Below are 70,699 nucleotides of genomic sequence, written 5' to 3'. Positions count from 1 at the left end.
GCGGGGCAATGGTTCATGTCTGAAGAGCAATATGAGACAGGACAGAAACACACACCGTCCACCGAGGGGAGAGAGGATCAGAAGGACCACCTCAAACTCAGAACGTCTGTTCATCAGAGAAACCACTAGGGGTGAAGAGACCCCTCGAGAGGGGAGTGCGGCACGTGTGTCCGATGCGATGAGGTCCAGGTGAGAACTCCAGCACACCAGTTGTTTTTTAAAGGGGGAGGGGCAGGTAGAATGGAAAATACACAGAATATCTGAACTGGTGCTGCACAGATGGCGTATCCAAATGCCCCCCACCGCAGGTGTGTGAGAAATGAAATGTTGGATTTTATTAGCTGGCAGGAGATGCAAGTAGAAACCACAGTGGGACCCCCCCCGCCGTGACGCACCTGAGTGAAGAAGGGCGCAGGGCTCCACGTCAAGAGGCTGTGAGAGGCGAGGGGGCCAGCTCCTCGGAGGGTTGTTAGGGGCCCCCGCCAAAGCCGGTCACACACAAACCTAGGACCCTGCGTTTCCACCCGTGTGTAGACCCAACAGGAGTCATACGTGCCTTTTGTTTTTTTTGTTGTTTTTTTTTTACCAAAAGACACATGCAAGAATGTGTAGAGCAGTTTTCAATGGCCAGAAGCTGGAACTGACAGAACAGTCCCCGGCTGGGCACGTGGACGCCGAGCTGGGTGTTTGCTCTAACAAATAGTTTGTTAAGGCACACAGGACTGCTGCCTTGACCGTGACAGGTGAGCTGGCAGAGACCCTGCCTCCTTCCACAAACAACTGCAGAACTGGACAAAGTACGTGGAGTGACTGTTTTCAGACATTGGACACCGGACAGGGCAGAGCTGTGACCCGAGGGAGGACAGACAAATGAGGGGAGCCCGGTGAGCACCCAGCCTCCTGCTCAGAAGCACTTTCCAGAAGGCAGCAAGGAGGGAGGACTGAGCCAGCACAGCGGTCTTGCTGAGTCCCGGAGGAAGAGACTGAGGGTCAGGGATGCTGAGGGGCTGGAGTCTGAGGAGTAGTGCCCAAGAGGCAGGGCGATAGCATGGGACAGCCCTGGAAATCTGTCTGGGGACATTCGAGTTCTGACCAGCCAGAGGGAGAAAGCTTTGCAACACCTGAATTAATCAGCCTGAGCTGCCCCGACAAAATGCCACAGATGGGGCTGGCTTAGAGTCTAAGACCAAAGGCAGTCATTTCTCACAGTTTGAATCTCACCACGGTGGCTGTCCGTTAAAACAATGAGATGCAACACACTTCATTGTCTAGAGGCGCCACAAGAAAACATTTCCAAAGTCTGGAATAATAATCCAGGATTTCTTGACATCCAAGGAAACAAGAAAATGTGGCCCATTCAAGGGTTTTAAAGCCACTGATTGTCGCTATGCCCAAGGAAATAAAAGAAAATATGCTCAGAATGATTGAACAGATTGTGTATTGCAGTAGAAAAGCAGGAACTATAAGAAAGAACCATATGGAAATCCTGAGTGGAAAGGAAACGTGAATCTGGAATAAAAAGTTCACTGGGTGGGCTTTAACAGCAGAGTGGAAACGGCCAAGAAAAGCGTTAGTGAACTTGAAGAGAAACCAATAGAAATTATCCAATTTGAAGAAGAGGGAGAAAAAAAAGACAAAAATAAAACAGTTTTTGAAAAAGCGTGCTTTGGAGCCTGACCAGGCAGTGGTGCAGTAGATAGAACACAGGAATGGGGCACTGCAGACCCAGGTTCAAATCCCTGAGGTTGCTGACTTGAGCGCGGGCTCATCTGGTTTGAGCACAGGGTTGTTGACTTGAGCCCAAAGGTCACAAGCTTGAAGCTCAAGGTTACTGGCTTGAGCAAGGGGTCACTCGGTCTGCTGTAGCCCCCCCCCCCACCCCCGTCAAGGTACATATGAGAATGCAATCAATGAACAACTAAGGAGCTGCAATGAAAGACTGATGCTTCTCATCTCTTTCCCTTCCTGTCTGTCTGTCCCTATCTGTCCCTCTCTCTGACAAAAAAATAATAATAAAATAAAAAATAAAATAAAAGCATGCTTTGGAGACCCATGGAATGATGTCGAAAGCCTGGCATGCGTCACTGTGGAGTTCTGGGTCAGAGAGAGAAAACAGAGCAGACGTGTTAAAACTTGTATTATTTTTTAGGCCCTGGCCGGTTGGCTCAGTGGTAGAACGTCGGCCTGGTGTGCAGAGGTCCCGGGTTCGATTCCCGGCCAGGGCACACTGGAGAAGTGCCCATCTGCTTCTCCACCCCTCCCCCTCTCCTTCCTCTCTGTCTCTCTCTTCCCCTCCCGCAGCCAAGGCTCCATTGGAGCAAAGATGGCCCAGGCGCTGGGGATGGCTCCTTGGCCTCTGCCCCAGGCGCTAGAGTGGCTCTGGTCGCAACAGAGTGACGCCCCAGAGGGGCAGAGCATCGCCCCTGGTGGGCGTGCTGGGTGGATCCCGGTCGGATGCATGTGGAAGTCTGTCTGACTGTCTCTCCCCGTTTCCAGCTTCAGAAAAATACAAAAAACAACAACAACAACAAAAAAACTTGTATCAATATTTTTTAAAAGAAACTATGAATGAAGTTACCTGAATCTGACGTAAGACATCAATTTACAAATGACAGGAGTTCAGGCAACCCAGGCCGATATAATACGGGGGACACCGTGCCAAAGCACATTATAGACAAACCTCTGTAAACCGAGGACAAAGAGAGACCTCTGAGCACAGCCACAAAACAGCCGCACGTCCCCGACAAGGGAGTGGTGATGTGAGTGGGTGCTCACTTCTCATGAAGACTGGGAGATAGTTTTAATGTCCTAAAAGGAAAAAAAAAATCCTATGAACAGAAAAAAATATTCTTAGAGAATGAGAGTGAAAGAAATTTTCAGATAAAATTAAATTATTTATTTATAATTTTTTTTACTAACCAGTGCAATAAAGTTCTTCAAGTGGAGGGGCAGATGAGCCCCAGATGGAAACCCGGAACTTCGGTTGCAGGGACCAGAGTATCCCGTCAAGTACGCGGGAATGGAGTTAAGTGGGAGGGACCTCTGGGTCCCCTGTGTGTTCCCAGCACCGTGGCTGGTGCACAATGACTGCTCCCACTGCCCAGTCCAGAGCCCGTGCTGCTTTCTCACCGGCCTCCCGGGTGGAGGGAAGAGGAGGAGGCCCGGCCCGGGGCCAGCGGCAGTGCACGCCTGTCCAGGCAGCTCTTTCTGGAGCTGGTCACGCCAGAGGCCAGCCGCGGGGAGCAGGGGTGGAGCTCTGGGGCTCTGGCTTTCAGCATGGGGCGGGCCACCAGCCTCACCGCCCAGCTGTGCCACCGTGGGGCCTTCGTGGGTACTCTGTGGGACCAGACGAGCTTCCCAGGCCTGAGACAGCTCTGGCATGGAGGCCCCAGCACGGCTTGCTTGGGGGTCTGGAAAGCCCTCTGGGAGGTGAGGACGTGAGGTGGGCAGGCCCAGGCAGCTTATGGGCTCCATGTTTGAGCCCCGGTCTCCCACGTGGGGTGGGTGGGAAGAGCTGTTTCTGCCCCCTCCACCGCACCCCCACTGTGGTCTCTGTCCTCAGGGTGGGTCTGTGGGGTCCTGAGCACCTGGGATCTTCCCCGTGTCTGGGTCAGAGCTCTGGCCTCAGCTGCCCTCTGCATGGCAGCTTCACTGTGTAGCTAGCACCCACTCTGACCAGAGACGTCCTCCAGGACAGGCCTGTCCATACTCCATGCCAATCTCCGCGCTCAGACTGGGTCTGCCCGTCCCTTCCTCTGCCTCTGTGACTCCTGGCGCATTCGGACAGACCTCCCACCACCCGGCAGAATCGAGGGCACCCACCCACCTGCAGGGGCCAGCCATGTGGTCCCCGTTGCAGGCTGAGGCTCCGGTGTGCGGCACCTCCCCCACACAGCGTGGGGTGGTGAGAGCCACAGGGGAGACCCCTCCCCCCCCACCCGGCCCCCCCCCCCCCCCGACCTTCAGGGGCCACACCCGGAACTGGACCCTGCTCTGAGCCTCCTCCCTAGGCTCCGGTCCTCCCGCACCCTTGTCCCTTGTTAGGTTCTGCCCCTGGGCCGCCAGGAGCAAGGCCTTCCTGGGCAGAGGGGGGGTGAGAGAGGGCTGTGACAGCCTGCCCCTGCTGGTGGCTGAGGACTGGGAGGGGCATGCACGGGGGGGGGGGGGGCTCCTCCCTCCTTATCCCCTGCCTCCCCAGGAAAGGCCTCCTGCCCCAGCACGTGAATATGGATTTGCGCCTACGGACAGGAGGTGGCAGGCTCGGCCCTAATTAGCGCTGCTGACTGCCTCCCCCTGCCCCAGAGAGCCGGGCAGCATCAAAGGGGAGTGCCTGCTAATCCGCTCTTCCAAGGGCAGCAGGTGCACCCCTCCTCCGTGCCTCCGCCCTCCCCCAGCGTGCTGACAGCAGGGCCACCAGAGTCCCGGCTATTTAATTAGGACGGAAAGTTCCCCCAACCCTGGGAAATGATTTAATTTCAATATTTCCTTTGCTGAGCGCCAACCCCTCCCCTCCAGTCCTCAAAGGCCTTTCATCTGCAGCTCAGCCCATCCCCCCCTGAAGCCGGTGCCCTCCCCTCTCATTCCTCGTTAGTGTTCAAGGGACCTGCGGTGCTGGGGCCCAGGGCAGGGCTGGAACGGCTCTGCCAGTGCCCGCCCCTGGCTCCTGGCCCAGCGGCCGCTGGTGGCCAGCTGCACGCTTGCCTCTCCAGCCTGGCCTCCTGCCCACGCGCCCTCGGTCTCGCCCGGAGCCCCTGGCCAGGCAGTTTCCTCTCCTGGCGCTCACCCAGACAGGTACCCACCCAGGCATGGAACCAGGGAGGTGAGGGGCCTCCCCTGAGGTGTTGGCCTCGGGTAGGACTCCTCTGTCCTTCCCTGGACATCACGGCCCTCGCTCGCTGGGCCGCCCACTGGGGACTCTAACCTGGCCAGGCCTGTTGTGTTCCCAGCACGTGCACGGGGGAGGGTGTGTGCCGGTGAGTATGCTGTGCACGTGCACATCTGTGAATGTTTAAGGATGCGCATGGGATGGTGTGTCCGTGCTTGTGTGTGCATGAGTGTGTGTGCATGAGTGTGTGTGCATGAGTGTGTGAGCATGAGTGTGTGTGCATGAGTGTGTGTGCATGAGTGTGTGTGCATGTCTTTTCCCGAGTGTGTGTGTGCATGAGTGTGTGTGCATGAGTGTGTGTGCATGAGTGTGTGTGCATGAGTGTGTGTGCATGTCTTTTCCCGAGTGTGTGTGTGTGTGCACACATGCATGTACGTGTGTGTGAGCCCAGCAAGGCTGGGAGCTCCCAGAGGTCTGGACCTGGTTTCTCCCGCTTCTCTTTGAACAACTGGACGCTCGTGTCCACAACTGCCCTGTCCAGACCCAGCCCGGGCGGCCAAACACATGACAGGCACCAAAGACACACTGCAGAGCAATGCACACAGGGGCGCACGGACTGGCAACCCTGGGCCCTCTCCTGACTCAGTTTCCACATTTGTACAGACCCGCCGGTCCCCGAGATCAGTCCCCAGTGAGCAGAGTGTGGCCAGTCCTGCCCCCCGCCGGGCGCAGGCCCCCTTGGCACCGGCAGTCCCCCTCGGGTGTGCTCTGCACCCTCAGTCCCCGGCCGTGCCCCATCTTCTCCCCCCGAGGCTGCAGCTGAGGGTCCTCCAGGCACAGGATGTGGCTAATGAGGGGTCAGCCGGGCTCTCTTCCAGGGCGCTCGCCGCCCCCAGTGATTTCTTAAAAGGGAAAGTCTAACCTTAAAGAGTCCTTTGAACATGACGTGAATGAGCAACGGCACCGGCGGCGGCAGTGGCGGCAGCGGCAGCTCCTCGGCGCTGGAGGAGCTGGAGATTAGAGACAAGATTGATTTGCGCCGGCCTCCTGACTCACCGGGTTCTTAAGGAGCTGTTCATCATGCCTGTCCTGGCTGCGAGGCGGGGTCCCGGGCTAACAAATTATGACCATTGTTATTCTCTCTCCCTGTCCCATCCCCCAGGCCAGATTTATGCCTTTTCCAGACAAAAACTTGCTTTGCAGACAGGTGCCCGCACCATCCTCACGGCATCGAGTATTGGCGGTATTGATCCCCGGCGAACTCGCCTCGATGGATCTCCACCGCCCATGGCAGGGGGGTCAGGGGGGACACACTCAGGCTCGGGGGGGGGGCCTGGCCCTGGGATCCCTGCAGCCCCGTGCCCCCCCCCAGCAGGCACCCATTCCTCAAGCGGTCATCTGTGTGCGCAGGGTCAGTGCGTGGCGGCCGGCCTGGCCCTCTGTGGTCACTCAGTGGACACTGGATGCGAGAGTGAGCGAGTGAGCAAGAGAAGCAGGGAATGCGTGTGTAACCGGAAGGGACTCCCCAGCTGGCGGCAGACAGACTGTGGGACCCTCAGGGCTTCCTCTCTCTGTCCCCCGCCCCGGCAACACTGTGAGGTCCCCAGGAGACCTGTGAGGCCCTGCCTGGGGTGGGGGAGGGGGCGCTGTCTGGCAGCTGAGGGGTCGGGAAGCCCATGGGCGCGGACGGGTCTTTGTGAACTGCTTTCCCTCCTGCATCACGGAACATCTTTGAAGGCCTGCCTGTGGCTCTCCTGAGGGATGGAGGGAGCAAAAGAGCAATTAAAGTCCTGTCATCCGACGTGTTCCGGCCGTTAAGTTGTTCAGTCTTGCATACAAAATCGCGAGCAGAGTTAACGCGGAGGAGCACCTGGACACGGAGCTGTCACTGTACATCGCCAGAATGCCCGCCCGCTCCCGCCTGGCCAGGCCCCGGGGCCTCCGCGTGCGCGGGCAGGGCTGGGTGCGGGGCCCTCTCTGCCCACGGCAGCCCAGGGCAGAGCCAGGGCAGGCGGCTCAGGCGGGCGGTGGCCAGGCTTCCGGGTCGTCTCCATGTCCGTGTCCCCAGCCTGGCTGGGAGCTGGAGACACTGCCCGCGGGGCCATCTGCTCAGACAAACACAGCCGTGTCCCAGGGCAGCGTTGCCGTGGGATGTGGGCCACGCCAGAGGGCCAGGCAGCCATCTCAAAGCCCCGCCGGGTTGGACGGATGGAGCTGAGATCAGCCGGGCTCCCTCTCCCCAGGCAGTGTGAGTGGGGCCACTGCATCCCACTTTCTAGCTGGGGAAAGCGGTGAGGGGGCCTTTGTCACCCCCGGAGGTCCTCCTCTCCTGCTCCTGGGCTGGCACCCGCTGCAAGCCCTCCCCTCCTCTTGCGGAGGCGTGAGAGCCAGGTCTCGCCCTCCCTTTCTGTCCCTGTGTTATGGCATCTCAGAAGAAAGATGGCTCAGGGTAGACATACTCACCCCGCACGCCCCCCGCCCCCCGCTCCCCGCGAGAGGTTCATCTCTTTTGACACATGCGGTTTAGTTACAATTATTTATCATAACACAGGAGAGGCCCCGATAAAAGCGTCAAAGTGTGTTTAACTGCAGCCCTGGGAGGGGACAGGCAGAGGGTAGTAAGGGTGGGGAGGCCACGGGGGCAGGCCGGCGTCCGGCGCCCCCACCGGCAGTGATGGAGACACGGCGCTCCACGCACTCAGAAGTGACGTCTCGTCTCCGGCGTCTGACGAGCTGAGGGGAGGCGGCTGTGCTGTGCGATTTGCAGAGAGCGGTGCTTTCCTTCCATCAGTGGCTGCAGCTTCTAATGAATGTGAGGACTGAGGACAGTGCAGGGGCCAGCCCCTCCTGCCCCTGAGCATCCATCTGTCCCCTCTTCCCGCCCACCAGCCTGTCTCTCCATCCACCCACCTGTCCGTCAACCTGTCACCCACCTGTCCATCTGTCCACCTGTCTGCCTCCACGAGAGACACCCACAGTGCAGCGGCCCGCACATTAGAGAACAGAAGCACCTCACTCAGACTGGGCCCGGCCCCGGGAGGGAGACAGGCAGGGTAATGAGGAACGGGGTCACTGGGCTGTGGGCCCTGTCCAAGGACCTGCCGTGCAGGAACACAGCGGGGCCACCAGAGCAGAGGAAGGAGCCGCGATGGCCTCCCCCAGTTGACAGGGGAGGGTCTGAGACCTGAGAGGCTTTGCACCTGCAAGGTAGAGCTGCTGGGACCTGTGATGTCCCGGCCATCTGGTTCCGTCTGGCTCCGCCCCGAGCAGAGGCTGCCTTGACCTCCACCCTGGGGGGGCCGGGACTCCTGCTCTTCCCACAGCGACACATTTACTGAGGCGTGAAGGGGTACATCATGCAAACCACGTGGAGTCGCTCCGTGGTCACGCGCACGTCAGGTCTGGTTAAACACGGGGTGGAGGAAGAGAGAGCGGGTCTGGTGGGACCACATGCCGATGCATTCTGCCCGGCACAGCGCCACGTTCCGGAGGACAGAGGCTCAAAGGGATGGGGGCGCCTGCAGGAACAGGTGGTCCAGGTAGCTGCTGCGGCAGACGGGGAAGCTGAGCCTCCAGAGGGAAGACAGCTTGCCAGGCACATGGCCAGGCCCCTGGCTCAGGAAGCGCAACGTCCACGGTGTCCTCTGTCCCTGGCACAGCCTGGGAACCGGGAGATCTGCTATGCCCCTCGGCCTGTCAGTGTCCACCTCATCGCAAGCCGAGATGAATGCTCCCCCAGGGACTTTGAATTGACAGGGGACAGCCGCCTCCCCACTGACGGCCCGAGGTGGCCCTGCCTGCCTCTCAGTGGCTCCACGGCGCTCCGATTTTTGATGAAAAGAGCTGACCCTGAACCAGCACTGGGTTCCAGTGGGGATTCTGTGTGTCTCCGTGCACCCAGCCCGCCATGGCTGCGCCCCACCGGGGTGTGAATTCTGTGCATAGATTGTATTGTCTCCAGGGCTTCAGGACAAGGATACAGGAAAGCCAGGCCAACCCCGAGCCACCCGCCCCACCCCCATCTCCTTATTATACCAGCTGGGCCGGGGAGGGGCCCTCCTGGGAGGCTCATTTAGATTTTAATTAAACTGGCTTTCCCAAACAATTTGCAATAAATTAGCGACAACCAGGGCTTGCAGCATCCAGGAGAGAGGCAATCCAGGCTCCAGGATGGCGGTTGGCTCTCACCTGCCCAGGAGGGTCACCTGCATGCCAGGTTGTCCACACCTCCGGACAGGTGTGGGCTGGCTCCTAGGCCACCCTGAGTCTCCAAGCGCAGGGCCCCATTGCCCTCCATGGGTGGAGAGGCTGCCAGCGAACCCCCGCATCTCATACCCGGTCTGACACCCAGGCTGGCCCCCACCTGGCCACCCATCAGATGAACCTCAGGTGGCTAGAGAGAAGTGGCCTCCACCCTCCGCGATGCTAATGATGGCAGTCGTCCGGGGACCTCTGTCTGTGGGGGGCCCCCTAGGCAAGGGAGGAGCAAGGCCCAATCAAGGTGCCCTGAGTACCAGGGGCCAGCAGGGTCCAGGATACCTGCCCGAGTAAGGTAAGGTCACACTGGCTTCCGGCCTGATGTATGCCATTGAAATCACAAGGCCAATTTAACTGGAGCGGATGGCAGAGAGCCGCTTTGGCACGCCTGTCTCCTTGCCCCGCGCCCGCGCCCGGTGGTGACATTTCAGGTGGCTTTGTTGGCAAGGAGTCGCGGTCCGCTGGTTTTATGGCCGCCTCCCTGAGCTTACTGCCTGGGGGAGGGGGGGCAGGACAGCTGTTTTATCCGCACTCGAGGGCACCTCAAGGGTGCCGGCGCTAATTAAATGGGAAGGACTGTTCTTAACAAGCACCTCTGCGCGGAGGGCGAGCTGCTCCCGGTCCGCTGTCGCTGTGGAAGGTGGGGATGAAGCTGCTACCCCCGCCTCCACGCCCCGCCCCGCTGCAGCGCAGGCCTGTCTGTGCTGCGTGGGCGTGCTGGCCCACGGAGAAACTTCCTGGTGATCCAGGTTTAAGAGTCACTGGAGGTAGCAGAAAAGCGTGCTAGCTAGAAGGCAGCTGGGGGGGGGGGAGGGGCTCTCAATGGTGGAGGTCGTGGTACGGGGGCGAGGGTGGGGGGCTGGAAGGACAGACACAGCCTCTGAGCAGGGCAGCCCGCCAAAGCACGTGGGTGCGTGGGCGGGCACACGGGGTCCACTCTCTGTTTGAAAGTCTTAGTCCTTTTATCTCCAGATTTGGATTTAGTAAATGAAGTCTGATGGAACAGCAGAGCAGGTGCTGGGTCTTGGAGCCTGGACTCAGGCAGAGTCCTACTTCGTGCTAGCCCTCCCCTATCACGGCTTCTCAGTCAGCCGCCCCACCGTGTGCCCCAGGCCCTGCAGGGACAAGGGTTGCCCTCCCATCCCCACACCTGCCAGCCAGGTCCTGTTGGGGAGCCTGGTTCTGTGTTAGGCACTGGTGCTGCCATGGAGGGGCCAGTGGCCTCAGCCCCTGACCTCAGGGAGGCTAACGGTGTAGAGGAAAGAACTGATCCAAGCCTCTCACAGAGGCTTCGGGGGGCCTGGGGGGCTCTGGAGGTGCAGATTTGCTCCTCGGAGCTTCTCCAGCTGCAGACTGGCAGTGTGAGGGGTCACAGCCTGGGCCGTGGCTGGAACACCTGAGTAGGGTCCAGCTCCGCCCTGACCCCGACTGAGGTGGCCTTCACCAGACCCTCCCTGCCTCTGACCTCCTTCCTGTGGACATGAGAAGCTCCCAGCGACTGGGGTTGTCAGCGCTGGTGAGCAGGACGGAGCAGCGCTGTGGAGGGGCAGGGGCCTCAGGGGCATGGCTCTGAGAAGTGGGGTGGGGTCCGGGCGCCCCCTCACCCAAGCTCACAAACTCCTCCTTGGTTGACCTCCAGGCCCTCTGACAGCCCACAGCCGGCCGAGCCCCGCCTTCCAGGCCCAGCTGAGCGGCAGCCCCGACTGCATCCGCGGCCCACCGCAGAGTTAACTGAGCCCACACCTCGGTTCCATCGCAGGCTCCTTGCTGGGCCCTGGTGCCAGCTCTTGATGTCCAGGGTAATGCTGCTCTGTCATGAGCAGCTCAAGGAAGGATGGATGTCTTCCGGGCCAGCAGGAGCCGTGGCTCGGCCGGGAAGCCCTCCAAGGCACTGTTCTGTCTGCGGGGAAAGTCCAGGGCTGTCCTGCCCACATGACACCGCACCCCAGCCCTGGAGATGGGGCTCTGCAGGAGGGCCAGTCCACTGACCACCTCTGTGGGGTCTGGGGTACACCCCCCACACCCCCGCACTGGCATCCTGAACAGCCGGAGGTGACCGAGCCTGCAGACCCGAGGCCCCTGAAGTCGCCAGCCCAGTCCTGACCTCACTGTCAGAGCCACGCAGGGAAACTGAAGGCCAGAGGAGAGCAGAAGATGGCTCGGGATTGCCCGGTGAGGGGCCACACTGGGACCCTGCTCCAGGCCCACGAGCCGTGACCTCGGCTCTGCCTGTGTCCCCTGGGCTCCTTCTGCCCCAGTTCCCACACGTGGTGGTCGCTCTGGTGTCATTGCTGTCCCCCAGGAGCCTGGAGGGCTGGCGTCTCAGGGGTAGGTGACGGGTGGGGAGAACAGACCCAGACCGGGCCTCTGTGATTCCAGCCACAGCGGCCTGAGCCCGAGTGAGCATGCTGTGGTGACGTCCTGCCCCTGGACCGAGCGCCCGCCCAGAACCCAGATTCATTCCTCCTGCGTGTGTGTGGAGGGTCTTCAGACACTCTGCCTTTCAGAATGACCCCTCGGTGGCCTCCCTGGGCACTCTTCCCTTCCTCCCCAGGCCCCTCTCTCTGCACAGCACTGCGGGGACCCCGTGACCCTCCCCCGTGCAGCTCTGGGGCCTGCCTTGTGGTCCCAGGTGCAGGAGCACCACCCACCTCATACCCCTCCTCCTGCAGGCACTGGTGCGGTCGTGGAGGGGCCAGTGGCCGCAGCCCCTGGCTACTGGCCGACAGCAAGGGCAGGAGCCGCCCCTCAGGCACCGGATCTCGGGTCTGAGCCCGCATGTAGGTGGATTGGGTCACAGGGGGATGAGTCACAGGTGGCTTCCTCCCCGCAGGCTGGTCCTGTGCCCTGAGCCAGCGTTTCCTCCCACACATACACACACTGTCCCGCCCTTCCGTGTCTGGCCCAGTGAGGAAGGGTCCCCCTTGGAGGCAGGACCAGACCTTTGCCCCTGGAGGGTCCCTGGAAACACTGGCATCCGAAATTTTCCAGCCAATTCTGCCTTCCAGGTCCCTAGCACAGACTCTGGGAAATGGCGCATGGGCTAAAACGATTAACAAAAGTCACCGCCTCATGAGACAAAGCTCATTTGAAAGCTGGCGTATTCCTAGTGGAAGAAATGGGATTAATGTCTAAAATATTTGAAAATTAACTGGAACAGCCTGTCAAATAACTCCGCAGACTCAGCGACCTAGAAATCATGTTAGGGATTCGGAGTCTGTGATCTTCAAGCACGGAGTGTCTGGTTGGGGCGGGGGCACAGGCGGGAACCGGGGAGCTGGGGCTCCCCGGGTTCCGGCAAAGGAAAGCTGAGTGATCACCCAGAAAGTTGAAAAGACCCTGAAACTCTACTAACGCAGAGGAGACGGGGCAGCCTGGTCCGTGGCCACCTTACCCAGGCTGTGTGTCAGAACCATGTTGAATGAGTTAATAATTGAATGAGCGTCTTTGTCAGCTCAGGTCTCTGAAACAAAACACCACAGACTAGGGGGCTTGGGCAACATGTTTCAGTTCTAAAGGTTGGATGACCAAGATCAGGGCGCTGGCAGAGTCAGATCATAGAGGGAGGGGGTCTGCTTCCTGGCCTGTAGACGGCCACCTTCTTGCTGTGTCCTTGCATGGTGGTGGGTTGGGGGGTGGAGAGAGATCTGGCCTCTTCCTCTTCTTATAAGGACACTAATCCCATCGGGTTATCTCACCCTCTTGACCTCATGTAACCCTAATCACCTCCCAAAGGCCCCACTTCCAAATACCGTCCCCTTGGGGGTCAGAACTTCCACATCTGGCGTTTGAAGGGACACAAACATTTTGAAGTCCATGGCACTAAGTGAGCAGATTGTTGCAGCGGCCTCCGCAACAGGCCACACACATCTGATCAGCGAACGTCATGAAAAACCACCCAGGGCTGTGCACATAAGGTCTGCATTTCTTTTGTTATTGTTTTTGTCCGAGCCCACGAAATAAAACAAGAATTAAAAACCAGCCACGCAAAAGGGTCTGTTAGTTGTTCAAGTGAACTTGGTATAAAGTTGCTCCTCCCTTTCCTCTCTGAAAATGAGACACAGAGATGGAATTTCATTGCCACAAACAAAACAGGAAACTCGGCTCCTACCATCCGGGCGGCAGGCAGTGTGCCAACGGCAGGCAGTGCTGAGGCTCCGTCTGGGGGACCACAAACGAGGCCTCTGCTCCTTCAGCCGGCTTCGCGCAGAAAAAAAAACAGAACAAAAGGAGCCAAAGCAAAGATTCATGAAAAATACTGCAAGGAAAAGGGAGAAAGTAATAAGAAAAAGAAAAGAAAAAAAATCAAAGACACAGAACTTTCAGTCAGGAACTCAAAGAGCTAAATGAAAATAATATATTTTCCATAAGATAAAAAGCCGGAACAAGCTTACGTAGGAAACAGTAAGACATCAGGAGAGAGACATCACGCCAGCAAGCTCAGGAAATAAGCGGGGGACAGAGAGACATCACGGGAGGGGGCCACACCTGAAGCAGATGACGCTGAAGACACGGTCAGCGTGAGGGTCAGGCTCGACGGGAGGGAAAACAAGAAGGCAGAGAAGAACAGCAGTTATAAAGCGTTCAAGACCAAAAAGGAAAACAGAAAGGAGAGAACAGCACACAGATGACGGGCAACTCACAGGAGAGGACCACACGGACTTAAAGGGAAGACAACTCACTTAAGCCAAGAACGTTCTGTGAAGGCGTGTGGCCCGTCCTGTGGGCTGGAAGGGCACGTGCACTCCCCGAGAGGTGCCCGTTGTCACACGGGGGCAGTGAGAAAGAGGGGTGGGTGCAGACACTGAACTGCGCTGGGCTCCAGGCAGAACACGGAGAGGCAGATGGGACAGGGCGGGAGGCTGGTCTTGTCTAGGGCGACACCCGCTCCTGGAAACAGGTGACAGAATGACAAGGAAGTCCTCGGGGCAAGAAGTCTCAGCCAGGAACTTGATGTCGGTACGAGGCTTTATAACGTTGATCCAAATATAACCCTAGACAGCATTTCTAAGAATATTCATGAGTTGAGGGAGGGAGTCTACCCAAGTTCCGTCTGGAAAAATTAGTAGACAGTAGATTTTACTCAACCAAGAGGTCAATGAAGAAAGCACACCTGGAAGGAGGGACAGCACTGACCCAGGTCAAGATGACTAAGGGCTGCACAGTGACGTGGAGCAGAGTGGGAGGGGCGGCCATGTCAGCCACGGGGAGATGATCCACCACAGGGCTCCGGGACAGTGGATCCAGCCCTGGACGCGTCTCTCCTCCCAACGTTGCTTCTCACAGTGAATAGGAGGCGTCTTCGATGAATGAGGCAGAAGGGGGCGTCCTGAGAGTTGGGGCCTGGATGGGGGCACGGGGACTCCCGCTTTCCCTGTCTCGGGGGTGGGCCCTCCAGTGTTCCCCGCAGGGTCAGGATCAGGCCAGGCTGGAACGCCCTCCTCCCAGGACCCCCTCCACCCACTGCCTCGCCCACTCCCAGGACCCCCTCCACCCACTGCCTCGCCCACTCCCAGGACCCCCTCCACCCACTGCCTCGCCCACTCCCAGGACCCCCTCCACCCACTGCCTCGCCCACTCCCAGGACCCCCTCCACCCACTGCCTCGCCCACTCCCAGGACCCCCTCCACCCACTGCCTCGCCCACTCCCAGGACCCCCTCCACCCACTGCCTCGCCCACTCCCAGGACCCCCTCCACCCACTGCCTCGCCCACTCCCAGGATCCCCTCCACCCACTGCCTCGCCCACTCCCAGGACCCCCTCCACCCACTGCCTCGCCCACTCCCAGGACCCCCTCCACCCACTGCCTCGCCCACTCCCAGGACCCCCTCCACCCACTGCCTCGCCCACTCCCAGGACCCCCTCCACCCACTGCCTCGCCCACTCCCAGGATCCCCTCCACCCACTGCCTCTGAAGAGCTAGATTAAAGACGGCGTGTAAGGTCCACAAGAACGGGGCTCAGCCTGGCCCCAAGGCATGCACCCGGAGCTCGAGGCCTGGGACAGAAGGCCGACCCCACGTCCCTGTGTCTGGGACCTTCAGGGCGGGACTGAGGCAGCTCCCACCCGCTCCCAGCTAGCGGCTGGGCCGCAGAGGAGCTCACATCTCACTTCCGGGGTCAAAGGTAAGGATGCTGTGAACACAGACACACAAAAACCCAGCTGTAGACTCACCTGCAGTGGCCAGTCCAGCCAATCAGGGCCCCAGCCCATCATGGCTCCAGCCAGTCACCTCTTCAGCCCATCACCGCCCCAGCCAGTCACCGCTCCAGCCCATCACCGCTCCAGCCAATCACGGCTCCAGTCCATCACCGCCCCAGCCAATCACCGCCCCAGCCCATCACCGCTCCAGCCAATCACCGCTCCAGCCCATCACCGCTCCAGCCAATCACCTTTTCAATGCGCCTCTTAGCCAAGCCTTGGTATCCTGCTCTGCAGTGGTTCCCTCATCCATCTCCCAGGCAACAGAGGAGTCCCAGCCCGGCCTGGTGGGGGGACCTGGTGCAGTCACATGTCCGCACAGCTTTCCACCCCCTGTCAGAGGACAAGGCTCCTTATCTGAAGAATGTGACCCTCGGTAATTAGCCCTAATGACCACCGGATGGACACAGCCCATGTGGCTGCCATGGGAAGGGGTTTGGACGGGAGAGGCTGCCGCCAAGAATTCCACAATCAGCCTGGATGTCACTTGGACACAGACAGAAAGCAGTCACCACAGACGCACAGGGCTCAGGAAATGGCCCCCTGGCTGGCTCTGAAGAGGATGTTGAGCAGCATAGATAGCCGACATTAGCCTGCGCAGGCTCTGTTGAGCACCTGATCTCTTCCAGCCTCTAACATGTCATCAACAACAACAACGATAATATAAAAAGTGAGAGGCAGCCCCCATTGGGCACTGTACTCACAGTGACCCTGGAGGAGGATGGGACTGACATCACTATCTGTAGGTGGAGTTCTGAAGCCAAGGTTCCAGCCCACGACCACAGCCAAGCCCACACACAAGCTAGGCTAGGGAGGACTGAGGGGTGGCCCCTGGCATAGTGATGAGGGTCAGGGTGACCTCTGGGGGACACTGCTGGTGGGAGGGGTCAGGAAGTGGAGGGTGACCTCACAGTGGGAGGAGGGCAGGGGGCCACAGGGCCTTTTCTTCCTTCAGGTGCAAACAGCTGAGCTTGTTTACGAATTGAGGGTAACAACCAGCAAGGGGGGGGCGGGGCGGACGGGGACTGCACACGGGTGGTGGGGTGACGAGGACAGTCACTCGACCACAGCAGGGCAGAAACTCGGCCATATTTAAAAATAATCTGATCACACGTGTCCCATGAGAGGCACCTAAGTACACTGGCATCTCCCCGGTTTAAAGACAAAGGGCTAACCGAGGTTCCCGTAGAGGCAGATGCTGACAGACAGACAGAAGAGAGACGATGTTATCGAAGATGTTCAGAGCATAGGCCACAGACAGAGACAACGAAACCACATCTGTTCGTCAGACACATCACGCCCTATATAGCGGCACCCAGCTCGTGCCTTCACGTGTTCAACTTCTGATGGCCGAGCGTATGGAGAAGCCCCCCCCCCCCCCCAGGGATGCAAGGACCACAGATAGACTCGGGTGGCGCTGGAAACGCAGCGTGGCGTCGCTCACACATGCCTGACCAAGTGCACAGAAAATGAACAAGAACATCCAGGCTGTGAACCATGCAGCGACTAATGAGGAAGTATCATCATTTTCTATTACACGTGACCCTGCAGTCATCAAGTACAACTACTTGCCCATCAACTGGCAAGCAAGCGAGAGACACGTAACCTCATTCATTAGGGAAATGCAAAGTTTTCAGAAGTGAGCCTCTGTTCCACTACCAAATTAGCAAGATTAGCAGCGTTTTACATTTGCACGCGGCGAGGAAGCGAAACGAAGTTGCTCGTCTCCTTGGAGGGCTACGCAGACCACAGCATTGCTCATAGACATTGGCTTCCCCTTGTGGCCCTGCGGATTGTTGCCTTCGGTCGGCCAGAAGCAAGCAGAAGTGTCAATGTCCTCAGCCGGCAGGACCTCCAAGAGCCAGCCTGTGGTCCATGGAGCTTGCCTTTCCTCTGCTACAGTGACTGACCCACAGTGACCCAGACACAGGCCACTGCACCCTCCTGGCTCCCACAGTGAGAACAAGGAGCGGGACTGAGCCACACCCTGTGGATGTGAAACCTTCACTGTCACGACTTGAAGTTTGGGGACCGTTTGTTACCAGGCATGGCCCAGTCTCTGTGACCGATACGGGGTGATGAGGTCATCCCGATGACAATGTTAAACGCTCACATGGTGTGACTCAGCAATTTGCTTCATCAACTGCTCTTAAAAATACCCAAAGCGGTTTTCCTTCTGAGCAGTCGCTGGCATTTCAGGCTGAGTGAGGGCAAATGGAAATGCAGAGACTACAAAAGTGACCTGTGTGAGAAATAGGGACCAGCGGGACTAGACGTTTGACTGGGGAGACCTCTGAGATGAGGTGAAGGTCTGCAGCCCCGTGTTCCTGGGGGCCTTCGCCGTCCTGGGCCGGAGTTCGAGGCTGGGAACCAGGGTCCAGGCAGAGCCGCCGCATTGGAGAAAGAGAACCAAGAAGACCCAGAGGCATGAGGGTGTTGGACTCACTATCAACAGGACATGGGTCAGTTCTGAAGCTGGCCAGTGTGGAAAGATGAAATCTGAGCTTAAACCCTCTGTCAAACAGAACAGATTGTTCTGGAGGGTCCCTGTGCCGGGAAGACTGAGACCCCCGCCCCCCTCACTGCCTCAGGTAAGGGGGCGCTGCGGGGCTCCCTCTGAGCTTCCTGCAGAGCTGCCTTCTGCAAAGAGGTGAGTCTGAAAATGGGCTGAACTGGAACCAGCCTTGTTCTAGCTGAAATCTGGGGATCCACTGCCCACTCTCTCTGCTCGTCAGACAAGGGGGGACACCTGGTGGAAGACAGGCACGTGTACCGTCTACAGATATTGTTAATAAGACATCATGTCCAGCTACCAAAACACAAAAAAATACCAGGCATGTCAACAGACACTTGCCTGCAAACCGAAAAAGGGAGGGAACCACAATCAGAGCAGAATCAGGTGACTTAGGTCTTGGACTCAGCAGATAAGGACTGTATAACAACTATGATCTGGAGCCCCGGCTTGTAGCCCAGTTGGTTAGAGCGTTGTCCTGATCTTCCAAGGTTGCAGGTTCGATCCCCAGTCAGGGACCATAGAAGACTCAACCAATGAACGCATGGATAAGTGGAACAACGAATCAATGTTCTATCTCTCTCCCCCTTCCTCTCTCTCTAAAATCAATCAATAAATAAAAAAATTTTTAAGAGTAAAAACAATCAACTATGGCCCACATGTTCAGGAAAACAGAGGAAATGATGTTGAAATAGATTAAAAAAAAAGAATTTTGTCAAAAAAAAAAAAGAATTTTGTCAAAGAAATAGAATCCACAGAAAGACTTATATGGAAGTTCTAACGCTGGGAAATAGAGGGTCTGAACTTAAAGCAGTGGGGTGGTTTTATCAGCAGTTTCGACCCAGCGGAGCTCGGTTGCAGAACCGAGCTGACGGCCACTAGAAAATGCAGAACTCCAGCGGACCCGTGGCCTCCGGTGAGCACACCAGTTCTATGCGCACCATGTCCAGACGGTGCAGGGAGAAGGGAGGAAGCAGCATCTGATGAAACGATGGCCGGGGCCTTCCTCGCACAAACAAAAGGCATCAGCCTGCAGCTCTAAGAGGCTCCTTGTGGCCCAAGCAGGATAAACACTAAGCACAACTCCTCGACCCACCTTGGTAAGAACACCGAAAACAAAAGGAAAAGAGGACACTTAAAAAGTGACCAGAAAAAAAGAAAATGATGCGTTATCTTTAAAAAAGCAAAGAACAAAACAGAGAACTTGTGACAGCTGTGAGCACAGACAAATGACAGGCCTACCCAGCGGTCTCCCTCCGTGAGCACAGACCCCAGACACGGGGCTAAGCAGGCACAGGCTGCTGGGGGGGCGATGGGGGGGGGCTCAAATAAAGACATTCTCAAACGGGCTCTTCGGACGGAAAAACAGTAACCTCAGCAGACACAGGAGGTGTCGGGAAGTACGAGTAGTGGGAAAGAGAAGCGCCTGGGCAAGGACACATGGGCATGTGCAGCGTGTCACAGCAACCATCACGGGGTCTGGCGCATATAAAATACATGCTGAACTTCAGTGCAATGGTACAGCACAGCAGGAGGCTGGGCAGGAAGTGGCCTTAAGGATCCAACGGAACAGGAAGTTGGCCCAGTGCCCACATATCAAACTGTTACAAATTCGTGGAGAAGGAAGGCTCAAGTCTCCGGGACCGCCTAAAAGAGTGAAACAGTGTAGTTAGTGACAGTGAGGAAGGCAGAATGACAGACATGTTTCATGAACGTAACAGGGGCGTGACTGAATCAATTGTTGTCTGTTAATATTGTGGGATGCAGGGTAGAAGTTAGAATGAAGAAAGCCGTTTTAGACTGGCGCGCAGCAGATATGCCAGCTATATTGTGAGTGGGGGGGAAAGCAGCCTGCAAAACATCTGATCGATATGCAAATCTGATCTATATATTTTATAGGTTATATCTTTACATGCAAACAGGTGGGAATGTGTCCCAAAGAAACCTCACCAACTGTCATAGTGATTCGATTACAAGAGAGCAACTGAATCAGGGGTGGAAGCCGGGGGTATTTTAGGCTTACATTTGTTACATATAGAATGACATTGTTATTGCATTTCTATTACAATGAGAATGCAATCGTGACTACTGGGGTAATTTAAAATAATATTTAAAATGATGAATGGAAGATTTCCAAACAGGAGGTGTTTCTGGGCCAATATATGAAGACATAAATACATCCCGTGTATTAAAAAACAGTTACAGTTGTACAAATGAAATTATTTTCACTTGAAGAAATTAAACTAAAAACTATTAACAAACATCTAAAGAAAAACATCTTTGCCAGCCAGTTATTAACAAAGCACTGCTATACACATAACATTTGAGGAGAAATGTAAAAAAAGAAATATTATCTAAATTCTATAACATCAGGAAACGAACGGAACTGCCAAGAACAAAAGGGGCTTCTGCAAAACTGTCTTCAAAGACAAAGTCCCACCTTTCAACGCTTTTCATTATCAAACGGGCAAAAATGAAGATGAAAACTTTCAAGTCAATAAGTTTTTTGAAAGCGGTCCCAAGGAAGATTAAAATGGTGGAGATAACAGCAGAATGATTAAAACAGAAAAGAGGACAACGAGGATTAATGAGTCAATGAAAGAGTTACATCTTTGAAAACTCCAGCAGACCAAATGCTGGTCCATCTGGTTACCACAAAGGAGGAGGGGTTTAAACAAAAATTTAAATCATATATATAAAAAAAATAAACATGCAAACCATTTTAAAAATTACCAAGAATTACAGAATTGTGCAACCTGGAAAGGCAGGAAGCAGGAAGAAGATCTCTATCTGATTTCCAACTTACCGTAAGGCTACAGTAATTAAGACAATGTGTTTTGGTGCAAAAGTAGGCAAATTATTCAATGGGACAAAACAGAATCTCAAAATAAATCCACATTTACATGATCAATTGCTTTTTGGATAACATACCCCAGCAATTCAATGTGGAAAGGAAATATTAATTATCAACAAATGATGTCAGACCACCTGGATAAACATATGGGGGAAAGAGACTCCATTCCTAAGAGGCACCCCAGGCGGTGCCTCCTCAGAGCTGGGTTATTTATGTCAACCTGAGAACTAAAGTTTCTAGTGCTTCTCAGGAAAAACGGAATGGCTTCAAAATCTCGCAGAGGCAACACTTCCTTAAACAGAAAATAAAAAGAATAACAAACCTGAAAGGAAAAAAAAAAGTTAAGTTTGGCTTTGGCAAACATAAAAACTTCTGGTCTTCAGTAGACATAATTCAGAAACAAACAAAACAAACAAAAAGACAAGGGTCATGCTGGGAGAAAATATTGCAACTCATCTATCTGCCCAAAGACTTGTATCCAGAACATACGAAGAATCCGGCAAATCTCAATAAAAAGACAAAGAGCTATCAAACAGAGAAACACTTTAGCAGACACTTGAGCAAACACCGAATGCAAATGGCCAAGGACAGGAAACAGTGCTTGACACACCATTTGTCATCAGGAGATCTGAATGAAAACCACACAATGTGACCCTGAGAGCGAAGATACCCACTAAGAAGAGCTCCTGGTGGCTAAGTGGGTTCAAATTATAAAAAGAAAAACAGAGCCTAGCAGCCATTTCTGCACAGGAGCCTCCCCCAGGGAAGAAGCCCGCTGAGCTGCCCCGGTGGCCCTATTTCTGCCATCTGAGCCAGCCTTTATAAAGGACTTCCTGGAATTCTATTTCAACCAATAGTACTGAGGCTTTTTCCATCCAATTGGAGCTGTGCATCTCTGACCAATCAGAGCAGCTCATTTCTGACCAATCAGGACAGTGTTTTTTGGACCAATCAAACTGCAAGGATTTGGAACCCTTATTTGCATGAGGATGGGCCAATCAGGAACCAGGAGTGGGGCTTCTGCCTATATAAGGCAGCTTCTCTAGGGGTCAGGGCTGTACTTTCCCTTTCATGTCGGAGAGAGGAGTCTGTGTCTCCTTGACTGAACTGATACACTGAAGCTGTCTCATCATGGCTGAGGGCAGAGCAGAGCTGTCTAGGTGGAGAGCGGCGATGTAATGCTGTTTTCGCAGCCATGCCACCATAAGACTGTTGAGCTGTTTGTACTGAATAAAATTCCCTTCTTATTGGGGATTCCTATTGGATTTGAATTGGTGCCAATGACCAGTAGTTGACAGCATCTACAAGAACAACTACAAATAAAAAGATGTGTAGTATCAAGTGCCCTTGACCGCGAGGAGTCACCAGAATCCTCTACTGCTGGGGATGGAACCCACTTTGGAAAACAGCGACAGTTTCTTATGAAGTCAAGCACAGACCCACTTCCTGACTCAAGCCAGTCTACTCCTGGCGATTTCTCCGTGCCCAAGAGAAATAAGAACACAGGCCTGCAGACGTACTTGTACGAGAATGTTGATAGCAACCTTATTCACAGCAGCCAGTCCTGGAAACAGCTCAGGTGTCCATCACCAGGAGCTTAGATAAACACAGGTGATCTGTGCACAATGGAATGCCTCTCAACAACAATGAATCAGCGTGGGACACGTGCAACAACACGGATGTGTGTGCCTCATAGTGGTCACGTTGATTGAAGGAGCCAGACATGGAGTGCATGTTGTACCCTTCCATTTAAATCAGGTTCAAGAACAGACAAAACCCGTTCACAATGATACGAATCAGAACAGTGGTTGCCTGAGGGGGACTTAAGGGTGCACAAGAGAACATTTGGGGTGGTGGAGATGTTTTATATCTTGATTAGGGTGATGGCTACATGGGTTTACATGTTCATTAAGACTCATTAACGCTTGGCCTTAAGATCTGTGCATTGCACTAGATGTAAATCTTCTCTCCTCCTCCTCCTCCTCCCCTCCTCCTTCTTCTCCCCTCCCTCTTCCTCCCTCCTCTCCTTCCCTCTCATATCGTACTTCCTGTAAACAAATATTGAATTCCAGCTAGTAGTAGGATTTTTATTTTTTTTCTCAGTGGAACATGTTGCCATTTCAGAAACTCTTTCCTGTAGATTCTCCACTTGAGAGAAACAGTAAACACACTGGCAGTCCCGAGAGTCACGTTCTCAGCCGTGGTGGGTGAATCGCAGTTATGGACTTGGCTTCTGGGTGCTGTCTCCAGGGACCACCACTCCTGTGTGGCTGTTTCTGGGGAGAGCGAAGATTAGCCTGAGACACCTTGTGCCAGAAAGTAGGAGAGCGCTCTAAGGACAAGAAGACATGTCACCAAGGACACGCAGGTGGCTGAAAGGGCTCTCAGTGGCCCCAAACCGGGGACAAGTCCAGCACCAAATGAGTGATAGTGATAGATAAGAACTGGATAAACTCAAAACGGAGGAGTCCATCCTTCTATAAGTGAAAAGAATAGACACGTGCCTGGCAATAGAAAGCTAACAAATAAATGCAGAAATAATTACAGAGTTAGAAAGTCACACGAACCAACAAGTTAAAAAGCAGAAGGAAACGCATCAAAGTGTGGACTTTCAGAGTGACAGGTTGCAGGAGACTTGAATTTTTTCCTTGATACTCACCCAGAATTCCAAGCTTTCTTGATTGACCTGTCCTGCTTTTCTTATCAGACATACCGTATCAGTAAATGAAGTGAAGGGTAAATGCGACTCAGTCAGATCAGGAGGAGCACTCAACCCCAGCCCCTTGTTCCTTTGAACTCGGAGCATCGCATCGCGTAGCTTTATAATTGGCTCAGCCATTGGCGTGTTGGGGAGATGTGGCCAGTAGGATGGGCATCTTGAGGCCTTGTGCCCTAGAGCACCTGTGCTGAGAAAGGCTCACAGGCCCAGTTTGGAGAGACCAGGGCCCAAATCTCAGGATGGCTCACCAGGGGGCCCATCACCTACCTGAACCTCAGATTTGTCGTCTGTGAGCTGGAGATGAGTCCCGTTCTCATGTCCAGGTTTCCATGGAGATGAGACAAGATGAGCTGGTGATGTGGAAGCACCCTCTGCCATGTACCCCAGTGGCTCCCACATATTTCAGAGCAACAGAGGCCCTGGGAGGCCTTTAAATCACAGCCTTGCTCAGAGGTGAACACTGTGGATGCTGGTGAGGGGGCCGGAGGCCAGATTTTAAGATACACCTGGTGGAGAAACTCGATAGCACCTCTTTGACCTGCCCCAGGAAGGTCAGGGACTGTCCCATCTGGCCAGGAGCCCAGCAGCTGCCTGACCCTGATAAGGGTCTCCCTGCCCAAGGCCCCTGGCTGCCACATGCCTCGTACTGGCCTGCGGCAGTAGCTGCATTCTGGCGTGAGCTGCTCACTCCTCCACTGCAGCCCCCAAACCTAGGACTTCTATCTGCACTCAGAATCAGGGGGGACACTCACCAACACAGAAAGCCCTCGCTCCCACCCCTCACAGGTAAGGGGGCGAGAGCAGGGGGTGGGCCCTTCGCATGGTGGCTGGAGCACAGCTGCACGCTGGCAGTCCAAGTGCCCCTCCCACCTGCTGGGCTGCGGGGACCCAGTGGCCTGCAGAAGCGTCCAGAAAGAAGCCTCCGCATTGGGAATCCCGGCTCCTGAAACAGGCGGGTAAGGCTCTCGGGCAGCCTCCCCGTGCCCGTCTTCCTGAGTCTGACCGGGAGCGTCCACCGTCTTTGGGAGTCGGGGATGTGGACACAGAAATACGGGAAACAAGTCGGCACTCCTCTTTTACTTCCTGAAAGAACGTCTGAGACAACCACACGCTGCGACCTGTTCACAGCCGGGAAGTAGTCGGGCAGCAGGGTGGAGCCGGGCTCCGGGACGGAGAGGGCAGCGGGGCCGAGCTGGGCCCTGGGACGGAGAGGGCAGCAGGGTGGAGCCGGGCTCCAGGAGGGAGAGGGCAGCGGGGTTGAGCTGGGCTCCGGGACGGAGAGGGCAGCGGGGTCGGGCCGGGCTCCGGGACGGAGAGGGCGGCGGGGTCGGGCCGGGCTCCGGGACGGAGAGGGCGGCGGGGTCGAGCTGGGCCCTGGGACGGAGAGGGCGGCGGGGTCGGGCCGGGCTCCGGGACGGAGAGGGCGGCGGGGTTGAGCTGGGCTCTGGGCTCCGGGACGGAGAGGGCGGCGGGGTCGGGCCGGGCTCTGGGCTCCGGGACGGAGAGGGCGGCGGGGTCGAGCTGGGCTCTGGGCTCCGGGACGGAGAGGGCGGCGGGGTCGGGCCGGGCTCTGGGCTCCGGGACGGAGAGGGCGGCGGGGTCGGGCCGGGCTCCGGGACGGAGAGGGCGGCGGGGCCGAGCTGGGCTCTGGGCTCCGGGACGGAGAGGGCGGCGGGGTTGAGCTGGGCTCTGGGCTCCGGGACGGAGAGGGCGGCGGGGTTGAGCTGGGCTCTGGGCTCCGGGACGGAGAGGGCGGCGGGGTTGAGCTGGGCTCTGGGCTCCGGGACGGAGAGGGCGGCGGGGTTGAGCTGGGCTCTGGGCTCCGGGACGGAGAGGGCGGCGGGGTTGAGCTGGGCTCTGGGCTCCGGGACGGAGAGGGCAGCAGGGTTGAGCTGGGCTCTGGGCTCCGGGACGGAGAGGGCGGCGGGGTCGAGCTGGGCTCTGGGCTCCGGGACGGAGAGGGCGGCGGGGTCGGGCCGGGCTCCGGGACGGAGAGGGCGGCGGGGTCGAGCTGGGCCCTGGGCCCTGGGACGGAGAGGGCGGCGGGGTCGGGCCGGGCTCCGGGACGGAGAGGGCGGCGGGGTCGAGCTGGGCTCTGGGCTCTGGGACGGAGAGGGCGGCGGGGTCGAGCTGGGCCCTGGGCCCTGGGACGGAGAGGGCGGCGGGGTCGGGCCGGGCTCCGGGACGGAGAGGGCGGCGGGGTTGAGCTGGGCTCTGGGCTCCGGGACGGAGAGGGCGGCGGGGTCGGGCCGGGCTCCGGGACGGAGAGGGCGGCGGGGTCGGGCCGGGCTCCGGGACGGAGAGGGCGGCGGGGTCGAGCTGGGCTCTGGGCTCCGGGACGGAGAGGGCGGCGGGGTCGAGCTGGGCTCTGGGCTCTGGGACGGAGAGGGCGGCGGGGCCGAGCTGGGCTCTGGGCTCCGGGACGGAGAGGGCAGCGGGGTTGAGCTGGGCTCTGGGCTCCGGGACGGAGAGGGCAGCGGGGTTGAGCTGGGCTCTGGGCTCCGGGACGGAGAGGGCGGCGGGGTTGAGCTGGGCTCTGGGCTCCGGGACGGAGAGGGCGGCGGGGTCGGGCCGGGCTCCGGGACGGAGAGGGCGGCGGGGTTGAGCTGGGCTCTGGGCTCCGGGACGGAGAGGGCGGCGGGGTCGGGCCGGGCTCTGGGCTCCGGGACGGAGAGGGCGGCGGGGTCGAGCTGGGCTCTGGGCTCCGGGACGGAGAGGGCGGCGGGGTCGAGCTGGGCTCTGGGCTCCGGGACGGAGAGGGCGGCGGGGTCGGGCCGGGCTCCGGGACGGAGAGGGCGGCGGGGTCGAGCTGGGCCCTGGGACGGAGAGGGCGGCGGGGCCGAGCTGGGCCCTGGGACGGAGAGGGCGGCGGGGCCGAGCTGGGCTCTGGGCTCTGGGACGGAGAGGGCAGCGGGGTTGAGCTGGGCTCTGGGCTCCGGGACGGAGAGGGCGGCGGGGTTGAGCTGGGCTCTGGGCTCCGGGACGGAGAGGGCAGCAGGGTTGAGCTGGGCTCTGGGCTCCGGGACGGAGAGGGCGGCGGGGTTGAGCTGGGCTCTGGGCTCTGGGACGGAGAGTTCCCTGGTGTGGGGACACAGGCCCCCGCCTCGGGGCTCCCAGGGGCGTCTGGAAGGTGTTGGATAAACTGCTCCTCCGTAGTGAACGCACGTGGAGTGGGAGGTAACGATAATGTTAGCAGGTGCGCTGTAGTGCAGTGTCCGCCCGACTGCAGCCTGGCGGTGGGGTCAGCTGTTGGGTGAAGGCTCGGACCTCCATGTCCCCAGGTCCTCAGCTGTGCCCAGGGCTCACAGTGCCCAGTGCATCCAAGCACCAGCCTGCGCTTGCTGGCGGCCAAGGCCGGATGGCCCGGGATGGCTGCCTGCAGCAGAGGGCTCCGGGAGCAGCTAATGGCCCCCGAGAGGGCCCAGGCAGCTGGAGAGAGGGCTGGACTGTTTGCAGGGCAGTCCCCAAGTTCCCTGGGGCAACCGGCTGGGAGGGCTGTTGCCCAGCGTCCTAGGGGTCCCAGGGCAGGAAGAGGTTGCCGGTGGGCTGGCTATGCGTCCCCAGGAAGAGGAGGCCCAGGGTTCCCCACTGGTGTGCCCCTGCTGTGTCTGACTGCCACCCCGTGACGATTTCCTCATCTGTCAAGTGCCTGGAGATGCCGGGAGAATGCCCTTGTCACCACGACCTGGTCCTCGTGTCCTGGGGTCACCGAGCCCGACGTGTTGCTGCCAGCCAGCCGCCCTCCTATCTGACCCCTCACAAGTCACACTGACCGGCCCCCATCATGGTCAGCAGAATGCGTGGGCTCCTGCTCACCCCTGCCGCCCCCTCCCATTCCTCCTAAGTACCCCCATCACCCCGGTACAGCAAGTGTCTCCCTCCTGGCTCCCACAGGCCTGCGCCCCTGGGGGACCCCATACTGATTTGGAAACCCTTCAGTCCACTCGGGGACTATCCTTATGTTAAAAGCATAACAGGGTGGGTCGCATTTGCACCCCCCTGGGGACCCTGACATGTCCCTCCCTGGTCCACTGCCCACCTCCCCGCCCACCAGCCTCTCTGCTGGCTGACCAATACGGTGTTTTTCTCACACTCCCCAAATTAAGACCAGTCAGCACAGGATGTCCCAGGCGTGGAGGCCAGGACCTCGCTGGGTCCCCTCCGCTTGGGAACGGTTTAATTGCATTTCGTGGGGCCTCTGGAGGGGAACTCATCTCCAGAGGCCAGCTGTGCTCGGGGGAGTGGAGGAAGCGCCAGCTCTTGGGGGGCCCTAACGCAATAGTGCCGTCCCACGCTGGTCAGATGGATCTGATCGCTTAATTGATGACGCCCGGCGTGGGCGGGAGACGGTCCCACGCTGCCTGGTGCGTCAGGCCGGTGCTGGCCGGCTGGGCTGGGGGGAGAGGGCGTGGCCTCCAGGAGGGCGGGGACCAGCACCGGAGCCCCTGCTGTTCTGGGACCAGGCTGGCGGGTCCATGAAGTTACACTGAGCGAACAGTCCGGCGGGGTGTGGCTCAAGCAGCCTGGGGGGACACATGGCAGGGCTCCTAGCTCTGAAGGTCTGTCCAAAGGCACGTGAGCAGACCTGCTCTTTGAGGACAAACCTCAACGTGTGCAGAGCGCCGCGAGGCTGCCAGGCTTGTGGGGCACAGCCAGTGACCTCCACGCCCGGCACCCTCCCTGCCGACCGTCCTCAGGACCCCTGCCTGTGAGGAGACAGCACTGCACTGTGACCCTGGGCCCATCAGCAGTGTCACGGCCTGCCATGTGATGGTGGGGGAGGGGTGGACAGAAGCTACTGCCTCCCTCCTCAGAGCCAGTGTCCCTTCCTGCCAGGGAAGAGGCCGGCCTCTGTGTGGACCTCCGCTGATGGGCTGGCAGGGCCGCTCGGACTTTAATACCTTTCTAAGTGATAGCAATTAGATCCGTTTATGACTCTCTTAAAGGAAGGGCAGAGCTGCATCCCACAGGCCCCCCCATCCAAGTGAGGTCAAAGGCCGCAAGGCCTCCCCCTTCTCCCCCTCCTCCTTCTCCTCCTCCTCCCAACTCTCTGGGCTTCAGGCAAAGACAGGGGCTGCTGGGCTGCCTGTCCTGTCCCTGTCCCCCCTGGACTGCAGACCCGAGCCTGAACTCAGATCCCCCGGCCTTCATCGCCGGGCGGGGTCACTTCCGAGCCTCCCAGGCAGCTCCGGATCCCAGCCCCACGGTGCCCTCACTGAGGCCCAACCGCCCAGCTCACCTCTCTGACTGCTGCCAATTGGCCGGTTGCTCCGTCCCCCTGGGCACGGCCTGTACTGTTGCCCCGATGCTGGGGGAGAGGCTCTGACTGCCCCCCAGGAGACAAGTTGGGGTACACGGCCTAGATGCCCAGTTACTAGGGCTGGGGGTAGGCAGGGGTTCAGGGAAGACACTCTCGGGAGGGGGGTGGAGTGCCAACGGGTGAATTGCAGATTCTTCTGGGAGCTGAAGGCACCTGAGGCCACAGGCAGCGGGAGGAAATGGTCTCAGTGGTGGTGTGGGCCCCTGAGGCTCTTAGGGGGCGGGGGGGGCAGAATGGGCAGCTGGAGCTCAGGAAGTCCCTGGAGCTCCAAGTCAGACGACTCGACTCGGGCACACGTGGGGAGCAGGCAGCAGCCACAGGCCCCACCTGGCTTCTATGTGCCACCTCTCCTCCCCTGGAGCGTTTGCAGGAGGAGGTCAACGCAAGACTCAGCGGCCAGGAAGTGCTGTTTAAAGATTTAAGAGCCGGAAGGCGGGAGAGGAGACAGCATGTGGGCCCGGGCTGGGCTGACTGTAACACAGCTGGGGGTGGGACGGGGCCTGTGGGGGGCAGCACAGCTGCTCTCTGCAGCTCTGCTGGGGGGGAGCACCTCCCCCAGACCCCGCAGGCCCGTCCCCCCTCGCTGGAGTATTGCCCTCCTCCTCCACGTCCTCCCGCAGCCTCCCCTGTGTCCAGCCCCAGACCAGTGTCCGGGCCCCAGGGCCTTCCCAAGAGCCCACCCCAGGCTCCCCTCCCTTGGCCGTGGCCAGTCAGTGGCCTCACCGTTTCTCAGAACTCTGCCTCCATGGGCAAGTGAGTGACCAGGACCCGCAGAGCTGGTGGGACACAAAGCAGGAGTTGGGGGGCAGAGGGGGGATGGTGTTTGGGTCATGCTATGCTAGAAAAAATACCAGCTGAGAAAGAGCGTCTGACTGGCCTTCTGCATCTGTCTGCGCTGGCTCAGCCCCAGGCCATGCAGGGCCCTGCTCTGTGAGGCCACCAGGGAGGGGCAGAGCCTGCCTGAGGGGTCCCAAGGCAGCCAGCAGGCCTCAGAGACCCGGAGCCGGGACAGACCCAGAGCGCGTGGAGTTGCAGGGTTACCAGGGTCCGTCCTGCGGAAGTCCCCAGAGGTGCTCCTGCCAGCCGCTCACCCCACAGTGGGGAGGCCAGGCCCGCAGAGGGACAAGGCTTTGCCAAGCACGCCACGGCGGACAAGACACTCGGAACGCCATGCCTTCTGTCCATCTTGTCCCTGAGGGTATGGGCAGCTGGGGCGGGTTTCTCTTTGAGGCCAGGCCCCAGCCTGCTGCCTGCTGCCTGCTGCCTGCCTCTCCGCCGTCCTCATCCTCACCCCCACCCGACCTGCAGGCCGCAGCCCTGGGCGGCACACCTGGGCCCCGGAGCGGCCCTGGGCGGCACACCTGGGCCCCGGAGCGGCTCTGGGCAAGCCACGTGTGCGGCAGCGGCTGTCAGCGGGGTGGCTTCGTGCAGGCAGGCCCCAGACCGCCCTTCCCAGCTGGCACTGACGGGCAGGTTGCCACGGTCCCGCCGTTGTTCCAGGGTCCAGCCCTGCCACCGCCCAGTGATGCCACCTCCCGGAAAAGTATCTGGTTTCCAGCAAAGCCCGGCTCCGATCACCAGATTGGGGGGGGCCTAGGGACAGACATTTTGGCTCAAACAAAAGAGAATGGCAAATTTGGGACTCCAGGCATCTCCCTCCTGTCCTGAGAAGACAGTCGCAGGAGACAGACCATCAGAAAATGTATGTGCTCAGCTGGGAAGTGTCCCTGTCCACAGCCCGGCCATCCTTGCTGGCATAATCCAGTGCTGGTTTCCTGTTCCACTCTGGGTCTCGGCCTTGGTCACCGCGGTCCCTGGGTTTGCCTTTCTCCTTCCCTTGCACGGCCCACCAAGGGCCCCAGGAGGACGGTGACAGCTCTGGGCTGACCTCAGCGATAGTGTTCCCTCCCTCCACTGCCCACTCAAGAGGCAAACCCAGGCTGTTGGTGAGGGGAACAAGGCGCGGATGCTCGCTGTGAGCCTGCCCATCACTGCGCCGCAGGGCCCGGGCTGCGGGGTGGACGCGGGTCAGGTGGGGGGACCAGGCAGAGCAGTCAAGTGTCCACACCAGCAGCGCTGGGCGAGCCCCCACGGGGCACCCGGCGCCTGCCGTGTGCTGGGCTTCCGGAGTGGGCCCCCAACCCCGCCGCACGCAGGGTGGTCCACGGGGACCTGGCTGCAGAGCGTACCCACCGCGGCCACGGGAGCCGAAGGCAGAGCCTGGGGGTGGGCCCCGCCAGAGACAGAGTGGTCCCCGTCCTGACAGACAGACAGCTCCCTCCACGTGCCTCAGGAACCGGGGTCCTCCGTGGAGAACACAGGGATGTCGAGAGGCCCCAGTGCCCGTCTCTGGGCCCCGCCACCTTCCCTCCCTCCAGAAAGGCCGGAGGAAGCTCAGGCCCCGTTCTGCCCCCCACCCCACCCCACCCCGCGGCTAGGGCTCAGCCTGGCACAGAGCAGGAGCGGCCCCAGGGCAGTGCGTGCCCGGTCCGCACGTGGGCAGCAGGTGTGGAGCCAGACGACTCGCTGGCTGGGGGCCGCCCGCAGGGTCAGGCGGCTGGGTGTGGGGCCCTGTGTGCCCGTGAGCTCAGCTGTCAGAGGGCTGGTGTGTATGAGTGAGCGTGCGTGCGAGTGTGTGCTGAGAGCAGGTGTGTGCATGGCTGTGTGAGCGTGTGCAGTTATCAGTGTGAGTGTGTACGAGTAGGAGAGTGCGTTCACGAGGGTGTGAGAGTAGGTCCCACACTTGTGGGTGGACAGGCATGGCCCCGTGGACCAGCGGCGGCGTGCGTGCAGGGTTCTCCCTCTCTGTGTCATCTGTGCTTTGTCAGGCGGGCTGTGGGGTTCCACTGGGGGGAGTGCAGGCTCAGCCAGGGGCTGCCCTGGGAACAGGACCCCCCACACAGCCCCCCCAAGTGCTGCCTGAATATTCATGACGGCGCCTTCTGCATCCCGCGTGGGAGTAGCGGCCTGGTAATGAGGCCGCGCGGGAAGGGAGGCAGGTGTGGGCCCAGCAGCGGGACCTCAGGCACCACGTGGTTCTGAGTGGGGTGAGCAGTGCCCGCCCTCCCGGAGCAGGCTGTCCTTCCCTGTCCTGGCGGGGGCTGGATTCCGCAGGGCGGGGGGTGCTCAGCCTTAGCATGGTCCCCGGGAGGACCATGTGACAGGAGGACACGGAGGCCTCCTTGGGGCCAGCTTGACCCTGCTGCAGCCATGAAGGCCTGGCTGGGCAGTGTGGAAGCTGACTGCCCCCTGCCACCTCCCTCAGCCCCCTAGTCTGCAGGACGCTTGGCCTCACCTCCCCGAGAAGCCTTCCAGGACTGCCAGGCAGCCTGGCCCCTGTCCCTGCACATCCAGGTTCACACATGCTGGCACAGTGGCAGGAGGGGGACAGGGGCCTCACAGGGAGGGATGGAGACCTCGCTCAGCCTGGTCCCCTACAATCAGACCAGGAGAGCATGAGGGGATGGTGGCCGCTCCAGAGAGCTGCCCAGGCACACAGTGGCCCACTGCCCGCTGTCCCAGCGCTTGCTGCCTCCCTCCCCGGACTCCTCGCTCTCCAAGGACGGCCCCCGCGGGCTCCCTGGAGCAACAGAGGAGGCCGCATGCTCCTTACAGCGTGATGAAGAGCCTGGGCCCCGGCTCCCGCCTGGAGTCGGCCTCTCCCTCAGTCGTGGGGTCGCGGTGCCCTGGGGAAGGGTCCCTGGGAGGGGATCCTGGGTCCACCTGCACCAGGGGAGCCCACGACTCTGAAGCAAGAACTCCTCCCTTCCCAGCCCTTGGGCCCTGGGTCACCTGTCTCGGCCTGTCTTCTCCAGGTGAGCCAACCAGGCTGCTCATCCGCTGCAGGGTCCTGGGACACGGACCTTCTGCACTGAAGGCTGGGTCCCCACTCAGCCCACCAGTGTCTGATGGACACAGGGCTGCACTGATACAGCCAGATTGAGATGAGGTCACACTGGAGTCACGTGGGCTCCAGGTCCCGTGTCACTTGTCCTTCTGGTCACTCATTCTTCTGAAAGCGGAGGGGGTGGTTAGGACACAGAGTCTCACACTGTGAGGCCAGGAGCAGGGATCGGGGCATGCTCCCACCAGCCGAGGAAGCCGAAGGTTCTGAGCAAACGCTGGACACTGGGGAGAGGCCTGGGACGTCCCCCTCACGGCCACAGAGGAGCCCTTCTGACATCAGGCCACCCAGTCTGAGGGACCCTGTAGCCATGGCCCCTCTTTCTGAACGTCTGCACGGCGTGACATTCGTACTCGGATACACTCACTAATAACTGCTCACACTCACACAGCCACGTGAAAGAAGTGACAGATGAGGAAACGGAGGCATTGAGCTGGGCAGGTATCAGCTCGCCACACCCACAGGTTTGTGGTGGGCTTGGGTCTGAATCCAGGCCCCCTGACACCCTACCTGACAGCCCCCCTTCCTTCCACCTGCACCGTAAGGGCCCCTCCCACCTGATAGACAAACGGACTGAGCCTCAGAGTCACCTGGTGGGCCAGCACAGAGGGACAGGCAGCCAGACCCCTGCCATGGAGTGGACCTCCTCGGACCAAGGTCCCAGATAAGCTTCTGCAGCAGGGCAGTGTGGGAGAGGACCCAGTGGATGGAATGGTCAGGAAGGCTTCCTGGAGGAGGCTGCTCTGATTGGGCTAAGGGATGGGTGGGGTTGGGCCGCATTTCTGGAGCGGAGATGTGAGCAGCAGGACAGCAGTGGACCCGGCAGGACACCCGCCCAGCCCCCCCCCCCCCCCGCTGTCTGAGTGCGCGGCCGTCTGGCACGTGGGCTCCCCACTCTGCACCGCCGGCTCCACGCCAGGATGGCAGCCTGCGGCTGCTAACTCGTGTTTTTAATTACAGAACACAAAGCGCATTATCAACAACCTGTTTCACGTGAAAAAAACAGAAGCCATTTGCAGAGGAGGCCGGAGCAGGCCCGCCAGCGGTCCATTCAGCACTGGACAAAGAGCAGCGGCCTCAAGGGGGTCTCTCCATCCCCGCCCCGCTCAGGAGCAAGTCCAGCGGCAGACGGCCCCTTCCGTGAGAAGCGCCCAGATTATAAGATGCGAAGTGGATACGGGAACCCCGGCTGGTCAGCGGACTGGTGTGGCCAGGCCTCCGGCTCCCCCAGCCCCAGCCCCCCCAAACCCATTTGTATGGAAATGCAGAAAGGAAACCACATGGGCCTCCCCCAGAAGCCACACCGTGTCCCCCAGGCTGGGTGCGGCCAGGCCCCAGGGCCCCCCACCTCCCCACACTGGACCTCTTTCCCTCCCCCGGCTCGTAGGGAGCCAGGCAGGGGCGGGGGCCTCGGGTCCAGTGCACAACCCACACCAGCGTCTTGGGCAATCCCAGCGTCCCCCGGAGAGACAGGGCCCTGAGTGCAGCCAGTGCTCCTGGGGGGGGGTGTCTCCCACCCCTGAGGAGGAGGTCAGGCCAGGCTGGGGAACGTGGGAGCCAGGCAGGGGCAGGGGGCTCGGGGCCAGTGCACAACCCACACCAGCGTCTTGGGCAATCCCAGCATCCCCCGGAAAGACAGGGCCCTGAGTGCAGCCAGTGCTCCTGGGGGGGGGGGGTGTCTCCCACCCCTGAGGAGGAGGTCAGGCCAGGCTGGGGAACGTGGGAGCCAGGCCTGTCCTGGGAATGCAGACCTCCCTCTGTGCGGCTTCCAGCAGTGACCCCACGGGGCGCTGTGTCACTGTGACCAACTACGGAATGAATGGATGAGTGGATGAGGTGGGAACAGGAGGGTGGGGTGGGGGGTGAGGACCTGCGTCTTCCTTCCCTGTCCATCGGTTTCCTCCCGTCTCCCCAGGGAGGACTGGCCGGGGCCGGCTGGTGAGCCTGGGAAGGGGCCAGGCAGGCGGTCCCAGCAGCCAGGGCTGGAGAGCCATGTGCATGGGTGAGGGCGTCTGAGTGACTGTTATTCAGGAATCACACTGTCTGCAGGGTGAGGGGTCGTGCGGGAGGCAGGCCCCGTGGGGGTCCCTTCTGCCGGGATCTGCACAGTGAGCTCCAGCCGCCGGGTCATGACAGGAACCCGCTCACGCTGACTTTCAGTGGCAGTTGGAGTCGGCCGGATAGGGGTGGGCCCGAGGGTGGACCCTGTCCATTGCGGAACCAGAGCCTACTCTCAGGAGCGTCTGAGATGCCCGCCGGAACCGAGGCTACAGCTGGAGAAACTGAGGCCCGGCCGCCAGACGCTTCACGCAGCACATTAGAGGAGAAGCCCAGTGGGAACCATGTTCCGACTCCAGTTCCAGGACCACTGCCGACCTCCCTGTCCCCACAGGCGTCCCCAGGGGTCAGAGCCAGCCTGGGCACCGCCTGGACCTCCCACCTCCGGGCCTTACGGATCACCCGTTCACCATGCCTCGTCCATAAAGGCCTGAACCCTGCTGGTCAGTGGTTGGCAGGCCAGGGGTTGAGCTCAGGCTTAGGGGCCCTGAGACCCACCTGCATGTGGGTGACTCATTCCCCACCTCGACGGCTCCTCGGCCCTCTAACCCTCTCAGGCCTCTGGCCCCCCGCCCCCGTGCCATGGGCTCTGTCCCTTCCTGGTTTGCCCAGACTCTCCATTGTCCCAGATCTCTGGGGCCTCCCGCAAGCTGCCTCTCCCTCCCCCATGTGTGGCTGTGTCCTCTGTGTACCGTGCACTATGGGTCTGACCCGGCACTCCTGTGGGGCTGAGGTCGTGGGCGCTGGGCTCGGAGCAAATTCCCTGTTTGCTCGTGGGCTGCGTGAGAATGCCAGCCTCCAGAGCCAGGGGGCGCCGAGCTTGGAGCTCACGATCCCTTATTTCGGGGAGCGGGAACAGGGCTGGTCCCAGACCTCCGATGGGGCTGAGAGGCTCCAACAGAGATCAAGGCAGCAACGGGCAGGAGCCAGGCTGACCCCCTCCTCACGGCCTGGGGAAGAGTCGGGGTGTTGCTAGGGTGGTCGGGCGGTCCCCAGAGGGCGCAGGTGAAGGTGGGGCCGTGTGGTGGTGTGGTAACAAGCCAGGGCCCCTGGACTCCCACTCTGACCTGGTCCCTGGTGGCCACGAGCCTCTGGTGTATTGCACCATCACTCCCACACTGGTGTCCACCCTGAAAGGCGCCCAGCATCACTTGGCCCGTCTGCCTGTGGGAACTGAGAAAGCTCATCCGTTCATTCACGTGGCCGGTCACCACCGGACACCTATCACACGCTGGCCACGCTGGCCCCTGGAAAAGGGAGCAGGAAGGACCCCCTGTTTTGGGGAGAAAGACCCCAGAGGGAAGTCCAGGAAACAAGGCCCCAGCCCCCCCACCCACTCTGCATCACCGGAAACACGTTCATAAAATATTGATTGGTTTGCTCAAGCCTTGAGGAAGGGCTGTGGAGACTCCTGAATGCTAATTAGGTTTGTTCAGCACGTCCTTAACCCTTTCCTGCCTGCCCGGCACCTCGGACACCTCGCTGAGTTCTCTAGGAAGCGGCAGGAGGCACGGGTGGGCTCAGGGCAGCCTGGGACACGGGGCGGGCCGTGTCCACATCTGTTCCCAGGCCCGGCTACAAAGGTCATCCCGGGCTGCAGTCGCCTGTCTCCTCACCAGGCCACCTGGTCACTCTTTCCTGCTGGATGCGGAGACAAAGCCGAGCCCGCGCCCCGCCCCCGCCTCCACCCCCACAACCCCCCACCCCCGGGCTGGCCCGCGCCAGGCTTGGTCTCCGTGGCGGCAGACGCAGACTCCGGGGCTGCCAACCCGGCCTTGGCACCACGTCGTCTGGAAAGGAGCTCGGCTCGGAGTCTGGCAAGAGCTTCCCTCGTGACTTGTAAATGTCATCATCCCGCCTTGCTCTCACGCTGGGATCGACGGTGGTGGCATCCTCAGATCTGGTGCCAGCGGCCCGGGCTCGGGGCGCTGAGGACATCGGGGCAGGTAGAGAGGAGCAGGTATCCGCTGACCTGGGTGTCCACACTCGTACAGCGGCAGGGTCGTCGCACCTGCCCTAACACTGCGTTCAGAACGAAATAGTCACATGACATGTGGCTAGCATGGGGCCCACGGGGACATCAGGTCAGGAAATGGCATCTTTTTTCATTGTGCGTGGAGGGGGCCGTGGGTGCAGCAGTGACTGGGGAGTGAGTGAGAGGGCCGGTTCATGGGTAAGTGGTTCTGCAGGACCTCAGTGTCCTGCTGGGTCTGACATCACGACCTCAGGAGCCCTTGACGTCCAGGCAGTCTGTGTCCCCCGAGGCCCCGGCAGCCCAGTTGTCCTCAGTGGCTGCTGCGTGGAGTCCCCTGCTGACCCACCGTCCTCTCTGCAGCCCTGGAGCCCCGGGCTGTGCTCCTGGCCCTGTGCTGGTCTTGCCCCCCCCCCCCCCCTGCAGGTCTGAACTTCAGGCCTGCGTGTCATGTGACTCCCTGTCGTTCTCAGGCCCTCAGGAACCTTCTGCCCCTCTGACCCTGCTGAGGCCCATTCTCCTGACAGGTGGGCTCACCCACACTTAGCGACAGGGAGCCCACCAGTCACCTGGGAAGCAAACAGTGCCCTGGTTTCAAAAGTCCACTCCTTCCTGGCCTGCCACCGTGGCGCAGCGCGTGGGGGCCCCAGGCTTCGCCGCTGGGGGCCTGCCCGTGTCCTTCCAGGTATCTCTGCATCCACCCCCCGTCCATCCACCCAGCCACCCAGGTGCTCAACAAACCCAGCAAGGGGTCCTCTGTGCCTGTGTCCCCAGGGAACTCGGAGTTAACTGACACTGGGGGCCCCCGGGAGGGTTATTGTTTGCTTCTCGGCACTGGGCACTGGGCAGTAGTGAGCTGTCATCTCTGCCTCCTCCCCGGCCACGGGCTCTGGTTTACTCCATGCACGAGCAAGGACAGAGGCAGACGCTGTCAGGGCACAGTCACATTCCAGGACGAAAGTGACACCAGACCCTGCCCGCCTGCCCTGCTCAGTCACGAGTCCTGCAGCTCCCACCTGCAGGCAGGGAGGAGGCCCAGCTCTCTCCGACCCCCAATAGACAGACAGACGCCTTTGTTCTCCTGTGTCTGCGTTCTGAGCTGTGGCTGATGCAGGAACTCCCTCTGGCGTCCCCACCCCGTCTCCACCACGCCCTGCCCGCGGCTACACCCATTGTGCCAACCCTCCTGCCTGGCGCTCCCCTGAAGGGGCTCCCAGGTGAGGCTGGGACGTTGTTCCGAGCAGAATGAAACACACACAAGCGCACACTCCCTTGGGTGTGTGCACAGGGGCACACTCACATGCATGAACACACACCTGTGCATGCATGCACACACTCCCATGGACAGGTATACATGGCACACCCACAAGCACACACACACGTGTACACGCACACTCTCATGGACAGGTACACACGGCACACCCACATGCACACACACGTGTACACGCACACTCCCATGGACAGGTACACACGGCACACCCACAAGCACACACACACGTGTACACGCACACTCCCATGGACAGGTACACACGGCACACCCACATGCACACACACACGTGTACATGCACACTCCCATGGACAGGTACACGGCACACACACATGCACACACACACGTGTACATACACACTCCCATGGACAGGTACACACACACATGCACACACACATGTACACGCACACTGCCATGGACAGGTACACACACATGCACACACACGTGTACACGCACACTCCCATGGACAGGTGCACACGGCACACCCACATGCACACACACACGTGTACACGCATACTCCCATGGACAGGTACACACGGCACACCCACATGCACACACACACGTGTACATGCACACTCCCATGGACAGGTGCACACGGCACACCCACATGCACACACACACGTGTACACACACACTCCCATGGACAGGTACACACGGCACACCCACATGCACACACACACGTGTACATGCACACTCCCATGGACAGGTACACACGGCACACCCACATGCACACACACGTGTACATGCATACTCCCATGGACAGGTACACACGGCACACCCACATGCACACAGACACCCAGCTCTGGCTGGGTCACCACTCTGCTGTCGTTGGGCCAGACCAGCATCCTTCCTTCCTTCTGGGAGGAGCAAAGCTTTGGAGAAGACCTTGAATGGGCCTCTGGGGGTTCGGCCTCTCTTTTGTGTATGACCCTGGCCAAGCCTCCCACTCTGGACTTCGCTTTTCCCCCAAGGAAGAACCAAGGAGTCAGACTTCGTCAGGGCTCCCAGGCCCTGAAGGTCTAACATTCCAGGAGCTGTGAAGGCAGCTCACCTTGTCGCTCAGGTGAGGAAAGCAGGTAGCAGGTGAGATTCCTGGCACATCAGGAAGCAGCCAGATGACAAAGTGAGGTCCAGGACAGAGCGGCTCCGGGTAGGGAGAGGACCACGTCCTCTGTTCTCCCTGGACCCACCTGCTCTTTCCCTCTTCACATTTTGTGTGGGGAGCCCACCCCCCAACACAGCAGATCCTCCTGGGTTAATTCATCTCTGTGTCCGTTGTCCCAGGAAACGCTGAGCAGCAGCCCACACCTCTCCTTCCCGACTCATTTGTTTTGGACAGAAAAGCATGGCTGCGGTTCCCGAGGATGGAACTGGGACGTGGCAGCCCCCACACGACTCCCCAGGACCCCTGCCGCCCAGCCCCGCAGACCCACAGCCACGCCCTGCCTTCCGTGTTGGGGAGGTTTCCACGTTTACTTCTGTTGGGTACGTGTAATGAAATCTTCCTGCTTTGTCTCTCTGTTGACTTTTACATCGGAAAACCAATAAGACGCGTTTCGGCGCTACGTCAAGATGATGCGGCGTACTCCTTCTGGCTCCAACAGAGGAATTCCCATCATAAGCAACTCAAGAACCAAGTGAGATGGTACAAAAAGCCATGTGCTTGGCATACGGAAACAGGTGGTGCAAGGGAGCGACTTCTGAGACAGGAAGCGAGTAGGGTGACCCCGCAGGGGCCCCCAGCTGACTGCCTGGAGGTGGTGTCTCGTGCTCAACACACAGCCCCCTGGTTCCTGGACTTGAGGAGACAGAATTGAGAACAGAGCGAGGATGGGCGTGTGGCGTGTGCAGAGCAGAGGATCTGCGTGAACAGGAAGGGGCAGAAAGCAGGAAGCTGCAGAGCGGGGCCAGGACCTACCTGACTAGAGAGGGGAGGGACGAGGGACGGGCCTCACAGGTAACAAGACTGACTTTGACAAACCTGCCATCCTGATGTGCGTTTAGGAACAGACGGACGCAACAGTCGTGCTGGAGAGAGAGCTGAGACATGACCCACCACCCATGTGAACTTGGTGCACGATGGAGGTGAGGCTACTACCCTCCCTCGTGGGGAGGGCGGCACGCACCCAAGTAGGAGAAAGATGCCTCCCCGTCCTGACAAAAGGAGTTACAGGTGGGTCGGCTCCTACCTGTCAAAACGCAGAACCGCCCCAGATAACGCGGGATTCTACACCAAACGCCACCAGACACTGAGAGGAAGTTTTGCGCACCCAACACACATTAATATTTAAAATTCTGTTTCAGCAGAAGGCCCCATCAATAAAGCAAGAAATACCAGCCTCCCCGCCTGGGAGGCTATATTTACAGCCCATACGAGCCCATAAAGCATCCCTACTCAGATCCATAAATAATTCCTGAAAATCAATAAGACAAAGGCCAGCCGCCCAATAGGGGACGCGCGGAGGGTAGGACTCTATATAAACACCGGGAGAAACCCGTGCGCCCCGTAAATCTGGGAGAAGATGCTCCGCTTCGCTGGCGACCCCGGGAAACACAAATTAGAACAACGAGGTGCCGTTTTTCACCCATTAGAGGGTAAGAAATTAGTAAGTCGGATACGCTGAGCACTGCCATGAATCTGGGGGAACGGGAGCCCCCATCTTTGCCGGCGGGAGTGTAAATCGGCGAAGACGTCTGCGCGCGCCCGCCTGCGGTGATTTGTCAATACTCAATAATAATGATAATGAACGCGGTGATGCTTGCCCAGTGCTCACGCTGAGCCCTCCCTACTCAGACGCGCCTGCACGCGGACTTCATGAGAAGCTGACCACTGTGCGGGTCAACGGCTCGCCTGCAGGGACCTCTACACCGGGCCACTAGGGGACCGCTGCCCGTGACAGTGTGTGTGTGTGTGGGGGGTCCTTCCATGGGGAGACGGATTCTGCCACGCTATGTTCACTGTGGGGTTTTATATTTTTTATTTTATTTATTCATTTTAGAGAGGTGGGGGGAAGAATGAGAGGGGGTGGCAGGAGCAGGAAGTATCAACTCCCATATGTGCCTTGACCAGGCAAGCCCAGGGTTTTGAAGCGGTGACCTCAGCGTTCCAGGTCGACGCTTTATCCACTGCAGTTTAAAAGGAATGAGCAGTGTTTACGTCAGTCGACATAGATACATTTCAAAAACTTGGCAGGGTGTTAAAAAAGCCCGTCGGACCCACCATGTTAACTTGAAAGCGCTTTAAAACAACACTTTAAAACACACAAATGCCATGGGTGAAGGCAAGCCATCATAAAAGCAGATCTCTGAGTCATAAACCTGGATATGAAGTGTGGACTCCCAAGTGGGAATGCTACATGCACACCAGCCCCGCTCATCTGACACGCGCCATCAGGCCGTCTGGGCCGCTGTCCCTCGTCTGCAGGACCGCGGCGTCCCCAGGGAGGGGGCCTGTGCTCCGGGACACAGAGGCCGCCCTTGGGGAGCTGGAACCTGGAGGAAGGTTCATCCCGCACACTCCACAGGAGAAACCACTAACGGAACTCGTCATCCATCCAGGCAGAATACACACGGCAATGACGCACTCCTTAGGGGAATGAAGGTCCTTCACGGGACGGGAGTGGCAGGAATCTCACTCCCGGTGACGCTGAAGGCGCTTGTCACAACCTGCAGCAGCAGCCAGACCAGGGCATCCACGCTCACGTCTGCCCTGCGTCGCAGGACCGAGTCAGGGCACTGTGACTTGTAAGAGCTACAAAGATGCAAACATGTCATTTGCTAACAATATAGTAGAGCGTAGCAAATCCCCCCAAAGATAAATAAATGAGAACCGGAGGCGAGTTTAGTGAGAGGTAGGTGACAATGCCGACGTCCGAGCAGCCCCGGCTCCTCTGTACGCACTGTTTGCAGTGAACTGTCAGGTCCACGGCAGTCGGAAGACGGAAAAACATCTTTTGGGGGAACTAACAGAAAAAGCTCACGAATGCTGTTTGAGGAAAGCGATCAACTTTACCGGCAGACACGAGAGAACATCTAGGTAAGTGGGGGGCAGAAAGCCACGTCCAGCGTGAGAAAACGGACGTTGCAGAAATGTTCATGCTGTCCCACAGCCACCCACCCCGCGGCGGGGCCCTGGTCCAACGCAGCCCGCAGTCTGATGTGCTGGCTGAAATCCACCCGGGCGAGAACACGCTCGGGCCACAAGCAGCACGGTGAAAACTGGACCTGTGGACAAGGCAGGACGCCCGTCAGGAAGCGGACCTGGCGCCGCCAAGCCTCCGACGCCACGGGCCAGCGTGGTGGCATCCGGGAGGCGGGTGGGTCGCCCTGTGGGAGAAAACGAAAGGGGATTGCTTCATTTTTTTTTTTTAATGAATTTATTGGAGTGACATTGGTGAATAAAGTTTTATACATTTCAGGCGTACCTTCTATAATGCATTATCTGAATACTGTACTGTGTGTTCACCAAACTGAGTCAAGTCTCCCGCCATCACCATTGATCCCTGCCACACCCTCTTATACCTCCCGCACCCCTTCCTCTGGGAATCCCACACTGTCGTCTGTCTATGAAGTCCGTCTTTCTTTCTTTCTTTCTCTTTCTTTCTTTCTTTCTTTCTTTCTCTCTCTCTCTCTCTCTCCCCTCCCTCCCTCCCTCCTTTCCTCCCTCCTTTCCTCCCTCCCTCCCTCCCTCCTTTCCTTTCCCTTCCCTCCATACCCTACCCCTCCCCTCCCCTTCCTTCCTTTCTTCCTTCTCTCTCCCCTTCCTTCCCTTCCCTCCCTCCCTTCCTCCCTCCCTCCCTTCCTCTCTCCTTTCCTTCCTTCCTCTTTTTCTTTCCCTCCCCTCCACTCCCCTTCCCTCCCCTCCTCTCCCCGCCCCTCCCTTCCCCTCCCCTCCCCTCCCCTCCCCTTCCTTCCTTCCTTCCTTCCTTCCTTCCTTCCTTCCTCTCTCACTTGCTTGCTTCCTTAATTTCTTTACATTTCTCACCCATCCCCTTTGCCCCTCCCCTCTGACAGCTGTCAGTTTGTTCTCTTGATCTGTGTTCACCAGTTTATTTTGTTCATTAGATTCCACATACTAGTGAGATCACATGGTGCTTGTCTTTCTCTGCTTGGCTTATTTCACTTATTAGCAGAATGATGTCCAGGTCCATCCATGCTGCCACAGAAGATGAGATTCCCTTCTTTTATATGGTCGAGTAGTATTCCACTGTGTAAATGTACCACAGCTTTTTAATCCACTCGTCCACTGATGGGCACTTGGATTGTTTCCAGATCTTGGCTATTGTGAATAACACTGCAATGAACATAGGGGTGCATTTATTCTTTCAAATTAGTGCTTTGGGTTTCTTGGGATACATTCCCAGAAGAGGAATTGCTGGGTCATAAGGCAGCTCCATCTTTAGTTTTTTGAGGAATCTCCATACTGTTTTCCACAGTGGCTGCGCCAGTCTGCATTCCCACCAGCAGTGCAGGAGGGCTCTGTTCTCTCCGCACCCTCGCCAGCACTTGCTGTGTGTTGATTTATTGATGCTAGCCTTTCTGACAGGTGTGAGGTGACATCTCAATGACGTTGAACATCTTTTTATTTGTCTATTGGCCATCTGTATGTCATCATGGAAGAAGTGTCTATTCAGGTCCTTTGCCCATTTTTTTTAATTGGATGGTTTGTTCTTTTGGTATTTTTTGTAAGTTCTTTACAGATTTTGGATATTAACCCCTTATCAGATGTATCATTGGCGAATATGTTCTCCCCATTCAACGGGCTGCTTTCCGTGTTGTTGATAGTCTCCTTTGCCATGCAAGAACTTCTTACTTTGATGTGGTCCCGTTTATTTCCTTTGCCCCAGGAGATGTATCAGGAAAAATACCTGCCCTGAGAAATGTCCAAGACTTTACTGCCTGTGTTTTCTTTGAGAATTTGTATGTTTTCAAGAATCTGTATGACCTACATTTACATTGAAGGTGGGTTTATAAGTCATGTGCACAAGTACGTTCTGTGGGTTGAAGATGTTGCCATGGACTCACACACACACAATGATAATTAATGCTCCATTTCACTGGCAATCAGGAAGACACCAACAAAAGCCACAATGAGAGGTTTTTCACCCATGAAACTGGAAAAGTAACGGTAAAGGATAAACACTTTCCTACGAGGCTACAGGTGTGAGAGAACAGGTACAGGGGGAGGACTTTCTCAGCCTTCTTACAAAACAGTTTGGGAAAAGCCGTCAACACCTGCATGTGCACCCCCTCGACCCAGCCCATCCTCGGAGGGACCTGCCCCAGGTAGCGATGTGCATGTGACACAGGAATCGTGGGAAGAGCTGCTGGTGGCTGCTGTCTGCTGACAGAAGAAACGACAAGAACAGGAAGGGAAGAGACAGAGCTAATTTCTCATCAGCAGAAGACACTGTGTGACATGGACATGTCACCTGCAGAACAGAGACCTCTGTGGCCAGCAGTGAAGCAGGGCCAGGCTGTGAATGCCCCCGGAACACCCCACGATGGTGGGGGGGGGGTCAAACATAAACCATGAGGGGAAGGAAAGCCACAAAACATGCATGATTCCGCTTGTGCAACGGCAGTGTGGCAGCCAGCGTCTGTCCCATGGTGCGTGCACGGCCGTGTGGAAAGCTCAGTCAACACCCCCCAGGCCCACCTGCTGTGGGGAGGGGTGCAGGGGCCTGCTTTGTCCCATGCACAGCTGTGTGCGCGAGCGTTCCCCGGGCACAACTTCCTGGGTTCCTCATCTAATCTAAGCAAATGACTGTGACAATAAAAAGGAATTAGGAGCCCTGGCCGGTTGGCTCAACAGTAGAGCGTTGGCCCGGTCTGTGGATGTCTCAGGTTTGATTCCCAGTCAGGGCACACAGGGAAGTGGCCATGGGCTTCTCCACCCTTCCTCCTCTTGTTTCTCTCTCTCTCTCTCTCTTTCTCTCTCTCTCTGTCTCCCTCCCTCTCTCCCTCCCTCCCTCCCTCCTCCTCCTCCTGCAGCTATGGCTCCACTGGAGAAAGTTGGTCCTGGGCGCTGAGGATAGCTCTATGGCCTCTGCCTCAGGCACTAAAAAATGGCTCCAGTTGCAATGGAGCAACACCCCAGATGGGCAGACAATTGTCACCTAGCGGGCATGCCAGGTGGATCCCGGTCGGGCGCATGGGGGAGTCTGTCTCTCTGCCTCCTCGCTTCTCACTAAAATTAAAACAAAAAAGAATTAGGAGAGGCAGCTGGATGTGCAGTGTGGCTCTCAAACGGAAGGAAGCAGGAGGAAAGTGGAAGCTGAGTTGTGAGGGGACAGATGGTCTTCAGACGGGACCTGCTTGTTTGCAGCCAGCAGGATGTAAACCCGTTTGCCCGGCCGTGGGAGGGGCGGGAGGCCTGGTCCCTGGCGGAGGCGAGTGCCGAGTTCGGGTGACGCCCACGAGCGGGGCAGGGTCCACACGAACACGTGGATCAGGGTGCGGGGCGGAGGCGAGTGCCGAGTTCGGGTGACGCCCACGAGCGGGGCAGGGTCCACACGAACACGTGGATCAGGGTGCGGGGCGGAGGCGAGTGCCGAGTTCGGGTGACGCCCACGAGCGGGGCAGGGTCCACACGAACACGTGGATCGGTGCGGGGTGCTGCCCACGCGGAGCTCAGCCTGAGCCCACAGTAACGGGCTCAGTGGTCCCATTGCTGGGCCTGTGGACGCTCCACCATCTGTAGTAATGAGCAGGGGGCTGGAGTTTCAAACCTGGTTTGGGGCACAGTGTGGCTTCTGGGTTGAAAATAAACAGGAAGAAACACTTTTTTTCCCCCACACTCAGGCATGTTTGCTTAGCTCTGGGGGCTCCAGGCACAAGAATTTGGGTTCAGTGTGGTCCTTTGGGGAATGGATGGGAATGGCAGGACCCTTCGGGGCTCCAACCCCAAGGCCCAAGCCCGTCCCCGGAAGGAGCATGACCAGAGCCCACGGTGCTGACAGCTGAGTCGATCTCCGCCCCCTCAAACAGAGGAGGGGTCCCTTTCCAACCAACGGGAGGCCTCCCAAGACAAACGCGTGAATCGGTCTGGAATTCCTCACCGAGAAAAGTAATTAGAATGCAAGGTCATCTCCATATAATGTGTTATGACTTTAATATCTGTAAACTCCCCTAAATATTAGATGCAGTAAGGAAATATTAGTTAAATTATCACCGACTAGCACAATCAGTTTCCTCCAGGATAAAAAACTGTGATGAATGGGTTTTAATAAACTATGGAGAATTATATGCGTCCTCTTCGTGGTTCCTGTCAATTTTATTTAGAGTAAAAAGCCATGGCAATAATTAGTTGGGTTTTACTGTGTTCATTAAAAGCTTTTCTAATGACCGCTTGAAGGAATCAGTAAAATTAATTTCTTTCTTGAAGATCGGAAGAATTCATCAAACAAACAAAAAGCAAACTCCAGGGCCCATTTGAGACAGGCTGGGGGCCAATGGGTTTGCCTGCCCCATCGGCCACTGGCACTGAGATCACTCCAGACATGCGTGACAGAGAAAGGTACGGGAACACCGGTAGATGCAAGCCTGGCTCTCCCTGTCAGGTGCTACTGAGCTGGGACAGGAAGGCCTCCTCCTCCAGGCAGCATTCCTTGACTGTTCCAATGTCAAGGTTGGACTGTGAGCTCAGAGAATCCTTGGTGACGGAATGTTCCAGCACCCCTGCCCGAGTCCCTGGTAAATTATGTCCTGCTTACATTTCGGATCGTGTTCATGTTTATAGTTACGTTGGCACAAAGAGTAGCATTTTAGCACTTGGCAAGGGGTCCACACAATTTTTTTTAAAAAGCTGTTTGTTACTCAAGTTTGAGAAATATGGCCTATTATGGGTTGAATGTGTGTGTGCTGCTGAATCCGTATGTTGAAACTTAACCTCCAGGGTGATGGTGTTAGGAGGCGGGGCCTTTGGGAGGTGATGAGGTCCTTGGGACCCTATGAATGGAATCAGTGCCCTTCTAAGGGGCTCCAGAGGGCTCCCTGCCCCTCCCACCATGCGAGGACACAGAAGACGCTGTCCATGAACCAGGAAGCAGGTCCTCACTAGACACCGCATCTCCTGATGACACCTTGCTCTCTCCAACTTCCAGCCTCTGGGACCGTGAGGAACAATCCCTGCTGTTTGTCAGCCTCCCCCAGTCTACAGGGTTTGGGCAAAGACAGGAGCACACACAAGGATTCTTAAAAGGGGAGCCCTTCGTTAAGTGGGGGCAGCTGTGACCGTGCGTGTTTTGTGGATGGGGTCCCAGCCGGCCAGCACCCGGTGGGGACAGAGGACGATTAATTTTGTCATAGCAGCACACTGCGAGAGATTGGGCAGAACCCACAGCCCCCAGGGGTCGCCTTGGGAAAGCATGTTGAGAAGGAGATTTCTGAGCAAGAAGCATTCGCCGAGAGCCAGTCCGCACACGGGTCCTTCGGTGATGGTTCCCATGCCACTTTTATCCGTCCTCAGCTGCCCCCGCTGGTGGGGTACAGAGAGGACAGACACACTCAATTAAGCCAGGGGGTGAGGTGTGCGCCCGGCCAGGGAGGAGTCAGGTATGCCAGGAGAAGTCCCCACGCAGGGAGTCGATCAGAGGTCCCTAATTGGAAAGCAGTCATAAAGAGTAATTGAGTTTTAATACATAATTTAGATCATTGCCCGTTAAGTTAATGCCTCCCGCTTAGGTGTGGGAAGAAAATTATTTATCTGTAGACGGGGAGGGTTTCATTTGCTTTTATAATGGAATGCTTGCCAATTGACTTTAATAAGAGCACTTTGTTAAATCAGGTTTTGAATTGCTACGTAGATGGGACGTGCGTATGTTAATTTTCGACGTGACACACTCGGTGCATCCAACCCGCCCGAGAGGGGAGGCTTGTTCTCCCTCGGGAAGGCCTGTCTCTTGTCCACTGCGACAGAAATTAAGCCCCTCTCTGCAGTCTAGATGGGAGGGATTTGGCTCCTGACTTCCTCCTTATTATTATTTGTTTTTAAAGAGGAGAGATTATGGCTTCTTTGAAGGGCCTTCTTCTTGAAAATGAACCCATGGCTGCAATTCAAGGCTTGTGTTAAGTACTGAAAAGGAATTTAATAGTCTTCCCATACTCGGGGCTAGCTACCTATGGGTCACTAACTCATTTGCTTTTATCAGCAATCCCGTCACATCGTGGGTACCACTGACCCAAAGGTGCAGGCTGACGCTGGCCTTGGGCAGGGAGCCCAGCACCCAGCTGTGTGGCCTTGGCCGGGTCCAGTCTGGTGATCTGAACTCCAGGCCTCAGGTTCCAAGTCTGCAAAATGGGATAAGAACCGTAGAGTCTCAAGGAAGAAGGGGTGATGAGGCCTGCCGTGGGCACTGTGGCTCCCGGCCCCCCTCCCTGAACACGCTGCCCCCACCCTACTGCCCAGGAGGCACAGACAGCATGTGACTGAGAAGCAAAAGGACCCCACCCTCTGCATGCTGCTCCCGGTGCTGAGGCGTTGTGGAGCCCCTGCCCATCTATGAGAGGGGACAGTGGTGACTTCCTAGGGCATGTGGCCAGAGGCAGATTAAGGTCGGTTGAGGCCCTGGGCACAAAAGAAAATACTGGGCCCCTTAAAAAAAAAAAGAGAGAGAGAGACAGGGAAAATAAAAATACATGTTAACCATCTTTTAAAATAAATAAAAAGCATTATGTATTATTGTTAAAATTGCACAAAAGAAACCAAACTTGGTGTCACTAGAAAAAAGTGTCGCCTGACCAGGCCGTGGCGCAGTGGAGAGTGTTGAACTGGAAGGTGGAAGACCCAGGTTCAAGACCCCGAGGTCACCAGCTTGAGCATGGTGGTTTGAGCAAAGCTCACCAGCTTGGACCCCAAGGTCACTGGCTGAGCAAGGAGTTACTCGGTCTGCTGAGCCCCCTCCCTCAAAGCACATATGAGAAAACAATCAGTGAACAACTAAGGTGCCACAACAAAAACTGATGATTGATGCTTCTCATCTCCCTCTGTTCCTGTCTGTCTGTCCCTACCTATCCCTCGCTCTGACTCTCTCTCTCTCTGTCTCTGTTAAAAAAAAAAAGTGTCAAGTTGGAGTTTTGCGGGGCTCTTGGGGCCCAGGGCGCGCGCCCGGTGCCCCTGTCCTTAAATCCGCCTCTGGATGTGGCTGCTGTTGGGAGGCTGCAGGCGGTCAACCGGGTGTCCAGGGGCTTCCCCTGCTCGCAGAGGGGCGGCTGTCCTGGGCACCTCAGGCAGTGCCAGGTCATTGCTGGCATGCTGGCACCCAAATAGGGTCACTGAGGGGTTCAGAAACATGGTGAACAAGCCCCGCCCCCATGTGCGGGGCAGTGGGGACCTCTGGGCACCTTCCTGCAGGACTCAAGAGTCCCTGGTCCCCAAAAGGCCCTGAGGAGAGGACAGAATTCAGGAAAGAACCCGTCTGATCACTACAGAGGCAGCCCACGCCCTTTACCACGTGTCCAGCACAGCGTGTGTGACGGCGGAAGTGACGTCAGGCGTGGTTCCCATCGGTGCCTCCCAATATGGCGTCCGCTAGGCGCAGGAGTCGCGGAGCAGACCACGTGGGGCTCACTCGGTGTCAGCAGCCACGTGGGGGCTGGCGGCCCAGGGGCCGGTGTCACCCACCGCAGAGAGAAGGCTTCCGTGGCCCGGGAACAAGAGGAAAGGGTTTGTTGACAAATGGAGCGCGGAAATTTAAGTCGCTGACATCGGCACGCGGCTGCACCTGCCAGGCCACGCGGCTTGGAGGGTGATTGATGAAGATTGCTTCACCTGGGCCGGGCGGTCGGTGCCGGCGAGTCATTGGCGCCGGCTCATCTCGGAGGCGGTCGGAGACCCCCGTATGTCACTGTGACAGTGTAATCACCGAGCCGCATTAAAAAGTCATTATTGTTTAGAATACAGCTTGGTTTGGAAAACACACTTACTATAAAATTCAACGGCCTTGGTAAATGACCAAAAGGTTTACTCCCGAATATCGGATGCCAGGATTTCGATGGGGGGGTGGGTGGGGGCTTAGCACGGTGCGGATTCGGAAGATCTCACGGTGCCGGCGTTTATGGGGAGTGACTGGTGAGCGATCAGCGTGTCGACCCCTCCGTGTCTGTTTGCAAGTGGCGATGAAGTGCGCTGGCATCTTTAAGTGTCCCGTGCTAACTGCTCCGACTCCGAAGACCCTGCAAGTCAGCTCAGGGGGCATTTTCCGAACAGAATGGAAATTGGTCGTCTGGAAGGCAGGGAACGGTGAGAATTTGTTTTTCCCACTTGTCAGCGCCTCCCTGCAGGGACGATCACTGTGTCCCGGGAGAAGGCATGTCCCCGGTGCTCAGGAAAGCTCACCACAGAACTCCGACAACGTGCCCCCTTCTGCGCTCTGTGTCGGTGGACACCGGATTGATGTCTGTGCTTGTGCCACAACAGGCATCCTGCTAACGGTTTAAAACCCTCCCACTCAGGTCTAGGACCATAGCTGCGCCAGTCTGCCCTCTCTACATGAAAATCACGGCAGGCCTGCCCAGAAGGCCTCTCCCCCAAACCCCGAGGTCTGGGATTTACCTTCAAGAAACATTTTTCAAGACGTGCTCAGGGAACCTCTCCTGGACGTGTGTTTGAGGATTGGAGCCTGTCGGCTGCTGTCTGGTGCTAGGTAAAAACTGCCCACCGCCCCGAAATCTAGACAGAACATGGGGAGCCCCAAGGATGTCCAGCTGGCGTGATGAACATGATCGTTTCGTCTAGAATTCCCTTTATTCCGTGACCAGCGTCCACACCCACAGACAGCTGCGAGGGGCCAGTGGTGACGTCCACATGCCATCGACACTCGCTGGTGGTCACAGCCTGCGGCCGCAGCTTTATACCCCTCTCCCCAAAGCCGGCCGAGGAAGGGTGCCCAGCAAGGTCCCTGGACCTGGGACTAGCCCCCTTCACCTGGTGACGGAAACCGGAGAAGTGACTGAGTTGAGGATCCTGAGATGGAAATTGTTTCCATCATGTGGTCAGCACAGTCGAGTCACGTGAACCTTTAAAAGTGGACAACCTTCCCCAGCTGAAGTCAGAGACGGAACAGAAGGGACAGGAGAAGAGGCTGAGGGAGCGCTTGACCGTGGAGGATGCTGAGGACACAGGCAGGCAGCCACGGCCAAAACAGGTAGGAAGCCTCTCCGAAAATGAGGGTAGGCCTCACTTGACCGCCAGCAGGGACATGGGGACCTTGGTCCCACAAAGGCCAGGAACTGCATCCCCCAATGCCCACCCGCACCTGCCAGAAGGAATGTGGCCGGGTCACGCCCCTCACTTTGAGACTCGGGTCCGACGTCCAGTCCACAGACTTGCACACTGAGGGGCGGGTGTTATTCTGACCGCCGTTGGCGAGCCTTGGTCATGGTGCTTGTTCCCATTGCGACTGAGAATACTCTTCACGAGAAAAACTGTTCCCCCGTCTCTGGCTATTTTCCTCCACGTCGATGGTCTTTGTCCCAGTGTGTTATTATGGGATAGTGTGGAGGCGGGATAGTGAGACGCTAGAGAAGTTCCTTAACAGGTGGACTAGGGACACTGAGACACAATAATGAAAAAAGACCAAACAACTGGAGCCATTGACAGCCAGCAAATGGATCGCAAGGTCTTATCCTCCCCAAACAAGGACACTTAGGAGCAAATGGTTTACACCAGGGGTCCCCAAACTACGGCCCGCGGGCTGCATGCGGCCCCCTGAGGCCATTTATCCGGCCCCCACCGCACTTCTGGAAGGGGCACCTCTTTCATTGGTGGTCAGTGAGAGGAGCATAGTTCCCATTGAAATACTGGTCAGTTTGTTGATTTAAATTTACTTGTTCTTTATTTTAAATATTGTATTTATTTCAGTTTTGTCTTTTTACTTTAAAATAAGATATGTGCAGTGTGCATAGGGATTTTTTCATAGTTTTTTTTATAGTCTGGCCCTTTAGCGGTCTGAGGCACAGTGAACTGGCCCCCTGTGAAAAAAGTTTGGGGACCCCTGGTTTACACGTTCCCAACCCTCCCAGGACAGACCGGCCTTGGTCCTGGTAACTCTTTGATGATGACATTATTTCAAAATAAAACTGGCTAGAAAATAACCCTGACCTCTCCTTTACGCACATTTTAACGCATCAACATACTGAAGGGCACACCTGGGAAGCTGGTGAATAACCTTGATAAGGCCCTCCCTGGAGACCTCCCCTAGGATGCCCAGGGGCTAAGGAGAGAGAAAAAAGCCTCAAGACAAAGGAGCTAGTGGCACACGCTCTCTCCAGAGCGCACTCATCCCTGTCTCTCTGACTCTAGGGCACCCAGGAGCCTGGCAACCGGGGGGTGGGGGGGTGGGGTGCAGTGGGAGTAGCAGCCCCTCCAGGGCTGACCTGACCCCCTGAACCTGTCTCCTTGTCTGAGCGTGCCCTTGTCCCAGGGCCCGCACGGCTACTGCTGGGTCCCTTGTCGTCTTTGTTAAGGTGCTAACTGTAAACCACGGCGTACCTTGCATTCCCCCGGTTTCCGGGGGAAAGAGGGCACCTCCTCTCATGGTCCTTGGCTATTCAGTTTCCTCTTCTGTTAATTGTGTGGTCAGATGCTTGGCCTAGTTTTCCGCTGGTTCTTGTCTCGTATTGTCTGGTTGATTAATGCGAGCTCTTTTCACAGACGTTAGGTACATAATTATTTGTCTGCTAGGTGTGCAGCAGATAGTTCCTCCTCCTGCTCTGGGTCTCGTTCCTCAGCTTGTTTTGTTGAGGGTGCCTTCCCCCGTGCGGAGGCTGTTACTTAGAAGGCTGTCAGGTTCATCAGACTTCAGTGTTATGGGTGGGAGTGTGTGTGCATGTCTCTCTTGAGAAATCTCTCTGTCCTCTGACATCCCAAAGCCATTTCCTGGGAGTTTCTTCTAAGTGTTTGAGAGTTCTGCATTGCACACGCAAGACGTCAGCCCGCCCACCGGAAGCGTAGTCTGCAGGATATGAGCGTGACCTGAGTTATTCTGCTTTGCTGTCGGCTGGGCTGTTGCCTGTCCCTGCCAGTATGATGATAGAGCTGGAGGACGCGTCTCCATGTTCGCAGGCCTGGATGTCCGTCTGCGTGTGCACGGGCCTGGGTGTCCCTCTGCATGTGCACGGGCCTGGGTGTCCGTCTGCGTGTGCACGGGCCTGGGTGTCCGTCTGCGTGTGCACGGGCCTGGATGTCCGTCTGCGTGTGCACGGGCCTGAGTGTCCCCCTGCGTGTGCGCGGGCCGGGATGTCCCCCTGCGTGTGCGCGGGCCGGGATGTCCCTCTGCGTGTGCGCGGGCCTGGGTGTCCCTCTGCGTGTGCACGGGCCTGGGTGTCCCTCTGCGTGTGCACGGGCCTGGATGCCCCTCTGCGTGTGCACGGGCCTGGATGCCCGTCTGCGTGTGCACGGGCCTGGGTGTCCCTCTGCGTGTGCACGGGCCTGGATGCCCGTCTGCGTGTGCATGGGTGTCCCTCTGCGTGTGCACAGGCCTGGGTGTCCGTCTGCGTGTGCACGGGCCGGGATGCCCCTCTGCGTGTGCACGGGCCTGGATGCCCGTCTGCGTGTGCACGGGCCTGGGTGTTCCCCTGCGTGTGCACGGGCCGGGATGTCCCCCTGCGTGTGCACGGGCCTGGGTGTCCCTCTGCGTGTGCACGGGCCGGGATGTCCGTCTGCGTGTGCATGGGCCTGGGTGTCCCCCTGCGTGTGCACGGGCCTGGGTGTCCCTCTGCGTGTGCACGGGCCTGGATGTCCCTCTGTGTGTGCACAGGCCTGGATGCCTTTGCTGTCCCCTTGGCCGATGGCTCCGCACTCTCTGTCGGAGTCCCCACATTTGGTGGGACAAACCCCTGCACTTCCGGCTCCTCTCCAAGCTCGTCTGATGCTCCCGAGTCCATCAGTGTCCACAGGAAGCCGCAATCCAGCTGAGTCAGAGACCACGAGGAATGCCATTAGGATTTTAAGTGGAATTGCATGTAATGCATACATATTTTACAGGGAAACAGGACATTCAAGACCCAGCTTTTCTATTCGGGAGCTCTCTCTCCAATTGTTAAATCTCCATCCGTAGCCTCCAACGAAATTGAAACATTTTTGCATTTGAGATGCTACGTCTGTGTTCACCGCCAAGCGCCTGCCTTGGCATTCTGTCACTCTGTTGCTCTGTCGCTCTGGTGGTCGGTGGGTTTTTTCTGCTGCGTTTTCCACTTAGTGTTGGCTGTGGGTGGCAGAGCGGAGGACTTGCTTTATGTCTCTCCTTGCACCAAACCTTACTTGTTCAAATTGCAAAGTTGGAGAGTTTTCTAATGTAGAATGTGGGATAGTCTACATAAAGGGCAGTCTGTGTCTCCTCCCAGTTCTCACTGCTCTCTTCCTCTTGCCTTGGGACGCTGCCCAGGCCCTCCGTGCTGAGCGGTGGCCATAGGAGCAGCCGGCCCTGTGTGCTGACTCTGGTGGGACTGCGCCCGAAGCTTCCCCTTCGAAAGCCCGAGGTCCAGTGTGGCTGGTGGCTGTTTCCCTTGGCCGGAGACGGTAGTTCCTGTATCTCTCATTACCTGAGAACCACAAACCTCTGACCTAGGACATAGTAATTCTTCCGATTCCTCACGGCTGGTGCATGACCCATCAGGATGGCTGTGTGACCCCCCAGTCCCAGCCACTGGCCACCCCTCCTGAACCTGGTCATCCCATTTTGCCCCCACCCAAGGCAGCTCACTGGACAACCTCTGAGATGACAGTGGAGCCATTAGCCAAGGAGTTATTGCCAAAAACACTTCCATATTGAGATCAACATAGTGGCTGGTGCAGGGAGCGGGTGACTTGTGTCTGTCCAGGGTGAAGGGCGGGTGGAAATACATCTGCCCCACCCAATAAGCACCCTGTCCCTACTAGGCTCAGAGCCCAGGGACCCTGGGCTCCCCTTCGCTCCCAGAGCCTCAGCACTCACCTCCTGTGGGCTGCTGACATCCTCTCTGTCTCTAGGCAGACATGGCCTCAGCACTGTGGGCCAGCGAGCCACCTCCCCCCCACTCCCCTGCCGCCCTAAATGGACTCAGGTTTCCCAGGCAACGGTACACAATGGGCGTAGCATGGCAATGGGTGGGGTTGTGACCAGGGTCATGCAGCTCTCAGGGTCTCTTTCCTTTGCTCGGCACCACCCCCACCAAAGGGAAGAGGTGTGGCCCAGGGCAGAGAGGGTGAACTGAAGCACACATTGAGTCTGGGCGTGCGAGTGGAAACGCGGTCAGGTGCGCCCCTGGGCCCGCAGCTCATGAAAAGGGTGTGGGAGTTGTGAGCCAGGGGGTGGGTGACAGGAGAGGATGTCTGACTCCTGTACCGATCACAGGCCAAGGGTGAGTTGATGAAGGAAAGAGCCAGCAAATCCATCAGCTATTTTTTAAAAAGTACAATGTTGTGCCTAATTGGTTATTCCCCGGGCCTCCACCAGTCTCTTCTTGATACTGTGGACCCCGCGGGGGTGCTCCCAGCGTCCCCGGACCCCTCCTCAGCCATGCTCATTACTCTGCTCCAGTGGTCCCCGACAGGTCAGTGCTATGAGACAGAAAAGCTATCCCTTTATGTCACTTTGTTGCAGAATTTGTGACTCGCGAAACATTGACCGATGTGTAGAACATGTCGTCCTCGGCAGAAAAGGACCTGCAGCCTTCCTTTGCAAAGATGCAGAAACAAGTGGCTTTGGCCTGGGCCTTTCTGGGGCAACAGGCTGGTCTCTCTTAGCTCAAGTCATAGACTTGGGGTGTCCTGAGGGAAGTTTGAAGTGACTTTCCAGGTTAGACGGTGAGAGAAAGCATGGCTCTCTGCCCTCCGCTTCCAGACCTCTCCACCCACCTTCTCTGAAATGGAAGCTGGCCCAGAGGGGCCCCGGGAGAGTCGGAGAGGCTGGAAGAGGCTTAGGAGACCCATGGGGCTGGCACCATGCCTGTTTCTACACCACCACGGAGTCCACAGGGCCTCCCACCACCTGTTTGTAGGTAATGGAATAATCGCGTCTGAGCCTCCGCAGAGAGCCAAGAAAGAAAATAGCCCAGACAAGGGGGGCAGCCACAAGAGAGCAAAGATCAGTCAGAACCAAGATGGCACATGGAGCTCCTGAAGGGGACAGAGGACAAGTCAAAGAAAATGACAACAGTAATGACAAGTACGGAGACCCAAGTGCAGTGAGCATTTTGTTACTGGAGTTGAAAGGGATAAATTGAGTAAATAGATTAAGTGATAGAATGACCGCTGTCTAGACCCAAATCAGTGGCCTGGAAACTATGAGCACAGAGCAAAAAAGTGAGAAGTCATGATAAAAACAGACAAAGGAGGCCCTGGCTCGTTGGCTCAGTGGCAGAGCACCAGCCTGGCATGTAGATGTCTCAGGTTCGATTTCCAGTCAGAGCACACAGGAGAGGTGACCATTGCTTCTCCACCACTCCCCATCCCCTTTCTCTTTCTCTCTCTCTCTCTCTCTTCCCCCATACAGCCATAGCTTGATTGGTTCTAGTGAGTCTGGCCCCAGGTGCTGAGGATGACTCTATGGATCATCTGTCTCAGGCACTAAAAATAGCTCGGGTACTGAGCAATGCCCCTAGATGGGCAGAGCATTGCCAGGTAGGAGGCTTGCCAGGTGGATCCTGGTCGGGGCATATGTGGGAGTCTGTCTCTCTGTCTCCCATCTCACTTTAAAAAAAAACAACCCAGAGATAAAGGACTCAGAAGATAAATTTAAGATCCCAAACATGAGAAAAATTAGAGGCATTTTATAGAATGACCCTCAATTAAAATTTGTCTGGTGTTTTTCTCATGATTACACCAAAGTTGTGAGTCTTTTGCCGGGGAATGGGAGCAAGACTGCAGAGGTGAAGCGCGAGTTTCATTATGTCGAATGAACAGAAGTGACTGTCAATATGATGTGTCACTGCTGGTGGCCTTGACCGCCTGGCGGAGGTCATGCTTGTCAGATTTCTCCACTCCTCCTCTTCAAAATTTACTCTTTTCCCAACTTCTCACACTTCTTGGAAGGAAAGTCACTATGAGCAGCCCACACTTAAGAAGTGAGGAGACAGACTATTTACATCCATTTTTTTGGAATCCTTCTAAAGTGGGACATTTGTCTCTTCTCCCCATTTATAGACCTATTCAACCATTTCCTTTCTTCAGTGTGGACTCACAGGTAGTAATTTTATGCCTCAGGTTATAATCGTGGACCACTTTACTTCGATGCTGAAAGTGTTCCAGCTTTGGCCATTAAAAGTTCTTTCAGTTGGCTCCCGTGTCCTTTTGACAGAATCCTATCATTGTAGGGTCATTTTGGGGTTCTGACAACTTCTCTATGTTCTGACCCCTTATGATGTTCCGGGCTCCTCTTGAATAATCCCTGTCCCTGCCCTAGATCTGCCGTTTGTTCAAGGATCCTTACTTCCTTTTACTGGAGAAGGGTGTTAGCAACCAAGATCTAGGTACTCAGTGCGCTTATTGTGACTGGGATGTCACTGAAGTTGAAAAGGTCAAGAAGTAAAATGAAAAATTCACTAGAGGGGCTACAGGATATATTTGAGCTGGCAAAAGAAAGAATCAGCAAATGTAACATTAGGCCAGTAGAGATTATGCCATTTGAAGAGTAGGAAAAACATAAAGAGGAATGGCCACAACAAAACATGGAATACCACTAACCATACCAATATCTGTGTGATGGGAGTGCCCCCCAGAACAAAAGGAGAGAAAGGGACAGAAATAACACTTGGAGAATGTAAAGACCAAGAAAAGGTCAGAATGTTTAAAATAACAGGATGTAGGCTAGGCACTAACAGAACAGGGAACTTAAGTGTACAGGCAGGTCCTGCCCCTGACCGTTAGGAATGCCATGACCAAGGTTGTTCAAGATGCTGACTCACTGACCACAAAATAACAGTATATGTGTTTAGACTTGCAGAATTTTGAAAAATTCCATTCCATATTTGGGTTGTTACGCTACATAAGTATGAATTAGCCAATAGCTAACCGCCACATTTGCTTCTATGAACTGCTTGCTTGCTCAGCTTATAAAAAGACTTAGCTGTAAGCGCTAGGCGCGATTCCCTTTTGCAGCTCCTTGTGAGTACGGTGTCTCCGGACATCTCAGGAATTCGCCCCTGCGCAGGTTAAACTGGCCAATAAAGTTACAACTATACTCCTGAAAGTCTCCGACGTTTGTTCTTGTACCCGGTGGATGCTACAGAGAACTCATGGAAAGTTCCCAAATCTGATGAAAAATATTAAATTCATATCCAAGAAACTCAACCTTCCAAGAGATACTCACCCAAATAACATCATCATCAAAACACTGAAGACAAAGACAGACAAAATCTTGACAGCAGTAGGAGAAAAACAACCCATCACATACAAAGGAATCCCCACCCCACCCCCCAAAAATTAACAGCTGACTTAGAAACAATGAAGACCAGACGACAATGGGAGGAAATATTCAAAGTGCAGAATGAAAACTCTGCCGGCCCCAAGTCTTACTTTTCAGCAAAGCCATCTTTAAACTACGCAGGTGGAGTAAAGGTGTTCCCAACGAAAAACTGAGATAACTAGTTGCTGGCACACCAACCTTACAAGAAATACTAAAGGAAGTTTTATGAGACACATAATATATTTGATCATAACAGCACCAAAGAGGTGGGGAGAGCTGTATTAGAGAAAGATGACGACATGTGGTGTTCATTCAAACCTGTGGGGAAAAATGAGAATAAAAAAGGGTAAGTAAGAAGGTTGATATAATAGACTCTATCAATATACATGCTCTCCATTCATCTCCCAGCTTCTTTAAAAGACCATGATTATATAAAATAACATTTTTTTTATTAAGTGAGAAGCGGGGAGGCAGAGAGACAGACCCCTGCATGCACCTCGACCGGGATCCACCCAGCAAGCCTGCTACTGGGGCGATGCTCTGCCCATCTGGGGCCACTGCTCCATTACTGGGCAACGGCGCTAAGAAATAACAATTTTAACAATGCATTGCTGTATTTGTAACTTACGGAGATGCCACATGTATGACATTAGCACAGAAAGAGGGGCAGGGTGGAGCCGTATAAGAGGACAGTTCCTGGCTTTTGCTGGAACTAAGTCTGAATAAATTGAACTGGACTCTGACAGATGAAGGTAAATCTGGTAAGAATAACAAACATGTCCTTTAAAAATACTAAAGGCACCAGTGACTCCTCATGCTGCATTAGAAAACAGCTCATTTGCACAAAATGAAGCTCTAAAAAAAGAACAGAGAGATAAAATGCCAGGGGTCATAGAGAACAAAGGGCAAAATGGCAGATGCATGTGTAACCTCGTTGATTACGCCATTAAACACGAATGGATTAAACAATCCAGTCAAAAGGCAGAGATTGTCCGATTGTCTAAAAACAAAATTCAAGATCCAACTATACACTGTCTACAAGAGACACGTTTTAGGTTCAAAGACACCAATGGACTGAAAGAAAGTCTGGAAAAGAATGGAACGTGTAAATAAGTAGTTCCTTGAAATTTAGGCACAGAGCTACCCTCCACTTCTGCAATTCCGCTCGTAGGTATTCAACCAGGAGAAAGGAAACCACGTGTTTGTGCGAAAACTTGAACACAAACGTCCACAGAGCATTATTCGTAGGGACGGAAGACGGACACATCCATCAACAAGAACTGGCAAACAAACTATGATACGTCCTTAAGTGGGATGTTATTCATAGCAAAAGTAACGAAGAGCTGGTACACACCAGAACGTGGGTGAAGACAGCTGCTGTGTGAAAGATGCCGGTCACAAAAGGCAACATATTAAATAGCTCCTTCTATACAGAATGTGTGGAAGAGGAAATCCTTAGAAACAAATAGTAGATGCGTGGTTTCCAGGCATGGGGGGAGGGGCGGTGCTGGTGGCTATGGGGTTTCTTTTCTGGGTGAGGAAAATGTTCTAAAGTTAGATTATGAAGATGGTTCCATTGCACAACTCTGCAAATATCCTGAAAAGCATGCAATTCTACAGGTTTTTCTTTTAAATACTTCTAGGCAATATGAAATAGCAGGATCCCATTTTACAGATGAGGAGACTGAGGTTCAGAGATTTTTTTTTTTTTTTTTTTTTGGTATTTTTCTGAAGCTGGAAATGGGGAGGCAGCTGGACAGACTCCCGCATGCGCCCGACCGGGATCCACCTGGCACGCCCACCAGGGGGTGATGCTCTGCCCATCTGGGCGTTGCTCCATTGCAACCAGAGCCAACCTAGCACCTGAGGCAGAGGCCACAGAGCCATCCCCAGCGGCCGGGCCATCTTTGCTCCAATGGAGCCTCGGCTGTGGGAGGGGAAGAGAGAGACAGAGAGGAAGGAGAGGGGGAGGGGTGGAGAAGCAGATGGGTGCTTCTCCTGTGTGCCCTGGCCGGGAATCGAACCCGGGACTTCCGCATGCCAGGCCGAGAGATGTTAAGTGAACATTGCGTTCGCCTCTGCCCGATGCCTTGGAAAGACCAGAGGAGCCGCACCCCCACACCGAGGTCCTGCACGTGGTCCAGGAAGCAGAAGACGCAGGCCCTGGGTCACATCAGGTCCTCAGCCAGAGCCCCGCGTCCTCAGCAGGCAGGTTGTGCTGGAGGACCCAGCAAGGGGCAGGCGTGGAGACCTTGGACCAACCCAGCGCCATCCATCGCCCTGTGACTCTCCTGTCCATTCTTCGTTAGTCCCTGTCACGGAGGCAGCACCCCCCCCCAGGCAAAGGGGTCCCCACAGCTGGAGAGAAACCCCTAAAATATGTAGCCAGGATCACCCGGACATTTTCTGCCCAGGGGCTTGTGTTTCTCAGTTTTATATTTGCTCGCGTTTGGGAAAATGGGAAAAGGTTTCGTAGTCCCACACAAATCGCCAGGATGTGGGTCGGGTCCCTCAGGAGTTTGGGGGCCCACCTCACCTAGTCAGAATCATGAGTCTGGAGGGGCCACAGCTGGATACAAAAAGAGGGGGTCCCACCTCGCTGCAGGACAGAATGAGATGCTGATTGCTCTCAACCCAGGTAATTGAGTTTCCGCCGAGTGGGACGAGCGAACAATATAATTTCCAGGATGATTGGCTCCTGCCAGGGCGGGCAGGGGCTGCCGAGTCGCGGGAGTGGGCCCCGCAGGCAGGAAGACCGCTGCCCACCAGACCCCGCTGTGTCTCCAAACGGGCGGACTGCCATTTCTCTGTTCCCCGGGAGACGGACAGGAGACTGACGGCTCCCGTCCCAGCCGAATGTTCATCCCCACGCTCTCCCGTGCTGGAGTCACCTGCAGGCGTGACGGCCCTGCCAGCCTGCGCCGTGTGGCCTTGAGCTGTGACGTGGTGTGTGTGCCCACGCCTGGCCACCGGGTGTGCCTAGGGAGCCAGGTCACAGCGCCAAGAGCCATGTCTGGGGCGGGGCTGGGGCAGGACACAGCAGTGTCCAGGTGGCGGGGGCGTGGCTGGAGGGACAGCCCCTGGCCAGCCTGGACTGCTCGCAGGCCCCGGGCCAACTGGGAACCCGAGAAGCTGAGGCACTGGTGGGGGGCCCGGGGCGGGGGGGGGGGCAGGGCTCTCCCAAGCCTGCATTCATCTCCCAGTGGGATTCTAGGAGACTGGGCCCAGAAACAGGCACCAGAGGCCGGGACTGGGGAGAGGTCCCAGGGGCTGGAACGCAGGTGTCCACAGAAGGACCAGGAGATGTGGTACGGCTACGGACAGGGCCCCCACAGACCAAAGGGAGTGACCGCCCACCCCAGCCACAGGTACATTCAGCATTCATTCTGCCTGTGGGTCCAGAGCCTCCCCTCTGCCCCCTGAGAGCTGTCGGCCCAGTTCCTGAGACCAGCTGGGAAGGGGACTGCTGGTCAGGGGAAATGACCGCATGTGAGGGTTCCTCTGCTGGGTCCCCACCCCCCCAGGAGCCTCTGTCCCGGGAGGAGGGCGGGGAGGCCCGTGAGAGTGAGGATCACCTATCTCCTCTCTTGCCCCTCTCCTTGCCTGCACCCCCTTCTGCAGGGGCCCCCTCCCTGTCCGTCATCACCCCAGGAAGTCCTGTGGCTACTCAGTTCTTCGGGGGCTGTAGGTGAAGGCCTGCACCCTCCTCCGGGGGCTGCCCCTGAATTTCAGGGTGACCTCAGCAGGTTAGTCCCTCTCTTGTCTGAGTTTTTGCTTCTGTAAGAGGAGATGCTTAGACCAGAAGTCCCCTGTTTCTTACAGGTGTTCCCCAACCCAGGTGCTCCCTTAGTTCAGGTGTTCACTCAGTTCTGAAGCCAGACCAGAGGCCCAGAAGCCTTCCCTGTGGGGTTGGAGGTTCCTTTTGGCGGCCAGTCGACCTGCCAATCCTGCACAGAGTGGCAGAACGAAGTGGGGGCCGCTTGGGACTCACCACCCGAGGGGGGGCACCCCCTCAGGACCGGCTGGGAACGCCAGGGTGCGTGCACGTCCAGATCACCGCGACCTCCAGGTGCAGTCTGTCCCAGCTGCACAAGGACGCCACAGTCGATCGCCCAGAGGAATGACCCGCCCCACGCCTGGCAGAGCTCCTGGGACCCGGGCTGCAGCACACGTGTGTATCAGACATGTTTAATGATCACCCGGTGCTATAATGAGATATTAAAACTCTCACTGTGCCATCATAAAATAACAGGGAACAAATAATTTAAAAAATCATACTTATAAAGTCATCAAGATGTAATAAAATGCTGTGATGACAAAGGTTTAAAATTTAATGATGGGGGTTTTTTTTAGTGTGTCACTTATTATACAATTAAAGTTTAAAAATAAGAGTTGGTAATTAAAATGGAGACTTGAGGCTGAGGGGGGACGAGAGAAGCAATCCAGCCTCCTGGGGGTCTGGTGGGTCCGGGCTCCCCTCTGCTCCAGAGGCCACGGGCTTGGGGCATGCACGCCCACCGGACTCCCTCGGCACACCCTGGATCCCCGACTGCCGGCACCCACACGTCTTTGCCAGATGCCCTGGACCTCCTGCTGTCCCTGCCATGGGCCAGAAGTGCCCGGAAGTTACCCACTGCCAGCCAGGAGCTGGCCTCAGCCAGGGGCTCCTGGGATGTATGGGTGACTGTCCTGGCTCCCTGGTCCCTTGGGTCACTCTGAGGCTCCCGGATGATAATTGGAGTGTTCCGCTTTCTCCCACAGGCTTGCTGCAGACACTTGGTTGGCTTCCTGCCCTTGGCTCACTTCCTGCCCATCCCAAGTCAATCCCTCGCCTGACCCAAGGTCCCTCCCGAGGGACCTAGGATGGCTCAGCGGACACTGGGGACTGAATCGGTGTCCTGAGCCTCCTGTGTGCAGGGCCCACAGGTGACCTAATCTGACCCCAGGGTTCAGACAGACTGAGAGCCGTATGTGCCACGTCAAAGACGTGCATCCTGGGACGCCCGCCCCACCCAGAAGTGTGGGCCGTGGAGAAGGTGACCCAGCGGGGGGGAGGACAAGTCTCAGGGAGCAAGTTCCAGGGAGACACAGGTTCTTGAATTAAATGACGGCAGGTGGCGTCACACTGAAGAAGCTGTCACAGATTGAAACTGACCCTTGCCAATAACAGAGCACGAATCCTGGTCTCAGGCTGAATCCTGGCCAAGGTCTCAGGTTGAACGGTGAATCCTGCTCTTTGACTGAGCCTGCACCCCCGCCTCTGACTGAACCCCAACCCCGCCTCTGACTGAGCCCCAGCCCCGCCTCTGACTGGGCCCCAACCCCGCCTCTGACTGAGCCCGCGCCCCCGGCCTCTGACTGGGCCCCAACCCCCCCTCTGACTGAGCCCCGACCCCGCCTCTGACTGAGCCCCAACCGCAGCCACAGTGTCTTCAGATCTTCTCATTCCCTTTTCATCGCTAACCCTGAGCCCCCTCTGGAACGCTCACCCACGCCCCAGCGTTCTAGAACACGAGGGCATGCCCACTCCCCTGTCCCCTCACCCAGGTCCCTCCCAGCCCCCTCGTTCCAGCCTGCAGCAGTCTCATGGGTCTTCTAGACCAGTGGTCCCCAACCTTTTTTGGGCCACGGACCGGTTTAATGTCAGAAAATATTTTCATGGACCGGCCTTTAGGGTGGGACGATAAATGTACCACGTGACCGAGACAAGCGTCAAGAGTGAGTCTTAGACGGATATAACAGAGGGAATCTGGTCATTTTTTAAAAATAAAACATCGTTCAGACTTAAATGTAAATAAAACAAATAATGTAAGTTATTTATTCTTTCTCTGCGGACCGGTACCACATGGCCCAAGGACTGGTACCAGTTCGCGGCCCGGGGGTTGGGGACCACTGTTCTAGACTACAAACGTCTGCAGCGGCAGCTGGTTTAGGTAGAAGAGGTGGCCAGAGCCCAGGTGACTTTGGGGATGAGTTCCCTGTAGTATAACTCCGCCATCTTTGGCAGCCCGCCCAGCAAGGGGCCGGCACTGGGACCCCAGGCCCTGCATTGACCACGCTTGCTGTGTTCAGACACTGTCACGTCTGGGTTCTTGCTGACCCTGCAGGGGCAGCCCCTTCCACTCAGTTCCTAGAGACCAAAGCCCTCACCCCACATGCCCTCCCAAGTGCAAACCAACCAACCCAGAGCCTACACTTTACCCCTTGCCCAGTGGGTACTCACACCCCAGGCCACGGCCCCCTGCACCGTAAACACCGAGACAACCAGGGACGGCCCCTGCACCCCAGAGCCCTAAATATGCACACCAGCCAGTCTGCAGCCTGCTTCCCTGCCGCACCCCTCCCTTCCCCCGGGCACCATGGGCCAGGGCTCTTGCCCGCCGCTCACCCCCTCACCCTCCTCTGCACCAGCCCTGCTGCCTCCCCGTGCGGCCCTGAGCGATTCAGCGTGCCCCCTCCTCCCGGGATCCGTGAGCCACAAACTCGCCTGCAGGGGTGTCCTCTCCGGACCTGAAGAATAATGTGCCGTCTGCTCCCTTGCTCAGAACAGCCAGGTGAGCTCAGGTGGAAGCCAGGTGCCCTCTGCCTCCCAGAAGCCAGCCTGGCAGCTGGTCCCACCGAGGGCTCCTCACACAGACAGGATCCCACCCCCTCTCCAGGGCGCCCTCCCTTCTGCGGACACACCTTCGGTCCTTGTCCGGCTGGGAGCAGGACCCCCGGGTGGGATGGACCCTGGGAGCGGGTGGCCAGCCCTGCCGACAGGGCCCTCGGGCCAGCGCCTGCCCACCTGCGGCTGCGGGGCGAGGCGGGCGCGTGCTCCCCGGGACCAGCGGCCTGCCATCTCGCTGTAGATCATCCTTAAAAAAAAAAAAAGTAACCGGAGACACCCCCGGTGCCTCTCTGCGGCCCCATAAATCTGGCGGAGAGGGAGCCGTGCTCAGAGAACACAGGCTTTTGAATTTTAAATGGCCAATTTGGTCAATGAATCAATTTCACTGGGCTGAGGCGGGCGCGTCGATGAAAGCCGTTTTAAGACCTATTTAAAGCCGTGAGAGCCTCTTTGTTCACGCTTTTTTTCGTCCTGTCGGTCTCTAATATTTCATCTATATTCATTTTTATAGCTTTCCAAATTATAGATGTCAGCTAAAATTTGAAAAAAAAAAAAAAAAAAAGAGGGTGAGGGGAGGAGGTGGAGGAAATACCGTGTCAAGAAGAAAGGCTAAGTTTTCCCTCCCAAGCCCAGGTGCAGGGACGCAATGCCGCCCCGCCTGGCGGATCCTTCCACGGCGGGACCTCGTTTCTGTATTCGCTCGGGATGGCGCCGGGCTGGCGGGACCTCGTTTCTGTATTCGCTCGGGATGGCGCCGGGCTGGCGGGACCTCGTTTCTGTATTCGCTCGGGATGGCGCCGGGATGGCCGGACCTCGTTTCTGTTCGCTCGGTGGCGCTGGGCTGGCCGGACCTCGTTTCTGTATTCGCTCGGGAGGGCGCTGGGCTGGCCGGACCTCGTTTCTGTATTTGCTCGGGATGGCGCTGGGCTGGCCGTGAGCAGGGGCAAGGCAGGGGGACGTCCTGGCTGGTGCGGCTCGTGTTCTTGGGGGTTGGGGTGCAGAGAGAGGCCCTACGGGCTCAGGGAAGTGCAGTCCAGGGCGGGAGTTCCGGACCTCGGAGAAGTCCAAGGGCCAGACAGCTCTCCCTCACTCCTGCAAACATCCTGTGCTGTGTCTGCCGTGCCCAAAGCATGTAACCCAAGGTCACACAATTCACGCCCTGCTGATTTGGAAAAGCGCAGACCCGCTGGCTTACACATGAACATATGCACTGTCCTTGAGAAGCAGAGAGCTTGCTCTGGCACTGATGGTAAAGAAATCATGAGGAACGGACTTGGAACCGGGGCCAGCACTTTTTTTTTTTCTGGAAAGAGCCACGTGGTCAGTGTGTCAGCCTGGGTGGAGCAGACGACCTCGGCGGTGGTGGCAGCCCCGATGTTGTGTGGTTTCTAAAGCAGCCTTGGACGATAAGCACAGGACCGTGGATATGTGCCCATCAAACATGAATCCAACAGGCAGGATTCGGCCAGCAGGCCAGCGGCTTGCCGACGCCGGTGCTAAATCAAAACGTGAACCCATTAGTTTTCCTGCTGTGGTCCGATTCTACCCAGGGGGGTGTTGGCTCCAGCTGTTGCATTTGTCGTCATTTCCATTCAGAATTTTTGTGTCTCGTTTTTTTGTTTTTTTTGTTTGTTTGTTTTTGCTTTTCCATCATTCTGTTCATGTTTTTCTTTAAATCCTTGAGCACCTGGGACATGTTTATAAACTGGTGTTTTAATATCCTTGTCTGCTGTTTCTTTAATCAACTGTCGTCTCTGGGTCTGAATCTAGGAGCTGGTCTTTTTTTCCTCCTGTTGAGGGGGCAAGCTTCCTACATCTTGCTTATCTAGTGATTTTTGGCGGATGCTGGACATGACATTGGATGTTGTGCACTGCAGAGTGTGAATTCTGTTACATACCTTTAAGGTGGAGCAGTGGATAGAGCGTCGGCCTAGAATGTATAGGACCCAGGTTCAAAACCCCGAGGTAACCGGCCTGAGCGTGTGTGCTCTCCAGCTTGAGCACGGGGTTAACGGCTTGAGTGCGGGGTCACCAGCTTGAGTGTGGGATTATAGGCATGACCTCCTGGTCATTGGCTTGAGCTCAAAGGTTGCTGACTTAAAGCCCAAGGTCACTGGCTTGAGCCACTGGCTCAGCTGGAGCAGGCCCCTCCCATCAAAGCACATATGAGAAGACAATCAATGAACAAGTGAGGTGCTGCAACTATGAGTTGATGCTTTTCATCTCTCTTCCCTCCTGTCTGTTCCTCCCTGTCTGTCTCTCTCTCTCTCTCTCCCCCTCTCTCTCTTTTTCTCAATAAATAAATAAATAAAGAGTGTGGGCTTCCTTCCAGCAGGCGGTGAAGTCACCTTAGTCACCTTTGGTCCTTTGGAGGCTCATTTTGATGTTTGGGGACAAGTCCAGGGTAGCCCTTTCTCCAGCATTAGTTCAGCCGATGACCAAGGCAGGACCCTACTGAATGCTACGTATTCAGCGAGTTCTCTCCTTTCCAGCGGGTGGAAACGCAAGTGGCTCCGGCCTGCGTGAGCCCTGGAAACCGTACCCCCTGCCGCCACCTGAGAACGCTACCTCCCCTAAGTCACTGGGGGCCTCAGCCCACGTTGGGAGTTGGGGGGCCGCTGGCATTCAGGCACAGTCTCCGTGCAGAGTTCTGGAGCTCTCCCTCTGTCTGCCTCCCCCCTCGGGTCTGCGCGCTGCACCTTCCGGCCTCTGAGGCCCCGGATCTCTGCCTCCTTACCGCGCCGAGCCCGCGAGGTCCATGCGGCGGCGTCCTCCCTCCTGCCCCGCGTCTGGGGATTGCCGTCAAGCTGTCAAGCGGAAAGCCGGTCAGCACAGTGCTCGCTGCCCCCGCCCCCTTTTCATCAGGGGGCCCAGTCTGCACTGCTTGCTGGCTCATGTTTGAAAACAGGCGTTTCATATTTTTGGTCCAGTTTTTCAGTTTATACTCTACCCATTAATTATTTTTCCCCACATTTTTATTGTGAGAAAATGCACATAACAGCCTGACCTGTGGCTGCACAGTGGATAAAGCATCGACCTAGAGCCCTGAGGTCACAAGTTCAAAACCCTGGGCTTGCCTCATCAAGGCACCTACGAGAAGCAACTACCAGGAGTTGATGCTTCCTACTTCTCCCCCCACCATCTTTCTCTCTATATATCTCCTCTAAAATCAATCAATAAATTTTTTTTTAAATGCACATAACATAAAATATACCATCTTAGCCCTGGACAGTTGACTCAGTGATAGAGCGTCGGCCCAGCATGTGGAAGTCCCAGGTTCAATTCCTGGCCAGGGCACACAGGAGAAGCACCCATCTGCTTCTCCACACCTCCCCCAACTCCCTTCTCTCTGTCTCTCTCTTCCCCTCCCGCAGCCAAGGTGCTTCATTGGAGCAAAGTTGGCCCAGGTGCTTAGGATGACTTCATGACCTCCGCCTCAGGAGCTAGAATGGCTCCAGCTGCAACGGAGCAACAGCCCAGATGGGCAGAGCATCACGCCCTGGTGGGCATGCCGGGTGGATCCCGGTCGGGTGCATGTGGGAGTCTATCTGACTGCCTCCCTGCTTCTCACTTCAGAAAAATACAAAAAAAAAAAATAATAATAATAATAATAATATATATATATATATGATCTTAGCCGTTTCTAAGTGCACAGCTTAGTGACATATTAATCATATATATATACACAATGTGGTGCAACCATCTCCATCATCACCTCCAGAACTTTCTCACCCTCCCAAAGAGAACTTCCACCCCCATGAAACACTAACTCCCCTCCCCCACACACCCCTACCCCAAATACCCCCACCTCCTGTCTGTCTCTCTGGATCTGACTCCTCCTGGGACTCATGTGCGTGGCATCACACAGCGCTTGTCTTTTCTTATGTGTTTTTATTTTTGTTTATCACATTCAGGGTTACATTCTCAAGGTCCATCCACACTGTAGCATATTTCTCTCTTTTTTTTTTTCTTTTCCTTCTTTTTCCAAGTGAGAGGAGGGGAGATAGAGACAGACTCTCCTGGCTGTGCCCTGACTGGCATGCACCTACAACCCCCCTCTGGGGCTGTGCTCAAACTGGGCTACTTTTAGCACCTGAGGTGGAGGCAACAAGGAGCCATCCTCAGCCCCTGGGCTGATGCGCTTGAACCAATCAAGCCATGGCTGTGGGAGGGGAACAGAGAGAGAGAGAGAGAGAGGAGGGGGGGGAGGGTGAAGATGGGCGCTTCTCCTGTGTGCCCTGACCGGGAATCGAACCCGGGACTTCCACACGCCAGGCCGACGCTCTACCACTGAGCCAACCGGCCAGGGCCGTTTCCTTCCTTTCAAAGACTGAATGATCCTCCATTGTGTGGATGGACCACATCTTGTTTGTCCACTTGAGCAGCTTCCACGTCATAGCTGCACCTCCTCCAGTCCCATGGGGTCCTTGTCTCGAGAATAAGAGTCGCAGAGACCCACTGACCTCCCAGTGGGCACCCAGGTCCCCCTACTCTCAGGGCTGTGCCCACCTGAGAACAAGGTGGGACATTCCTCTTCCAGGTCAGGAGGCCTTAGGAGGCTGACATCAAAATGATTCTATGACCAGCAGACAGACCCTAACTCCCATCCCCCGTTCCCCACCCCCAGTCCCAGACCGGGAGCCCTGACGGCTCACCAGCCTGCTCTGTCCACTCCACACCCATCCCCGTGCCGCTGGCCACGTCAGCAGGCGCCCCAGTTCCGTGCCGGAAGGAGACGCCCTGCCCTGTGGCTCAGGCCCGGCGATGTGCTCACTCCCCGTCTGCCGCCCATGGCTCCCCGAGGCCGCCTTGATCACTTTTACGGCTGCAATAAAACCAGCAAAGTGATCCTCTGACAGTTGTTAATGAGACCCGTCCACCTCCTGACGAAGCAGGCAGACGGTCACCCCACACAGGAGGTCGACACGAACGTCACACGGTCCCCGGCAGACCGGAGGGGTGTCGGCAGGGCCTCCTAATCTGGTCCTGCATCCGACAGCAACGATCAGAAGATGCCTCACAGGATATTGGTCCCCCTCTCTGTAACCATAACAACAGATGAGACCGGGTCCTGCTCAGGTTCCTGAGGGCCTTTGTCCACATATAACCAAACCCCGAGGACAGGAACAGAGCCCAGGGCTGGCTGCCGGGCCTTCCGGGGAGGCCAGAGTTTGGGGTCCTGTAAGACCCCTTTCCTCACCTTTCCTGCCCCAAGAGAGGATCACATGGAATGTTCCAGAAGGGGCCTGAGGGATGGGCTGGGAGAAGGATGGGCTGGGAGAAGGATGGGCTGTAGAAATGCCCACGTCTGAGCATCGCCAAGCTGAGGCTGCCCCCACTGCTCAGAGCCTCCCGGACCCAAATTCACGGGCGCCGGCCCTCTGCTCTCCAGATTGCAGCCTGGCACTCTGCCCAAGTCCCCCAAAGTCCATATCCATCCCAGAAACACGGCTGAGAGGGGTGGGGCAGAGTTACATCCACAGAGGACTGGATGGACGGACAGACAGAGCCCATGGACAGGAGGACGGATGGAGCAACGATGTGCCGTCGCCTCCAGCGAATCTGTTGGCCCAGCGCTGTTCTTCATCGCTTGGCTGCGAAAACTGGCAGGCGGACTTGAACATCTGCCCGGACGGAGGTGCAGAGGACCCAGATGGGGACAGCCCGCGGAGGGAGAGGCGGGGAGCTTGGCTTCCACAGGGGCCGGGGGGGGGGGGGGGGGGCAGGGGGCAGTGATAGGCAGGCATGGGGCGGGGGGGGTGCAGGGGGCAGTGATAGGCAGGCATGGGGCGGGGGGGGGGGCAGGGGGCAGTGAT

The 70,699-nt window shown here is 57.0% G+C and overlaps 1 long non-coding RNA gene across 1 annotated transcript; it reads right to left on the bottom strand.

Annotated features, from left to right (window-relative positions):
- Window positions 1-46,968: 46,968 nt before the first annotated feature.
- Window positions 46,969-49,518, bottom strand: LOC136376914 (uncharacterized). Its single transcript, XR_010746255.1, has 3 exons — window positions 49,340-49,518; window positions 48,071-48,179; window positions 46,969-47,488 (listed from the first exon to the last, which is right to left on the bottom strand). It is a non-coding gene; the product is annotated as an uncharacterized lncRNA (long non-coding RNA).
- Window positions 49,519-70,699: the final 21,181 nt, after the last annotated feature.

The sequence above is a fragment of the Saccopteryx leptura genome, chromosome 6 (assembly GCF_036850995.1).
Source record: "Saccopteryx leptura isolate mSacLep1 chromosome 6, mSacLep1_pri_phased_curated, whole genome shotgun sequence".
Classification (NCBI taxonomy): Eukaryota; Metazoa; Chordata; class Mammalia; order Chiroptera; family Emballonuridae; genus Saccopteryx; species Saccopteryx leptura.
Note: the sequence above shows the minus strand (reverse complement) of the source record. Positions and strands in the feature narration are given on the sequence as shown.